The following is a 72089-nucleotide window of genomic DNA, read 5'->3' as shown; positions in this document are numbered from 1 at the left end:
TGGCATATTTCTCCATTTATTCAGGTCTGCTTTAATTTTTTCATTGATATTTTTTCCCTGGAGTTTATTTCTGGATATTTGATTGTTTTAGCTATCAAAAATGGTACTTAAAAATTATTGTGTTCTGATATTTATTGCTAATCTATAGAGATACAGTTGATTTTGCATATTGACCTTGCACCTAGTGACCTAATTTCATGTATGAATTTAAATAGATTTGGGGGGGTGGGGTGGTGCCTGGTTGGCTCAGTCAGTTAAGCATCACCTTTGGCTCAAGTCATGATCTCACGGCTTGTGGGTTTGAACCCCCCTCCGGCTCTGTACAGACAACTGGGAGCCTGGAGCCTGCATCAGATGCTGTGCCTCTGTCTCTTTCTCTTTCTGCCCCTCCCCTACTCATGTTCTGTCTCTGTCTCTCTCTCTCAAAAATAAATAAACACTAAAAAAATTTTTTTTAGGTAGATCTTTTGTGGGGTGGAGACACTTCGGATTTTCTACACACACATTCATTCATGTGCACAGAATGGCAATTTTATTACTTCCTTCCCAAACTCTATGCCTTGTATTTATTCTTCTTGCCTTATAGCACCCATGAATTTTTTGTAGTGTGCTTTTAAGAGTTCTGAAACATATGAGGGTTTTCTGCTCTGTCTTTATTGTTAGGTTCTAATTTTGCTGCACTCTGCTGAGAAAATCAAAGAGTGCCATAACAGAAGACAAGGTAACAGTGTTTCTAGAAGACAGAATTCCATACTGCACACACTTCTGATAATCACATAGTTTATAAAGAATGAGAATATTCATTATTTTTCCCCTGCCACATGGCATGTCTTATAGGACCACCCTTAGGCTTGGACGAGAGGGGCTCCTCCCCTGGGCTCCATGCACTAGAGGGGTCCACAAATCACACTCACACAAAATATTTATCAATCGATACTTGGGATCACTCAACTCTAGGGAAATTCTTCTCCACTTCTCTTACCCTGTATCTTTGAAACAAAAAGATATACAACATTTCTAGCATCCCAGAGAGCTCTTTTATGCCCCTTCCTGATAAATACATACCTTCCCAATGAATACACACCTTTAGGTGTCTGCCTTGAAGGTGTGTGCGTTGTACTGTTGTTGACATCAAGGAAATGCACTGCTTTAGAATGAAGTCTTTCAACAGTAGGCTTTCTCGTAACACCTAAGTTACAAACAGAAGACAAATTTGTTGACTTTTCAAACTTTTCTCCTGGTAGCATAAAGGCAATAGATTCTTTCATACAGAAGTATCCATCCCCAGTAATGTCAAACAACATCCATTTTCTTCCTTCTCATTGTCTTTCAGTGCTTCATTCCAGAGACACCATGAGTCAAGACATTCACAACAGTTGCATAGAGCAACTGAGATTACTTTGCGATATTAAACAATTTATATTCTGTTACATTGTATAATTTTAGGCGTAATCTGAAACATCCTTGATGCTGATATACATTGGAAACTATATGGGTATTGAATATTAAAACTCCAAATAGTCCTATTTTTCTAACAGTATTTGATAAAATTTAATTGTTTTCAAAATATTAAAAAATTTTCATTAAAATTTTTCATATTAACCATACATCCTATTTTGTTTCATATTTTAATAGGTCATTCTGAATATTTTTAGGAGAAAAGTAACTTTCGAAACATAATAATAAGTTTAAAATTTAAATCTTTTGATTTTTACATATATTTTAATTCACTTTTTTATTAAAATATATTCAGGGTGCCTGGGTGGCTCAGTCGGTTAAGTGTCCAGCTTCAGCTCAGGTCATGATCTTATGGCTTGTGGGTTCGAGCCCCGTATTGGGCTCTGTGCTGACAGCTCAGAGCCTGGAGCCTGCTTTGGCTTCTTTGTCTCCCTCTCTCTCTGCCCCTCCCCCATTCACGCTCTGTATGTCTCTCCTTCAAAAATAAATAAACATTAACAAAATAAAATATATTCAAATTTTGTACTGTCCAAATACATTTTCATGTTTAACTCTTCAGAAACATTTCCTTCAATAGAATACAAATTTTGTAAATATCTTAATTTAACAGTAGAATTAAATAATTTTGCTGAGGGGTGCCTGGATGGTTCAGTCAGTTAAGCGTCCAACTTCAGCTCAGGTCTCAATCTCATGGTTCATGAGTTCAAGCCCCATGTCAGGCTCAGTATGGACAGCTCAAAGCCTGGAGCCTGCTTTGGATTCTGTGTCTCACTCTCTCTCTGCCCTCCCCTGTTAATTCTCTCTCTCTCTCTCTCTCAAAAAGAAACATTAAAAAAAAGACATCTTTAAAAAAATAATTTTGCTGAAATGACAGAAAAAATAAGTTTTATGAAATCAATATGCTTTCTAAATTATTTATGTCTTATGTCAATGAGCACTTTTAAAATTTTATTGTCTTTAGTATTCTACCAACTTGCAATCACATATGATCACACTTCCTGCAAAATTTTCTTTTTTTGTCTTTCTGAAGTTATTTCTGAACAAGTAAGAAAATGGAACATATTTTACCTAACACTTTGTAGTTTGATTTATTATTGATTTGTAACTGTTCTTTATATGTTCTAGACACAAGTTTACTGTCACATGTATGATTTACAAATGTTTTCTCCCATTCTGTGGGTTGTCTTTTCACTTTCTTGATAGTGTCCTTTGAAGCACAAAAGTTTCTAATTGGAAGTCCCAATTTATTTATCTTTTCTTTTATTCTTTGTGCTTTTGGTGTCAGAAATAAAAAAAAAAACCATTGCCTAATCAAAGGTCATAAAGATCACACCTGTGTTTTCTTTTTTTTTTTTAAGAGTTGAATGTTTATTTATTTTGAGAGAGAGAGAGAGCGAGCATGAGTGGGGAAAGGCAAAGGGAGAGGGAGAGGGAGAGAGAGAATCTCAAGCAGGCTCCATGCTGTCAGCACAGAGCCCAGCGCAGGGCGTGATCCCATGAACTAGGAGATCATGACCTGAGCTGAAATCAAGAGTTGGATGCTTAATCGACTGAGCCACCCAGGTGCCCCATGCCTGTGTTTTCTCATGAGAGTTTTATACTTTTAGTTCTTACAAATTAGGTCTCTGATCGATTTTGAGTTGATTTATTTTTACATATGAGCAAGGGGTCCAACTTCATTGTTTGCAGATAGCCTGCTCTCCCTGTATCATTAGTTGAAAAGACAATTCTTTCCCCATTGAATTGTCTTGGCAGTCTTGTTGAAAATCCATTTGCTATAAATGTGAGACTTTCTTTCTCAATTCTTTTCTGCTGATGTATGTATCTGTTCTGATGCCAGTATTACATGCTGTCTTGATTAATGTAGCTCCACAGTAAATGTTGAAATTGAGAAGTATGAGGCCCCTAGCTTTGTTTTCTTTCAAGATAGTTTTAGCTAGTTGAGGTTCTTTGAAATTCCACAGGATCTTCAGGATCAACTTATTGATTTCTGCAAAGAAAGGAACTGGAATTTTGATAGATTGTGCATTTCATCAGTAGCTCATTTTATTTAAACTTTTCCATATTTATACATATGATACCTAGGTGTTCAGGCCCCACAAATATGAAGCTGGGCATGACTTCATTTACAGTATTTTCATGACTCAAACTGACCCTATGGGGAAAACATTATTAAGGAAATTTCTCAAGATCACACAGCTTAGTAAGTGGCTGAAATGGGACAACTCTTGTAGGTTTGGTTCCCCAAACTACAATCTTCTCATGGTATTATGCTATCTCTAATAATAATATCTTATATTTTGAGGGCTATATATTTTTTTATATTTTCTTATGTGTTGTCATTATGTACAAAAACTACACGTTAGAAAGGATAAAGATGATCACTTCCAATTAGAAAGCCAATTAGGTGTTAAAGCACCCTGTGTCTGCCTTTATTATCATAGCTCTCCTCCATAGCTGTTCTCCATGGCACTGGGAGTGCCTTCAGGATGGTGGCTATATCTGGATATTCTTCTATTTCCAGTACCTGGACAAATTCCTGGCACTGGGAAGGGCTCGGTGATGGCTGAGTGAATAAATGATCATGTTACACCTTTGACCCTTAGCATTCAGAGGCTGGTGTCATAAATCCCCTTTTTTTCTGGAGTGTGATTCATTTCCCCCCACTACTCTGGGGAAGCCCAAAGACAGAGCCAAAGTTTTGCTCATGATAGATGCTCAATGCTTAAAACTTATGGTCCAGGAAGGATTCTTCCTCGGTACAAGAAGAACTAACGTATCTTGAGAAAACAAGTGCGTGTGGTTCACTGAGAAGAGATAGTAACCAGCAAGTACACAAAGATGTTCAACCTCACTATCGATCAAAGAGACACAAATGAAATAAGACTTTGCCTTTTACCTCTGAAACTAGCAAAGAGTAAAAAGTTGATAGTAAGAACATAGAGAGATGGGCCCTCTTGTGCAGTCTTGCTGGGAATGTAACTTCGTGCAAGTTTTCTGAAGAGAATTTTGGCAATGGGTATCAAGTTGTAAAATACAAAATACGCTTGGATGTCACAATTCCATTGTTTTTACAAGTGCACAGTGTTGGGAGAGACCATTCTTGTTGGGCCTCTTGCTGGGCATGCCCTCAGACTGCAAGACTCCAACTGCTTTCACTGGGGCCATTTATCCGGATTATCTTATTTTTAAAAATTTTTTAAATGTTTTTCATTTATTTTTGAGAAAGATGGAGCACGAACAGGGGAAGGGCAGAGAGAGAGGGGGACACAGAATCCAAAGCAGGCTCCAGCCTCTGAGCCGTCAGCACAGAGCCCAATGCAGGGCTTGAACTCACGAACCATGAGATCATGACCTGAGCCGAAGTTGGTCAACCTACTGAGCCACCCAGGTGCCCCTCTCAGGATTATCTTATACAGTTGGTAAACTTGAGAGATAAGTTAACTTCGTCCTTCTGATCAAGAGCAGACTTGTTTAGTGCTTGCTATAAAAGCAGTGGATCCTCCAAGCTCAGTGCTCCTCAACTACAACACAAAGCCACTGTGGGCCCAGCCCCGTCTGGCTCATATCGTGTCACGCCCAGGGTCCTTGGTGGCAATGGAGAACAACACAAACATGTTGATGCTACTGATGCTTGCTGTGCAATGAGTAATAAGTCCTTTATCTCTGGAAAAAAAAAATTATCAGACCCATTTCGTACAGATAAGTGAAGCGATTGTCAAAGTTGAGTGACCATCCCAGATTACACAGTTGTTTACCTTGGGAGACAAGACCAGAGCCCCGGGTAGCTGAGCCTCTACCACAAAACAGAGCACCTGGATAAACATTATGAGACAGAAGTACAGCAACAGCTCTCATAGTAGAACTTCATCTAATCAGCTTCCTGGATTATCTGGCACTCTTGGAAAGGTCCAGACTGTTTGTGGCCCATGCCAGCTACCAAGGCACTCTCCAGAACAGTGGTTCCCAAAGTATGGTCTCCTGGATCAGAAGCATCAGCCTCCTCTGATAACTTGTTAGAAATTCAAAGTTCTCAGGCCTGAACCCAGACCAGCTGAAACTCGGCAACATGTGTTTTTAACAAGCCCTGCTGGTGATTCTGATGCACACGAAAGTTTACACCACACTGCCCCGTGCACAGTGCAACTTCACTCTCTCCAGCTGGGTTGCAGCCTCACCGAGGGTTTGCTTCCACACATGTATGTGCAGTGTACTGGTCATTCTATTTACATATTTTTTAAATGTTTATTTATTTTTGAGAGAGAGCTGGGGAGGGACAGAGAGAGGGGGAACAGGGGATCTGAAGTGGGCTCTGCACTGAGAGCACAGAGCCCAATGCGGGGCTCAAACCCACAAAACGTGAGACCAGGACCTGAGCCAGAGTCAGATGACTGACCAACTGAACCACCCAGGCACCCCTCTATTTACATATTTTAATTAACTGTTATATTTACCAACGAAATAGGAGGGAAAAAAGAGAATTGTTATTTCTATTGAAAACTAAATGCAATCTTTTAGAAAGATTCAATGAAGACAAGTCACTAAAAAATTGGTTTTGAAAGAGCGAGCTGAGTAGTAAACATCCACTGATTTGCTCTCAGTCTGCTTCATCAAAGCCTTTGAGTGTTCATTCCACTTCAAATCTGGAGATTATCAAAAATGGACGGTTTTAGGTGAGAAATATGAAGCAGAACACCAAGCAATGATTCTACATATTTTTTAAAGAAGCCCTGGACCAGGGAGCCTGGGTGGCTCAGTAGGTTAAGCGTCCGACTTTGGCTCACGTCACGATCTCAGGGTTTGTGGGTTCGAGCCCCGCATCAGCTCTGTGCTGACAGTTCGGAGCCTGGAGTCTGCTTCAGATTCTGTGTCTCCCTCTCTCTGCTCCTCCCCTGTTCATGCTCTGTCTCAATCTCTCTCTCTCAAAAATAAACATTAAAAAAATTTTAAAAAGGCCTTGGACCCACATCAAAAGATTTGCAGATAAAAATACAGTGATGTGATTTAAGTTAAAATAAAATGTACATGGTATGTATGTACTGTTTTTTGTAATTTCCCATGTAACTAATATTTTACCTCCATTAATTGGCAAATTTTTGGCCTGCATTCTGTGGGCAAGAGAGCTTCTCTTGGATACAATTTTTTAAATCAAGTTTATTTATTTATTTTAAGAAGGAGAGAGAGGGAATCCTAAGCCAGCTCTATGCTATCAGCATAGAGCCCATTGCAGGACTCCATCTCACAAAGCACAAGATCATGACCTGAGCCCAACTCAAGAGTCAGACACTTAACCAACCGAGCCACCTGGTGCCTCGTCCCTTGGATACAATTTAAACCCTGATCGAAGATTACCATCTAGAGCGCGGGATCTGGCATAGTATCTCCTGATTGCTCTTTCTCTCATTCTCGACTCATTAAAGAAGGTTGGGTCTGTCCTCTTCTCCTCTACTCTTCTGTTTCTAAACCAAGATGACACCATGGTTAAATGTCTATGCCCTTGAGCAGTTGTTGCTAGGGGCATGATTAATGGTAATACCTGGGACATGTCCTGGAGTCCATTTATTAAGCCCAGTGGCAGATCAGTGTGTAGCTTGGACTTTAGCCAGAAAATTATTGTCCTCCCAAGGGGTACAGAAGCTCAAAGGACAGAGTAGGCAGAAGGAAGTGGTGGCAGGAAACCTTTCACCCCCACACCATCAGAGAAACCATTCGCCCCAGAGAGAGAAGCCATTGTTCTCCCCATCCCAAGGCTCCTCCTCAAAGAAACTTCCCTCACCTCCTTCTCAGAAATTTGGCCCCCATGTTGGCCCGCTCCAATGTAAATACATTAGACTGGGGGTGGAAACCTAATTTCCACTGATCAGTCTCTTCACTTTCCTGCAAATATGGAGGATTTGGCATGTAGAGCATTTAAATCGTCGCCAAGTGAATGAATTGGAAGGGATGTACAGCTTGGGCTGGTGAGGTGGCAGTATCCTCCCGTGTGCTGGAAGAAGCAGAAAGAGCAATCCCAGAAGAGAGAGAAGAAAGCACGTGCACAAAGAGAAGCAGCAACGAGCGATCATGTAAACATGGACAGAATACTCTTGGCTGGAAACTTTCCATCTCCTGCTTCCAGTCCAAGTCAAGAACCCCGGCTGTACTCCTGTACTTTGCGATCATCAACTACCCCTGCTTCTTTCTACTAAACTGCCCCTTTTCCTTCCTGAAGCTCATTTCAGTAGGCTTCTGGGCCTTGCCTGATTCTCCTCCTGGAGCAAAAAGTACTTGATGTCTGGCATCTTCATGAGCACATTGAAAACAAACATTGGCAACTCCATGATAATGACTCTGTTGTTTAAAATCTGAACTTTAAGCAATTAGAGATAGAGATAGTTTACTGATTAGTAATAAGGGCCCTGACACAGAAACATGACATTCCGGTATGAAATGGGAACAGCCTGAGTATCATAAAAAAAAAAAAAAAAAAAAAAAAGATAAGCAGACTTTGGTCAACATATTACGGAAGAGACATTTGGACTAGAGCTGAAGAGAAGCTATTCTGTCTGCCATTCCCAGCCAAGGCATTTTTATTCATTCTATTTATTTTTAACTTTTTAAAAAATGTTTGTTTACTTTTGAGAGAGAGAAACATAGCATAAGCAGGGGAGGAGAGAGAGGGAGGGAGACATGGAACCCAAAGCAGGCTCCGGGCTCTGAGCTGTCAGCACAGAGCCCGACGTGGGGCTCAAACTCACCAACCATGAGATCATGACCTGAGCCGAAGTCGGACGCTCAACCGACTGAGCCACCCAGGCGCCCCTATTTAATTTATTTTTTAAAGTTTTATTTATTTATTTTGAGAGAGACAGGGACAGTGCAAGTGGGGAAGGAGCAGAGAGAGAGAGAGTCCTAAGCAGGCTCTGTGCTGTCAGCACAGGGCTCTGACGCAGGGCTCGAACCCACAAAACCATGGGATCATGACCTGAGCTGAGGCCAAGAGTCAGACGCTTAACTGACTGAGCCACCCAGGTGCCCCACCAAAGGCACTTTTAAAACAATTCTTTATTGATAGAGGAATTAGAAATTAATATCAGAAGCATTGTATAGCGTTTGTGTATTGCACATAATTATGATTAAATTAGTTCTTATTCTGCAGTGTGGATTCAGTAGGTTCTCACAGACCCTGCTGGTATTTTAATGAAATCTTGAGTTAGAGAACCTTCCCACCCTTTTCACCCCCTCACCCCAGAGGACTATGGAATATGGACATAGTCACGGGCCCTACCTGCCTAATATGGTCAAGACTCAGGTGCCCAGAATGGCAATATCAGGTGAACAGCCCCTCTCACTGAATACTCCTTTTTTTCCCCCAGTTTATTTATTTTGAGAGAGAGAGAGAGAGAGAGAGAGAGAGAATGCATGCACGAGCAGGCATGGGGCAGAAAGAGAGGTAGAGAGAGAATCCAAAGCAGACTCCATGCTGTCAGCACAGAGCCTGACTCCGGGCTCAATCTCATGAACCATAAGATCATGACCTGAGCTGAAAACAAGTCAGAGGCTGAACCAACTGAGCCACCCAGGCGCCGCTTGCTGAAAACTCTTTCAACAAGACGTATTTCTATCTGGGAGTGTGACGCACTCTTGAGACCCTTCTAAATGTAGCAAAGGTTTCTTCCTGCACCCCTTTCCTTGTGTTCCTTCCTAAACTCTTTAGGAGAGGAAAACAGATGACAAAGGTATGCCCGGAAGGACCCAAAGGAAGAGAGAGGGTAGGCTACAATTCAGAAGAAAACAACACTAAGATTCCTCTGGGCGTCTCTGACTATGGGCTGGAGAAGGGCTTTGGGAAGGAGGCAAGAAGGCTGCTGGGGAGACAAGGATCCCCAGATACAGATAAATGGGTGCATGACCTGACTGGCAGGGGGCAGAGGAAGGCTCTTTTCTCTTACCCCCACCGCCATCACGGGGGGCTTTGTCTTTGGGAAAGGAGAAGAGTAAGAGTGGGGTTCAGGTGAAAGGGGTGTGAGTAGCTGAGCTGAGGCAGAACCTGATGGAAGGGAAGTAAAGGAAAACACACAATAAAAGAGAAAAGATAAAGAATTCACTCATAGCTTGATGTGGTGGGTGTGTACACAAGTCAGTAAGAGCCGTGTGTGTGTGTGTGTGTGTGTGTGTATGTGTGTGTGTGTATGTGTGTGTGTGTACACACTTACACCAAGGAATAGACTTTTAGTGTAATGGTTTCAGTGGAAACAGAGCACCTCCATTTCGCCTTCTTGTTTGCTTTCTAAGAAGACATTTCACAAAAAATTAAAAAAAAAGAAAACATTTAAAAATTTTAAAAAGATGGAAAGGCTGTGTAAAATCTGGTGTTCGATGTGGTTACAAAAAGAGGCTTTGCCACTAATTAGCTGTATCACCTCAGTTAACTTGGTTAATTTACTTAACCTCTCTATTAATAGAGGTTTATTAATAGTAAATCACAGTAACGCCCATGTAATAGAACTGCCCTGAGAAAGAAACAAGATAATGTATGTAAAGCAATTGATCGTGTATTGAGACCTGTTTTTTGCCAGCTCCTGTTCACATCTTTAATGTTTATTTATTTTTTGAGAGAGACAGAGAGTGAGTAGGGGAGGGGCAGAGAGAGGGGGAGACACAGAATCTTTTTTTTTAATTTTTTTTAATGTTTATTTATTTATTTATTTTTGAGAGAGAGACAGAGTGTGAGAGGGGGAGGGGCAGAGAGAGAGAGGGAGACACAGAATCCAAAGCAGGCTCCAGGCTCCGAGCTGTCAGTACAGAGCCTGATGTGGGGTCTGAACTCACAAGCTGTGAGATCATGACCTGAGCTGAAGTCAGACGCTTAACCAACTGAGCCACCCAGGCTCCCCTCCTGTTCACATCTTTAATACCTTGGTGCATTTAAAGCTACCATTAATTATGGTGTTGACACCAAGATTTATACTTACCCCCTGTATTCTGTTTCCTTAGGATTTTTTTTAATGTTTATTTATTTTTGAGACAGAGAATGACAGAGCATGAATAGAGGAGGGACATAGAGAGAGGGAGACACAGAATCCGAAGCAGGCTCCAGGCTCTGAGCTATCAGCACAGAGCTAGACGCAGGGCTCGAACCCATGAACTGCGAGATGGTGACCTGAGCCAAAGTCGGACGCTCAACCGACTGAGCCCCTGTTTCCTTAGGAATTTTAATCATCTTCAGAGTTGACATGAATACCATGGATATATTCTGTATGAATCGAGTGCATAAAGTCTGTAGTCCAAATTGAAATTAGTTACATTTCCTGTTTGAAAAACAACTTGGTTATGCTACATAAATGTTTGAGTAGATGTGCATGCCACACGGAAACAAACATAAATGAGTCATATAATGTAATTATTTTTTATGCTCACCACAAATGTAGCCACCACCTGTCAGCATACAACACTGTTAGAATACCATTGACTGTATTCCCTATGCTATACAATGTAATTATTTTCAGAGAAATTTGTCAGGGGCGCCTGGGTTGCTCAGTTGGTTAAGCGTCCCATTCTCAGTTTTGGCTCATAGTTCTGTGAGTTCAAGCCTCGCTTCCGGCTTTGCACTGACAGTGTGGAGTCCGCTTGGGATTCTGTCTCCCTCTCTTTCTGCCTCTCTCCTGCTCTCTGTCTCTCAAAATAAATAAACATTAAAAAAGAAAAGAAAAGAAATGTTCCAAAGGATGCAAGAAAATAAGTTTCATTATTTTATAATCTCCTTTCCTTTTCCCCTTCTTCCAAAAAAAAAAAAAGGTAATACCTACCTAAATTATTCACATCCCATTCCAATGATATTTGGTTATTTCTTAAAATAATCTCCTTCCTTAAACCTAAAAGTTTTTCCTGCCAGCATAGTCATTAAGAACATGATATGGGCAACAACAAAGAAGCAAAGGCGGAGCCCAAGAGAATCTTTTGTACCCTAGAGCTCTGGCTCTTTCGGCCACAACTTTGAGGGTGGAGAGGACCACACTTACGTTTGGCACATGAGTTAAATCTGGCAAGGCCACTTCAAGGTTGCTCCTCATTCATATTCTTTGGTTTGCCTTCCATACCCAAACTGAATTCTCCAGTCCACCTTCCCCAAAGGTTTACAATTCTCTTTGCTCTTTGTAGTTCTGTGTCGTTTTGTGGCAGGACCACACATGGTGACGGAAATTCCCCAGAAAGAGTTTCCTGGTTTGGTTTCTATAACCCAGCTCATCTACCTACTGTAGTATTTATTCTTGCATTTAGACCCTGGAAACATGTTTTTTGTTTTTTTTTTTTTTTGTTTTTTAGAAATAAGTATAAAATATCATTATGGGTGGGCTTGGGGGAGACACGGTACTGTATAGTACCATAGAGAGACAGCAGTACATTGTCTAGCCCAGAGCTATATAAAAACAATATATTGTCTTATATTGTTGCATAATAAGAAAGCTCATGGGAGATTACTATCCGGACCCTAGGCTTTTCTCTTGTATCTTCGCCTTTGACACATTATCTTGCTTCTGCTGTTGTTTTCTCCCTTGTCCTATTTCTGAAGTGAATATTGGAACAAAATATATGCATATGTATGGTAGAGCCTAATTCAGAAACTGCATCCTATTCTAAGAGCCATTTGAGGAGTGTTGGCTGGCTCAGTTGGTGGAGGGTGCGACTCTTGATCTTGGGGCTGTGAGTTTGAGCCCCATGTTGGGTATAGAGATTATTTGTAAAATAAAATCTTTAGGGGAGCCTGGGTGGTTCAGTCAGTTAAGTGTCCAACTTTGGCTCATGTCATGATCTCACCACCCTGAGTTTGAGCCCCGCATCGGGCTCTGTGCTGACAGCTCAGAGCCTGGAGCCTGCTTTAGATTTTGTGTCTCCCTCTCTCTTTGCCCCTCTCCTCCTTGCTCTTTGTCTCTCTCTCAAATAAATAAATAAATAAATAAACATTAAAAAATAAAATCTCAAAAAAAAAAAAAAAACGCACTATGGCTTAGCATTAGGGAAGCTCAGTAAATTCACCCACTCTCAAGATTAACATCATCACATGTAACCAGTGAGTGAGGAATGAGGATTGAGTTAATTTTCATCACAGATAATATAACTTCAAAATAAAACTTTACCCTATTCTCCATCTGGATTAAGTAAGTATATAAAATATGAAACATGAACTCAATATTATGTGTAACATTTGTGAAACTACTGCTGGGTATTTTTCTTCTTCTTGCTTAGTCAACTATCAGGTGAAGAATTTCTATATTGGACACATAGCCATTGTTTGCCATCCGGGCATGACCAAAAAGCGAATTGTTTTGTTTCGTTTCGTTTTGTTTTATCTCTGTAGAAAGGTCAGTGTGCAATTTGTTTAATCATATTTACTTTCTGAACGTGATTATGTGACATACGTTACATAACCCTTCTGTGCCTTTTCATGATGGGGATTAGACTCTACATCACACAAGTCACAGAAATTGAATAAGCTATCCAGTGTAAAGCTAAAAGTAACAAAAGTATGACTCATGAGTTATCAGAGTTCTTTTTAACTCATGAGAGTCATACTCTAAAGTGAAATGAATATCCACTTCCCAGTACATGTTATCACATGGCCTAATGAGCAATATTCTCAGAGGGGTGGCCTGTTATCGTTTCTCGTTAAGACCTTTGGAGACAAGTTCAAGAGCTCACATATAATCAGCATGAACATCAAAATGGCCAATAATATGTTATTTTATTCATCTGTGTGTGTATCTTTTTAAGAATGCTTCACACCCAGCCCAACATGGGGCTTGAGCTCACAACCCTGGGCTCAAGAGCTGAGCTGAGATTAAGAGTCGGGTGTTTAACCAGCTGAGCCACCCCAGTGCTCTCTGTTCATTTGTTTTCAATCATAAGCTACAGCCAACCCAAATGATTACTAAAGTATATTTCATACATATTTCCTAAAAAGTCCCACTGAATAAATGACAAAAGTTCAGATTCCAGGGTATGAAGCCAATCGCCCACGGAATGCAGTGGTGAGATGACTAATCTTTGGGGCAGATCTTTGGGGTACCAGGAAGTAGAATTAATTGTTCCTGAAAGCACCAGATAACAAAGCTGAGAGTGGCCCACATCTCGAAATGTTTTCCTCAAAGCACCACATGAAACTCTAAACCCTTCCAGTGACTGATGAAACCTGAAATCTCTGAAAACCAAACCTAGAGATTAATTCTTGGGCTGCCTCATTATGATGTTAGTGGAAACTAGAAAACCAATTATCAGGATGCACTTAGGACCTGGAGAATCCAGAACCCCCAAAATCTTCTGAAATATTCAGCCCTGCTTGCTTTTGCTGGGGAAGCTCATCTTGGTTGCTAGAGAAACCTTCCGACATCCTGCTGGAAGTCTCACTGTGGCCTGGCTGGCGGCCAGAATGCAAACTCAAATGTAGTGAAATATAGAACCAGAGTAGGGAAAACGAGAATGACGTTACAAAGAATGGCAGGAATTTGCTAACTCACGTCATCAAAAGTTTGGAGAATATTAGTGGAAATGGCTTTTGAAGGTGATCGGTTGAGGAGGTAATGTTTTCCGATACCATATATATATATATTTGTTTTAATTTTTTAATGCTTATTTCTTTTTGAGAGAGAGAGTGTGAGTGGGGGAGGGGGAGAGAGAGAGGGAGACACAGAATCCGAAGCAGGCTCCAGGCTCCGAGCTGTCAGCATAGAACCCCATGTGCGGCTTGAACTCACGAACCGTGAGATCATGACCTGAGCTGCAGTCGGATGCTTAACCGACTGAGCCACCCAGATGCCCCTCCGCTCCTCCCCCATAGTTATATTTTGATGTAGGTGTTACCCTTCTTTGAACTGGCTCAGGAAATCAAATGTGACTCTGAAAATGTGCTGGCTGGACCAGCAGCTTCCAGCCTGCAACAAATGAATGTGTTAAACTCCATCAAAGGCAACATATTCCTTTACACGCGGCTGTGGAATGAATTCAGAGATTTCAGAGGACCTCCATGTTGGATTCGATATGAAAGCATCCCTCCAAAGTATCCTGTTACCACTGCAGACTTGAAGATTTTCACCTCTGCCGTGATGGATCAGGGAGATCCATTGTGATGGTCGGGGAGAAGAGTGTCAGCCCCATTAAAGCATGTTTTAGTGGCTGTCCTTAGTCAGCTGGGAAGGCTGGTAGGAAAAGCTGAGTGAAAATGAGCTCCCTAAGCTCAGTGAGGTCAGGAGGATCCCTAAAGACAGTGCCCTACAGAAAACGGTTCTGCTCATTGTAATAGCCACCACATGGCTCAGTCAGTTGAGCTTACGACTCACTGTCGGTTCAGGTCATGATCTCGTGGTTCGTGGGTTTGAGGCTTACATCGGGTTCTGTGCTGCGAGCGCAGGGCCTGCTTCAGATTCTCTCTTTCTCTCTCTCTCTCTCTCTCTCTCTCTCTCTGTGCCCCTGCTCTGCTTGTGTGTGTGCTCTCTCAAAATAATTAAATTGGAAACAAAATTTACAAAAAAAAAAAAGGTAAAAGAAAAAAAATAATAGCCACCAGTTTGTTGATCACACCTAAAGTAGTGTGTAATATGCACAGATTTCTGGTGTGGTTAATTCATGGGGTCCACAGGGGACCTGAGTCTGTTCCTACCCCTAGAATGTTTTGAGTAATATGTTGGATAGCCTTAACAAGGTTCCTTTCCATGATCATATTCCTGGGACCTTGGCCATTAGCCTTGCAAAAACATACACTTGGAAAAATCATTTTAATTTTGAGGATTATTAAATGCTAGTGAGCTAACATTAATTCTGGGGACTCCAGAGCACCAAGGGTGCCTCGCTCTAAGCCCATTTGGGCCCAAGATACATTCCACAGTCATTTTCTCAGGTCCCGATTATAGGGTTGGTGAAGCAGTAACAGCTGATAACATTTCCAGGCTGGCTCATCCTCAGAGTAAGGAGTATTGGTGACACGGCAAGAAGCATCAGATGGAAGTTATCAGAGCTCCTTTTCAATGTCGAAACACTAAATCAAAGCAATACCGCAGAAAACAGGGAAACCACGGATCATTCCTAGAGTTATACATAAATAGACATAACAATAGGATGAGACTATTGCTCAGGGACAGACCAGCATTCTTTTTTCTGTTTAATGTATTTTATATGGCAGTATAATCCAGAATAATTTGTAGTTTATAGGCTCATAGAGGGTGACCTTATCAAAAGATATTCTGACAAGGCTCTTCTCATTTAATACTGTGTTGTCTGCCTCATTCAGCAAGGCCTTGGCCAATGCTGCTTTCCAAGTGCCAACGTTAAGCTAAATGACATTGTTTTATTTTTAGTTCTTTATATAGAACTAATTATATAATATGATATAAAGGACATTGCATGTTGTAAGCCTCGCCAGTTAAGCACAATGCAAATGAACAAAGATTCTCTCCAATTGCTTCCTGCCCTAACCACCCATCTGGAACAGTTCTTTTGCATTTGTCAATGTAACTTTGTTTCCAACCATGATATTCCCCTGAATGAAAAAGATGCTCATATCTGATGAATGATAACCCAGTGAATATAGTTGTTTGAAAATGTCATGCTCTAGAATCCTAGTATTTTCCAGTAGTTAAAACAAGATTGCCATAAGTAACAATACAAAAGGAAAGAACTGGGCTCTGAATGGTGGGTGCTGTACATCCAAACACTTACCATTCTTATTCTCCATCCATCCATCCATCCATCCTTTACCTAAGATTTATTTAACACCTGTTACATACCTAATAACCACAGCAAAGACAAGACAGTTCTCTGTATCGTGATGTGCTTTTTTAAAGAAGGAACCTATAATAACAATAAGGATGCTTGACTTCTTGGTATTTCAAACCAGTATTTCCCTACTCTGTGGGTCAGGAGCCAACCTGGAAATGTTATCAGTTGTTGCTCTAGCAACCCTATAATCAGGCACCTAGCACAGTGTCTAGAAAACAGAGGTTCTCATTCACAGGACGCCACCTTGCAGATTTCTCAGAAATGTTTGCTGTCTGCTCTCTACTGCCAGGCTGCTTTTAGCATCATCAGGATGTCTCTGAATACCTGAGTAAGTTGGCTTCAGTGAGGGGAACATCTCCTCAACTTCAGGAAAAGTCAATCAATCAAATCTCTCTCTTTCTCAGTCAATCTCCCTCCCTCTCTCCTTCCCTCTCCCCTCCCCTTCCATTTTTGTCCCACAATATCTTCTTTATATTTTGTTTATTTATTCCAAAAGGAAGAGAGAGCAGGGGAGGGGCAGAGAGAGAGAGACTCCCAAGCAGGCTCTGCACTATCAGAGCAGAGCCCGACGCAGGGCTTGAACCCACGAACTGGGAGATGGTAACCTGAGCTAAAATCAAGAGTCAGACGCTCAACCGACTGAGCCGCCCAGACACCCTTGTCCCATAGTATCTTCTATATTCTACTCAGTCATTACTGACCAGTATCTTTTCACCTCCTACCGTATTGACTCATATCCTCTCCCATCCTAAACCCCTCCCAACTGGTGCTAGTGAGCCATCAGAGGACATACTATTTTATTTCTGGTCGTCACCATCTTTTTTTCTGGGATACTGTAACGGTCTTTCAGTTGGTGATATTTTCATCTCCCTAATCCAGTCTTCATATGGCAACCAGATGTTCTTTTACAATACAACCCTCATGGCATTCTCTCATGCTTAAAACTTTTTCAACCATTCTGTGCTGCCCTGGGAAAAGGTCCAAATCTATTTTTAAAAAAATTTTAATGTTTATTTTTGAGCGAGAGACAGAGACACAGCACGAGTGGAGGAGGGGCGGAGAGAGAGGGAGACCCAGAATCTGAAGCAGGGTCCAGGCTCTGAGTTGTCAGCACAGGGCCCGAGGCGGGCTCGAACCCACCAACCGCCAGATCAGTACCTGAGCTGAAGTCAGCCGCTTAACCGACTGAGCCACCCAGGTGCTGCTGTCCAAATCTATTAACATGACTTTCCAGAAGCTTTGTGATCCATTCACTAAGCACTTTTCATCCTAATCTTCATTTGGTTATCCTGGTCCTTTACCAAAGTTTAGCTTAAATATTTCAGCTGTGCTGCTGCTGCAAATCCCCCATGAAAAAGGAACAATTTTGGTGGTTTGTGCCCGGGCAGAAATATTAGAAAGCCAGCAGCACCCCCTAGTGGCCAGGATGGTGTTGGTGGGGCCGAATAAAAAAAGAGAAAGGGAAGACCCGAAACCGAAAGCCTAGTGTCTTCACAGCGCCACCTGCCCACTTAACAGGTAGGGCCTCTTCCTCCACTGCTTCCTGCATTTTGGAGAAGGCAAAATTGACGTTCTCAGGGAAGGGGTGTGTTTGTTACCGTCTCCAACTTCATTTTTTAAAAACACGGTAACATTTTTCATGTGTACGTAAAATAATGGGGCGTCTGGGGCTCAGTCGCTTCACTGTCCAACTTCGGCTCAGGTCATGATCAGTACATGATCAGTCAGTACATGAATTCGAGCCCGGCCTCGAGCTCTTTGCTGACAGCTCCGAGCCTGGAGCCTGCTTCGGATTCTGTGTCTCCCTCTCTCTCTGCCTCTCTCCAACACACTCTTTCTCTCTCTCTCTCTCTCTCTCTCTCTCTCTCTCTCTCTCAAAAATAAATAAAACACAGAGAGAGACAGAGACAGAGCATGCGCAGGGGAGGGACAGAGACGGAAACAGAGAATCTGAAGTGGGCTCCAGGCTCTGAGCTGTCAACACAGAGCCTGGCTGGGGGCTCAAACTCATGAACCGTGAGATCATGACCTGAGCCAAAGTCGGATGCTTAACCAACTGAGCCACCCAGGCTCCCCAAAACATACATACATACATACATACATACATACATACATAAATATTGCACCTTAGTATTATGCTCAAAACCTCAAATAGTAAGTCCACCATGTGTAGAAATTTATTTGGAGAGGGGAAAACAGTGCCTTCTGAACAGTGACAGTGGGGTGGAGTGGATCCCTGGCTTCCACAGAGTTGGTGTTTCCATTTCCACTGGTGAGTGGCTTCTGAATATCTGTCCTTTCCTTGAGACACACATGTGATTGCATGAACTTGCATGATTGATTGGTCAACGTCAGGGTTGTTTCCCTGTGGCTTTGTCCTTTGCTCACTATCAAGTAGGCAGTCACACCCAGCAACTTTCTGAAGAGGTCACATCAATTTTTGAACTTCAAATTTAGCACCACTTTGGAAAAAGGATATGCCGCCATGAGTCCTGACAGACTCGGATACTCCCAAGGGTCTGAATATGTGTCCTTTGTGTATACCTGTGGCTATCTCTTCAAATAGATTAGGAACTGTGAAGAATAACGAGTCAGTGTGCCCATTTGACTTTTTCTTAAATAACAGAGATAGCAGATAAGCCTTTACTAGGGAGCCCTCTGGGGGGGCTGGGCAAAAAATGTGGGTATCCCTCACCTCCCGAATTCTCACTATCTGAGGACTGCGAACCGTTTTACTCCAAATTCACTCTAAATCAAAACTCACCTAACAGATCTGTAGGTATCTGTCACCCGAAATATGTATGTTAGCTTACACATCTGGAGGAGAGGATGCACGGTGGTCTGCAGACCTGGCTCAGAACCCTTCTGGATATACAGTGTTTACGTTACATTTATGTGGGCTATACATTATAGACATCATCTTCACATTATTCAGTGCTATAATCTGAATGTTTCTGTCTCCCCCTTTCAAAAAAAATTCTTACCTTGGGTCCCCTGGGTGGCTCAGTCAGTTAAGCGTCAGACTTTGGCTCAGGTCATGATCTTATGGTTTGCGAGTTTGAGCCCCACATCAGGCTCTGTGCTGACAGCTCAGAGCCTGGAGCCTGCTTGAGATTCTCTCTCTCTCTGTCTCTCTCTCTCTGCCCCCCCCCCACTCGTGCTCTCTCTTTCTCTCAAAAATAAATAAATGTAAAAAAAATTTTTAAAAACTCTTATGTTGAAATCCTAACCTCCAAAAGAGATGGTATTAGGAAATTGAAAATCTAAACTCCAAAAGTGATGGTATTAATGGAAATTGAAATCCTAACCTCTAAAAGTGGTGGTATTAGGAAGTCGGGGCTTTGGGAAATGATTAGGTCATGAGGGGTGGAGTCAGCATGAATGACATTAGTACTCTCTAAAACAGACCCCACAGAGCTCCCTCCCTCGCCCCTTCCACCTAGTTGAGGACAAAGTGAGAAAGCACGGGCTATAAACAGGAAAAGGGCCTCCACCAGAAGGCAACTGTGCTGTAAACTTGATCTTGGACTTCCCACCCTCCAGAACTGTGAGAAATAAATTTCTTGTATTTTGTGGTAGCAACCCAACGACTAAGACGTTAAATAAGAAATGTCTTCTAGGAAACTGATCCTGCCGTTTAGTTGGGGAAGGGATCATCTCAAAGCAAAAAGTCACAGATGGGGGCACCTGGGCGGCTCAGTCGGTTAAACGTCTGACTTCGACTCAAGTCATGGTCTTACAGCTACTGGGTTCGAGCCCCATGTCGGGCTCTGTGCTGACAGCTCAGAGCCTGGAACCTGCTTCAGATTCTGTGTCTCCCCCTCTCTCTGCCTCTCTCCCACTCATGTTCTGTCTCTTTCTCTCTCAAAAATAAATAAACATTAAAAAAAATTTTTTTTTAAGTCACAGATGTTGCTAAGGTTATAGTCCTATGAATTCAAACATAAATGTAAATATAGACATGGCTATAATTACATAGGGGAAATGTTGAAGAACCTAAAGAGAAACCTGTTCACAGTGACGCTCACTGTTGCTCAGAAGAAGAGGAAGAAGAGTACATCTGAATACTCAATGCCAAGTGTTTAAAAGGTATTTTCGGTCATGCACAGGAAGTGATCGTTGGTATAAACAACAGCTATTATGACATGAGCAGAAGTATCACATTCAAAACTGCATTTCCAGGTGCCATTTTATTACTGGGCGCTATAGAGCAGCAAGGTAAGGGAATGCTCTTCGTTTTGAGGAGCTGTTACTTTATTTTTTTTTTAATTTTTAATGTTTATTTATTATTGAGAGACAGAGACAGAGTGCAAGCGTGGGAGGGGCAGAGAGAGAGAGGGAGACACAGAATCCAAGGCAGGCTCCAGGCTCTGAGCCGTCAGCATGGAGGCCAACACTGGGCTGGAACTCATGAACCATGAGATTTTAACCTGAGCCGAAGTCCGACACTGAGCCCCCTGGGGAGCTGTTTCATTGGCTGTTTTGGATTTTGTCCTCTTGTTTCAAGTGGGGCTTCTCAGTCACTGACTGAGCCTTGATTGCCAAGTTGAGAAGAATGTCTATCCATTCCTTGATTTTAGACCTGGACAAATCTCCAGCAGGTCCTGCGTCAACTCACATGTCACTAGTTCATTCTCCCTCAAACCCCACCAATTGCCAAACATCTACCAAGCCCACGGTCCTCCTCCCCTCCCACCCCACTCATCCTGGGGGCAATTAGAAAGTAACCATTTTTTAACTGCCTCTCTTTACCAAATTTTAGTTTCCTAAGTGTTATTATGTATCCTCAGCAGGGTATTTACCCTGCACAGCGTGTTCATTGCAGTGGAAAAAGAAACCATAATTCATATCTCATGGTGTATAGTCAAGTCTCCTTGAGGTTATGCAGGAACATACTGTTGGTGAGCTCAGGAAGTTGTCAAATAACTGAATGATAAGTATTTTAAATGCTTAAATCGTGCACTGAAAAATTGTTACAGGAGTCAAAGAGCAACGTTCATGACATTTGGGAAAATTGGCTGGATTTTTTGTAGGGATATAGAATGCATGATTATTTTTCCCATTTAAAATACTAGCATGTAGACTACCTCTAAAAATACTAACAAAGAGTCTAACTCTAGCGCCTAAATTGTTACCCGTCGTGTTTTCGGGAATAGCTTAGGCTTAGATAAAGAGGCATTGCAGCGAAGATGTTGACATTTCTGGTCTCCACCGCCTTGTGTCAGGGGCTGCCCAAACCATCTTGAGCTCTGCATGGGCAAATGCTTCGTTTCAGAGCTTCCCTGATCCGCATGTGATGCTGATCCGCATGTGACCATGCGGTCACAGCAGTGTCTCCCCACCCCCATTCCTGACCCCCTCAGTATGAAACTGCTTTGATTCTATATTTACACTAATTTTAATCTGATTACTTAATCTGATTCTCCTACTGTAACATAAGGAAGTGAAGAGGCGACCCCATATCAATAAGGACTCATAAGGGGGTCCTGGGTGGCTCAGTCAACTAAGTTTCTACCTCTTGATCTCAGCTTAGGTCTGGATCTCAGGGTCTTGAGTTCAAGTTCTGCATTGGGGTCTGTGCTGGGCATGAAGCCTGATTTAAAAAAAAAAAAAGACTCATAAGAAATATAACTTTAAACAAAACAGTGGTCTTTGGGGTTTTTTTCAATATTTATTTCTTCATTTTGAGAGAGGGGAGAGAGAGAGAGAGAATGAGTGTGTGTGTGTGTGTGTGTGCGCGCTGAAGAGGGGCAGAGAGAGAAGGAGACAGAGAATCCCAAGTAAGCTCTGAGCTGTCAGCACAGAACCTGATGCGGGGCTTGATCCCACGAATTGTGAGATCATGACCTGAGCTGAAACCAAGTCTGAGGCTTAACCAACTGAGCCACCCAGACACCATACCCCCCCAAAATAGTAGTCTTTTGAAGGAGAATTACAGAGTTTCTACTGCATTCTGAGCAGTTTCAAGTGTGCTATTTGGATCTTATGTATTTCAATCCTCTCAGCCACCTTCAAAACAGGTATTATTATTTCCCTCTTATAGCTGAAGAAACTGGGCTGCTGCTGCAGAAAGGTTAAGTAACTTGTCCCACATTACACCATACTTCCTCCATTAGGAGGGAATTTAAGACTACCGAGGCTCAAAGACAGTTCGGGTCAAAATTTCCATTGCTGTGTTCACTACAAGCTGAGCAGATCACAGTTTATTTTTTCCTTGTTATATTTTGTAGTCTCTAGGAAGAGTGTGTACCTGACATAGAGATCATATCAATTTGTGTATTTTATAAAGATATTTCACATATGCCTTCACTGATTCTTATAATAATTCTGAGAAATGAGGGGAAAACTCAAAATCTGGAACAAAATCAAACAGATATTTTCTAGATTATGAACACTCCAAGGGCAAGAATCTGGTTTTATTCATTTTCTGCTTTTACTTAGAGGGGTAGATTGATTGGCAAAAATAAACACAATTCTTCCCCATATACCCACTTCCCACTTTTGCTATTAATCTTTTCTTCTTTGATTGTGAAATATAATATACAGAAAAGTGTATAAAATATATAAGTTTAACAAGGAATTATAAAATGCAAATACTAAAATAAAGTGAAAATACAGGTCAGGGCTGCCTGGGTGACTCAGGTTAAGCGGCTGACTTTTTTTATTCTTTTTAACGTTTATTTATTTTTGAGACAGAGAGACAGAGCATGAACGGGGGGGGGGGGGGTCAGAGGGAGGGAGACACAGAATCTGAAACAGGCTCCAGGCTCTGAGCTGTCAGCACAGAGCCAGTCGCGGGGCTCGAACTCACGGACCGTGAGATCATGACCTGAGCCGAAGTTGGCCGCTTAACTGACTGAGCCACGCAGGTGCCCCAGCATCTGACTTTTGATTTCAGCTCAGATCATGATCTCAAGGTTGGTGAGATCAAGCCCGGAGTCGTGCTCTGAGCTGACAGCACAGAGTCTGCTTGGGATTCTCTGTCTCCCTCTCTCTGCCTCTCCCTTGCTCACTCTCTTTCTCTCAAAATAAATAAATAAACATTAGAAAAAGCCACCCCCTACATCAAGGAAAAGAGTATTGCCAGCACAGAGGAAGCCCCCCACCTTCCCCATCTAATGTTGCTTCCCACTTACCACCCCCTGACTATCTATCCTGACATTTGAGATAATCATTCCCTTGATACCTTGGATAGCTTCACCATATATCAGGGAAAGCCATATCCTCCAGTCTTGACTATTGTCAGCCTTTATATTGCGTATGATTTTCTTTTAGCCTAGCTTATTTTGCATTATGTTTATAAGATTCCCCCCCCATCCCCATATTGTCCTAGGTAACTATAATCTGTTCACTTTTATTGTTACATAATGTCTCATCTTATGAATATACCCCAGATTAAGGATATTTGGAGTATTTCCAGTTTAGAACTATGACTAGGCTTTGATTTCATTCTTATATAAGTATCCTAGTATACTTGTGTGGGAATTTCTCTAAAGCAACTCTGGATCCCGAAATCTTACAATTTAAAAAGTACATAAATTACATTTAATGAATTAATTAATTTTTTAAATTTTAAATTTTAAATTATTGAGATCCAAGACACTTACAAATTCATATTGAATAATTCATTTAAAATAACAATAAAAGGGGCACCTGGGTGGCTCAGTCGGTTAAGCATCAGGCTTCAGCTCAGGTCATGATCTCACAGTTTGTGAGTTCAAGCCCCATGTCCAGCTCTGTGCTGACAGCTCAGAGCCTGGGGCCTGCTTCTGATTCTGTGTCTCCCTCTCTCTCTGGCCCTCCCCCCCTCTCAAAAGTAAATAAACATTTTAAAAAGTAAGTAAAATAACAATAACAATAATAAACCCGTTACATGTTCTATTTGTTTCCTGAGACCACCGTGACAAGTTGCCACAAATGTGGTCGACTAAAACAATAGAAATTTGTTCTCTCAGAGTTGTGGAGGCTCTGAGGGAGAATGTTCCAGGCTTTTCTCCTAGCTGCTGGTGGCTGTGGGCGATCCTTGGCATCCTTAGCTTGTAGACATATCACTCCAATCTCTGCTTTTGACTTCATGTGACATCTTCCCTATATGTCTGTGTTTGTGTGTTTCTATGTACCTCTCTTTTCTAAGGACACCAGTCACTGGATTTAGGGACCAGCCTAGATCCAGGGTGATCTCAAGTCAAGATCCTTAACTTAATTACTTCTGCAAAAAACCCTATTTCCAAGTAAGGTCTCATTCACTGGGATGTGGAGTGAGGACTTGGACAAGTTTTTTGGGGGGACACAATTCAACCCACTATACATGTCAACATAACATTCTAAATGAAAAAGAGCTTTGTGTTTATTTATATTATATATTTTATTTATATATATTAAATATGTAGTTATTTACATATAACTATATTTACATATTAGAAAATTTATATTTTCCAAATAAAAAATTTAGTGATGAGTGACGTTGCTATATGTTTTTGTAAATCTCTTTAATATCTCGATTCATACAAGAAGCTGGGTGCTCATCTGCTTTTACATTTAATCCATTATTTGTTGTTTTGGTTGAAAAATATGATGAATAAAAGCCTCTTGCAGGTAATCTCAGACCCCCTGGGAGGGCTTGGGGGGTGGTTCTTTGGAGAACACTCTGAGAAGCACTGCTCTAAAGTATACATTGTAAAGTAGAAGCAAAGTGGAATTTCTAGGCATATGTATGTATCTTCTGCTTTATTAGATAATGCCACACTGTTTTTTAGTGGTTTGTATCACGTCACATAACCACTAGCAGTGAGCGAGGGATCTTGTTACTCTACATACTGCTCACCAATGTCTTGTATTGTTACACTTTTGCCCAACTGGTGGTGTGTACTTGTGCAAACTCACGAGTCAGAAAATAGAACCCACCTTTCCTACTTTGAAATTCATTCCTCCTTCCACTCACAGACACAAATAAGCTTTCTGTTTCTGGCCCAGTTCTCAGGAAAGTGCAGTCTCCCCCAGATCTTATCTCCTTAGAGCTCCTTTCCCGCATGCGGAGGGTTTGGGCCCCCAAAGGCCACAAGAGTTACTGCATCCTCCCCTCACCCCTTAACAATATCCCTCACCCCTACCTGACCTCCGCACCCACCTCCCTCACTTCCCCGCCTGGCTCCTACCACCGAATCTGTATTTACTTCTCATCAAGCCCTCTACCACCCTCTGCTGATCATCTTAAAGTGCACGAGCCTCACCATGGTCATTTATTAAAAAATGGAATGATACCTAATTTGTGTTTTTATGCACAAGAAAATGTATAATTTAAGAAATCAACACCTGTTAGTTACCTACTATTTTTTTAAGCACTCCAACACAAACCAGTGTGTGATCATAGGTAAGTTACTCAACTTTTTAGATCTTCGATTTCCTTATCGGTAAAACAGGAGTCATAATACCTTCCTTTACGGGAGAAGGATCAAAAGACCTGGGTAATAGGCTTAGCATAGTGCCTACTGATAATGAACCCTCAACTGATGTTTATTTTTATTTAACAAAAGCTTACTGAGTGCCTACTATATGATGATCATTCTCCTGGGTACTCTTTGCAAATATTAAGGTCTTGTAATAATCGTCTGGGTTAGGTAGTATTATCCTCATTTTACAGTTGCGAAGACTGAATTAGAGAGGTTAAGCAACTGGCCCAAGGTCACACAGCCAGTAAGTAGCAGAACAGGGATTAAAAGTCCTGTAGGGAGTGGTCCCAGTATTCAAGCTCCTGGCTAAACTGCTTCCCCCAAATATTTGTTATTATTTATGAGAAAACTCTCAGCAAGTTGCAAAGTGCTCTACTACCAGTTATTAGCCCCGTAGGGTAAAATGAGCTCCTCATAACTCCTTCGGAGACACCCCCACCCCCAGCGATCAGTTCTCACAGGAACAAGAAAAACTGTAGTTTATGCTCGCTGAGCTGTACCAGCCGGCCACAAGCCCTATCTAGACACCGGCTGGACACACCCTTTTTTCTGGGCCCGCCCTGCCACGCTCATTACGCTGGCCCCGCCCCTCGCCTCTGGCGCCGACGGAGACCACGCAGACGTCTCGCGAGCTTCCACGTACACACTCCAAGGCCTCTCCCCACTGCCCGGGCCGAGCACATCCGGGTTGCTGGAGCAGGTGCCTCAGGCCCCGCCCCCTTTTGCCAGGCGCTAGCCCCACTTCCGGCCATCTCAGGCCTTTTCCGCCAGTGCTGTGCCGGCTTTATCTCTGCTCTGTAGGTCGTTCCCGGCCCCAGACCCCGGTCTCTCGCGCCCTTCCCTCGCTCCCAGCGGCTCGTCGCTCATCGCGAATCTCTCCGTGGCCCGGAGCGACTCCCGTGCGTCTTCGCGGGCGGCCCGGACTGAGGCCTGCCGCTCGTGGTGAGTCCGCGCAGACGTGACCCCGAGTCTCCCCGCAGCTCGGTTGAGGCCGCCTCCGTCGCCTCGGGATGCCGGGGCCGGGGTCCGCGCAGCGCTGGGCGGCCGCCGCGGGCCGTTGGAGCTGCAGGCTGCTCGCGCTGCTGCTGCTGGTGCCGGGGCCCGGCGGCGCCTCCGAGATCACCTTCGAGCTGCCGGACAATGCCAAGCAGTGTTTCTACGAGGACATCACGCAGGGCACCAAGTGCACCCTCGAGTTCCAGGTACGACGAGCTCTGAAAGTCCAGGGGCCCCAGCTCACGGTTCCAGGGTCGGGGCTGCATCCTGCTTGGTGACTCGTTCCTGTCTGGGTTTCTCCACTCTTGGGCTGAGTCAAGAATCACCTCTAGGTAGCTGATGCGGGGCATTTGCCTTTCCTGTTATACATCTTGGGCGAGAGCCATTTTAGACGAAATATGAAGATCCAGGAGTTCCAGAAATGGTTCCTGTGACTTTTCCTTCTATGCTCCAAAATGTTCTTCGTTTTAAGGCCTATTGAACTTTCCCCCTTAAAGCACTTCTTTTAAAAAGAACTTCTTCCTGTTGTATAGTGCTCGGTGACCGGTCCCCTGCTCTCTGATTGACACCTCCACTTGAATCAGTTTTGAAGTCCTGCCAGTATCTAATTCCGTTGTTTTTCAGTTTTTCCATTGATGTTAGGACTTTTGGTTAATGCTGTCCCTGTCACAGGAAGAGCTCCTTTCGAGGCTAGAAGACCATCTGCCAAAGGCATTGAACGAATAGCTGTGATAAATGAGAGGACCCTTTTCATCTTTGGGATTTTAATAGGAAAGAAACTTTATTTAACAGAATGTACTTTCTTAAGTTTGCTACAACAATCTTTATTTCTTTTTTTTTTTTTTTACTTTATTTATTTATTTTGACAGAAAGAGGAGGAGAAAGCAGATGTGTGGGAGGAGGGGCAGAGAGAGAGACTCCCAAGCAGGCTCCATGTGGTCAGCACAGAGCCCGACGTGGGGCTCAGTCCCACCAGCCATGAAATCATGACCTGAGCAGAAATCAAGGGTCGGACCTTAATCAACTGAGCTACCCAGGCACCCAACAGTCTTCATTTCTGTTTTGTTGGTAGACTCATTTAACTTATTTGAGCAGCTGTTGAGTGCTAGGTGCTGGTGATAGGAAGTGGTGCAAATAGATTGCTTCGCCACCATCATTCTCGATTCCTTCTGCATCCAACCCTTTTCTTAATTAGTACCTGCTCATTCATCAAAACTACCTTAAGAGCAGAAAATCTGGGTGTCTCAGTCGGTTGAGTGTCTGTCTGACTCTTGATCTCGGCTCCAGTCGTGATCTTACGGTTCGTGAGTTCAAGCCCCCTTATCAGGCTCCTCACTGACAGTGCAGGGCCTGCTGTGGATTCTGTGTCTCACTCTTTCTGCTTCTCTCCTGCTTCCGCTCTCAAAATAAAGAAATAATTTTTTTTAAAAAGGCAGAAAATAGAGGATAAACGGTCTAATGTTTGGGATCTATGAGAGCTTCCTTTAGGAAGTGATTTTAGGCTGAACTGTAAGGGATTAGTTGTACATACTTTGGTAAGGGGAGTGGTGAGGGAATAGAATAGCCTTTGCAAAAGTGTTAAGAGTGGCTGGGAATTTGAGGTCTATCATGAGATCCAATGTACTTGGGAATAAGGAGCCAGAGGAAGAGAGGTCAGGGGTGAGACCATGTGCCTTGCTGGCCTAGTTAAGGATTTTAGTTTTTCCTCAGAGTATGGGAAAGCCATCAGAGCGTTGTGAGCAGTGCAGTGATATGATTCACGCAGTTTTGGTAACTGTATGTTCACTTGTGCAGGTAGAGAAAGTATTAGGGTGTTGGAGAGATGGCTGTAGGAGACTATTATAGTGGTCCAGGCTTCAAGGGTGGTAGCTGTAGAGGAGGAGACAAGTGAAAGGATTGGAGAGAAGCCAGTAGGTGAAATCAACAGGACTTGATGATGTTTTGGCTACCGCGAGTAAGGGAAGGGAGGCTAAGGATCACCCTTTGGTTTGTTTAACCTTATGGGTTAGAACGAGGGGACTGAAAAGAAGATAGCAGGAACCGTAATATAAAAATGTCTGTGTATTTCAGGTATCAGCGTCAGACACCGTGCTTGGTGCCGAGAATACCACCACTACTGTTATGGGCTGTTACGTCTGTTAGGTAGCAGACAGCACGCCAAGCATTTCAGGCGTGTTACTTAATTCTCAGGACACCTCCATAGGAAATGGGTAGAGTTCTTACTTCTTCCTTGCTTAGGAAGCTAAGGCTTTGAAAGCTTTAAGCCCAAGGTCGCAAAACGTAGCACGTGGCAGAATGAGTATGCAGTTCCAGGTTAAGTCCTTAACTCCTATACACTACCTCCCAAAGGTCAGTGAGACTGACCTTGACCTCAGGGAGCTTACATGGATACATGCAGTCATGCAGTGTTAAATGCAACAGTGAAGGTACACACTAGGTACAGTGCTGGGCAGAAGGAGAGGGCTCATCCAGGGAAATGTCACCGAGGGGCTGATGTTTGAATTGTGTCTAGGAGAAAGAGGAGCTACTCTACAAGATGGCATAGGGGAGAGGACATCCTAGGCAGGTAGATTGTGTTTGTGAGACTCAGTTCCTGAAATTAGCTTGAGCCCACACTGAAGTACAGTGAGTAATAGTGTTGCTTTGTAACTGTGGGTCCAAGGGCTTCAGGGGTGATTTGTCCCAGTTTGTCAGCATTGTTTGTTGGTAATAGTGAGATTGATGATTTGTGCCTGATCTTGGTGAGATATCCCCCAGCCCCCCAAAAGGCTGTGCTGTTGAGACTGGTAATATAGCAGGGATGTGCCTGTGTGACCAGTGACAGGCCTCTTCTTGGGACTCACTGGTTGCAAGGTGTTCCTTGCACACTTGTGTGGTTCCTAGTCGAGAGTCTTTGTTTGGCTACAGTCCTCACAGAGGGAGGACAAAGGAGCCCATGCCTCACCTCCCCGACCCCCTTCTGGTGGACACTTTGACTGTGATGTTTTATATTATGTTGTTTCCCTGTAATAAGCCGTAGATCTGTAAGTATCGTCGTTTTGGGTCCTGTGATTGGTGAGCAAACAGGACCTGTTTAGCTCACCACTGTTTGAGCAGATGTAAAACAAAGATCTGTTCAGAGAACTTCTGGCAGTCTGCTATTTTTGGAACACAGAGAACGGGTTGTTGAGGCCACCTTGAGGAGACACAGAGGAGTGGTATGGCACTGTTAACAGGTTGGGATTTTTCTGAATTTATCACAAGGTTTTAAGCGAACGGGTGATGGGGAGGCCAGGAGACGTGGGAGGGGCGACTCTACTGGCATCTGGTGAACGGAAACCAGAGATGGTTGTAAACATGCCGCGGTGCCCGGGGCAACGCAACCCCCTGCCACAAACAATTATCCGTCCCTAAACCAACTGGGACTGAGAACCCCTGGGTTTCGAGGGAAGAGAGATTGGGTTACGGGAAGACCTTTTAGGACGTTGTGGCTTCAGTCCTGTCTAGACTCTGGATTAGGAGTGGAAGAGGCCGGATGAATTTGAGGGAGGCAGCAACGTCAAGAAATTTGTGTGACTAACCGGACAAGTAGGGAGACTTCGTTTGGGATGATTCCCAGTTTCTACATTACGTGACCGGACAGATTCTAAAGGGGTATTTTTTATTTGAAATAAGATGATTTGTTTGGAAGTTTGCTGGAGGAAGAGTGGCATGGTGATCTGTTCTGGTCCTGTTCAGTTTTGTTGTATTTGACCATTCACAGCACAACGGCCAAGTACGAATAATCAGGTACATAAAAATGAAGTCATGACTTTCACCTGGAGGAAAAGATGTTGACATTGGAGAGGCAGTAAATGCCCAGTTGATAAGACACTTTTTAAGTCGAAACATCGTACCTGTATGTTAATATTTACATATTAACAGTTTCCTTAGCAGTTTCCTCAGTACATAGTTATATTTCATTTATTTGTTAAAGTGATCTTGTAACATAGTTCAGTTATTCATCGTATTTTCTAAGTGACAAAAGGTCACATTAGCAGCTGATCCTTCTTTGAAGTGCGAGGTTTGATCTCTGTTCTGCAGATCTCGAATGGCAACATCGTGCTCACCGGGAGCGTTCACACTTGAAAGTACAGGCTTGTGCCACCTGCTCTCATGGGGGTTGGGAACGCTCAAACCTGCGTCTCTTCTTCCTCACTTCTTTCCCATTCTTTCAGCCTGCACCCTTTGTTTCTTATATCCCCCCTCCCTCTTTCTTCCTACTTAATTCTTTGTCCTCTAAGGAGGCCTTTCTCCTCTTTAATCCTTTTCTCCTTTTCCTCTCTCATTATGCTTGTCTACTTACCTCAGGAAGAACCTCCCTCCCCTTCATTTGTACGACCCAAATGGGCCTTTAAATTGTAACTGATGAAGCACAAGCCCTTGAAAATAACTCCAAAGTCCTCTTCAGAACTTTTCATTTACCCCCCTGGCTTTCCTTTCAAATATGCTTGCCCTTTAATATAGGCTTCCAGATAAGCAAAAGATTTGTTTGCTTTTGTTTTGTTTTTGCTTTAATCACAAGTGTATAAACAGGATAGTTTAATCATTGATATTTCTCTGGGAAACAAATATGTAAAATGAGGCTATACTGTTAGAATCAATAGCCCACGGGTCTGTTCAGTCCATAATGCTGTTCAAAACAAAAGGTGTATCAAATTCCATATAACCGACGTAGAGAAGCACTTAAGAAACAAACCTAAATTTGGCATTAAAGTGAATTTAAGTTCTATAATAGATATATGCTTGGGGTGTTACGCTAAGGACTGGTCTGCTTTCCTCCTGCACTACGCTATCCGTGTGTGTGCTTGGATGGTGCACATAGGAAATGAGGGGAGAAAATTTAGGGAAGGAAAATACTACATGGCAGTGAGCTTAAGGGTCAAGAGTGTGACTTTGGGGTTCAGATTCTGTCTCTGCCTTTTACTAGATGAGCAATCTTGGGTAGGTTGCTTATCTTAACTCAGTTTCTCAGTTTGTCAAATGGAGGGCAGAAACCCTCTCTTGTAGGTTTGTTGGGAGATTCAAGTGATTTAAGAGACCTGCATTAATTAGAATGGTTATTTGGCTGGTTAGGTAGTTTCTCTGTCCCATCATGGGGAAATTTGTCCAGTGTCTGTCTGTAAAGCTTTGGTTGAACTGAAATCTGCCTCCCAAATTCCATCCACTGCTGGAAATTAAAAAATGTGAAATTGCCCTTGATAGTAAAAGTCCACTGCCAGGAGTCTTATCCTTTTAACAGGAAGTCTGGTTGCTTTGTCAGACTTGTGAGTTGCAGTGATATCTTTCTTCCCTTTTTCTCTGTCTTCATAGGTGATTACTGGTGGACACTATGATGTAGACTGTCGATTAGAAGATCCTGATGGTAACGTGTTATACAAAGAGATGAAGAAACAGTATGATAGTTTTACCTTCACCGCCTCCAAAAACGGGACATACAAGTTTTGTTTCAGCAATGAATTTTCCACGTTCACACACAAAACCGTGTATTTTGATTTTCAAGTTGGAGAAGACCCGCCTTTGTTTCCTAGTGAGAACCGAGTCAGTGCCCTTACCCAGGTAAATGAAAAGCAACAGAATGGTGTGTTGAGACGGAGGGAAAGCATAATTTCACACGCATTCACCCACTGATGAACACAGAGTTTGAGACTTTCACACAGTCTTTCAGATCCATCTTAATTCTTATAGTAGATTAGACATTTCAGAGAACTTCAGACATTTTTGGTGGAGACCACTGTGAAAGGATTTTATGAACTTTGAAGTGTAAGGAGCAGGATCCCTTCAGTGGGAAAGGAAATTTAGGAAGACTGGACAGTGCTCCAGCATTCAGAAGCATTTTTTGTGGTTCATGAGGAATATGGCTTCCATAACCCGGCAGGTTGGTATAACTGGAAACAAAATGATGCCTTCGTTAATCTATAATCAATATGCCACCTGGTAGTGTTCTCCCAGTGTTTAGTGTTCATTCAGGCTGCTCTTAGAATGTTTGCTAGAACTTAGGGCAAAATATTAAAGGTCAGTGGTAAGCCATCTAACAAAAATAGTTAAGGAAGGCAGGTTGGACTTTATGTTGAAGAAGAGCTTAACAAGAGAAAGAGAAGGAAAGAGATTTAAAGTCTGTGAACAGATGCGGCTCAGGTGGTGAGAAGGGCCATTTTCGTTCCAGCTTAAACAGAATGTGAGCTTAGATCTTATCTAAAAGGTACTCAATTAGGTATCCGAAGGAATTATTTGTTAATTCTACTTGTTAAGCCCTTAAAGTGGTATTTCATTGTTCCCAGGTTCTAGTTAGGTTGTTGGCCAAAGTCATGTGGTGACAGAAGCCGTTTTTATTTGTTACTTATTATTTTTTAAATTTTTTAAAATGTTTATTTATTTTTAATGTATATTTATTTTATCTTTATTTTTTAGTATAATTTATTGTGAAATTGGCTAACATACAGTGTGTAAAGAGTGCTCTTGGTTTTTGGGGTAGATTCCCGTGATTCCTCACTTATATACAACACCCAGTGCTCGTGCCAACAAGTGCCCTCCTCTCCTCAATAATAACGTACAGGAGCCTTAACTCGTAGTCCTACTGTGAGCATTAACAGGATGCATTCATACACTCTTACTTTTAGAAGTGTTCTCTTATTTTACCATGCCGTGTGAATGGCGCTTTGCTTTGTAAAAAGGTTTTTCTCTGGGGCCCTTGTTTGTAACATAAGCTTCATGAATTCTAATTTGTATAAGGTAGCTTGCTCTACAAGCCAGATAGATAAATATAACACGTGAGTGGTAATAAAGCAGTTAATAGCTGTTAATCTCCTTTATTTGTATCACATTTTTTATCTTAATCTTATTTTTCTACTTTTGAAAAGCTAATGAGTCCCTCATACCTCCTACGGTTGGTGACACTCACAACGCAGTTGTTCACATCTTAGAATAGAAAAATGTACCAGCTGGTAAATGCAGAATAAGTTACCGAGTTGTAGTAAATCACCATTTTTCACCTATTAGTAAAATGATGGATCTGGAGTAGACAGTGTTACCAGTCACTGCTAAAGCCACTAGGTGGAAAACTGGGGGGGAATTGTACCATGGCTAGATCACACTGATAGCACCAAATCTAATGGCCATTTCCAGATGAAGAGGTAACTGGGCATTGTGTGTCTTCTGATAATATGTGTTAATGAAGTGCACAACATTGGAAGTTAGAAGGAAGTTGGAAATGCTGCAGGACAGAGAACCCAGTTTCTTCAAGTGGGAAGGGAAGACAGGAAGAGAACCAACAGATTGAAGAACCCTTGAAGGACACATCAGCCAGACGATTGGGGTCGAAGCTGTTTGGATTCTGATTTGGAAACAACTTTCGAGATATTTAGGGAAATTTGAATACCGAGTTTATATTGAAAACTCTAAGGAACTATTTTTCAATTGTTTTACGTGTGCTAATGTTACCAGGGTTGTAGCTTTTAGTGTAGTGTTGCCTTGCAGAAATGAATATAAAGTATAAAAGTATAGTTAAAATGATAACAGCTAGGGGATTTGCCTCAAATTAATTGGAGTGGGGAGAAAAATAGGTGAGGAATACGTACATATTGGTGAAGCAAGATTAGCCACATGTTAATGATTGACCTGGGGGCTCACTGTACCACGTTCTTTGGAATATGAACTTTTTGAACATGGACTTAAATCTGAACACTTCTCCTTATTAGAAGAGGTAGGGAAAAAAGGGAAACCTCTCAAAAATTATATGAATCCGTGCAGTTAGTCCCTTTATTTCTGTGATGTTCTTTCATCCAGCGCTTCTTAACCCTTACTCCGTGTCAGACTTCCAGGAATCCTTAAACATTCTGAATTTGTGTCAGATCCTCGCTTTTGTGCACGCTTCCCAGGATTAGCCTCCGTCCCGCTTTGAGAACGCCTGAGAAGGAGAGAGAGTCTAGAAGCGCCTCCGGAGCCTCCTACCACAGATCAGAACATGTGATTTTTCATTTTAGCACCGTTTTGCTAATCTTTGATTCTTAGGGCCCTCGACAAAACAGGAACAGGAAAAACGTTTGAGTGTCCATCTAACAGGTACATGCAGTTTGTGGACCACGTAATTTCTCGTACTTCGTGGACCACGTAATTTCTCGTACTTTGTAGAAGCACCTTTAATGGAATATTTTTATAAGTGATTTCTTTCATCTTACTTTGGCAAAAACTTTATTAAATGTTTGAATTCTTTTCTAGTTCTCTATTCCTTCACAAAAAGTAAGACCAGAAAAAAGAAATCCCAGAATCTTTTGAGAGATTCTGTGGATTTATTAGTGAAAGGAGGGAAGAAGTTATACAAGTCGTAAACACTGTAGTAGAGAGGAGCCCAAATAACTTTGTGACATGGGGGTATTCTAGTGACTGAGTTAGCTTGACAGTTTTGGGGTCTAAAGGAGAGAGAGGAGCAGAAAGGAAAATGGGAAGGTTGCTAAGATAAACTTCATTTATTGGAGAATTTTCCAGAATACAGGAAAGTAGTAATGTTCGCCATCTTCCTCCCTCTGCTTCCCATACTCCATGGCCCTTATCACTGTCCTATTATCATAAAGACATTTTTCCTTTGTGTGGCTGTGCACAGTATATATCAACAGTTCCTTCCTTAGCGATAAGGGTGAGAAAACCCTCAGATTGTTTGTAACATTCTTAATACATGGTTTGTGATGTAGAATAAGTATAATAATAACGCAGGTATTTCATCACTAGGATTAAGTTTTCAGCAGTAGAAAAATATTAAACTCTGCTGTACAAAAAATTTAGACACTTACCCTTTCTCAAAGCAGATAGTGTGATGAATGTATAGAAAGGTAAGGTGTCATCAGATGAAGGCTGGCAAATGGATTACACAGTGAAACTGAAACTTCCTCCCACTGAGAATGTATGTGTTGGTTGACTGGCAGGAGGGAGGACACATGTTCAGCAAATTGATAAATTAAAGAAGACACTGACGCCCTGACCTATCACTTTCAGACTCAACTGCTTTTAAGATGGTTAACTTTGTCTGGTGCTTGGTTTATTTTTGTATCTATTTGGACTTTGTACTCATTATTGATCAAATTTTCTGCCCTGCCATTCTCTGCCTCCTAATTCATCCTCCTGGGGGAGCCTGAACTTGAAACTCTGTAACCACCCACTGTCACTGATAAGTATTTCTGCTGCTGTCAGCTTAGCATTCTGTCTAGCACATGGCAGGTACCACCGCTGTGACTTTCCAATTTGGGGCAAGCCGCTGCCTCACCAAATCTCTGGCCTCACCAGTTGTCCTAGTGGGGATGAAGGGAAGGGCCGGTTGCATTGCCGGAACCAGTGGCGTAAATGAGCGGGTGAGTGAGTGAGTGCCAGTTCAGTGGTGTGTTAGATCAGATGAGGAATTGAGATCTAACTGGAAGATGAATATATTAGATGGATAGGGCAAAAAGTGTCCCACCTACTAACTGCACCTATCTCTCTTTAGATGGAATCTGCCTGTGTTTCAATTCATGAAGCTCTAAAGTCTGTCATCGACTATCAGACTCATTTCCGCTTGAGAGAAGCCCAAGGCCGAAGCCGAGCAGAAGATCTAAATACGAGAGTGGCCTATTGGTCAGTAGGAGAAGCCCTCATTCTTCTGGTGGTTAGCATAGGGCAGGTATTTCTTCTGAAAAGCTTTTTCTCAGATAAAAGAACCACCACAACTCGTGTTGGATCGTAACTACGTTTTGAGAATTGCTGCACCATTGCCACCATTAATATTGCTGTCCTCTGGTTAATTTTAGGTACCGAAGAACTTACTATTGGCAACATTTTTAAACCTTACTCATACACTTGTTGGGGGGATTTACAGCACATATCCCCAAACTGTGGAAAGGACACCTTTTTTAATTTGTAAAGGTAGACAAAACTTCGGAACTTATTTTGGGCTATTCATGTTCAATATTCAGCACCAATGATCTTTTCTTGGTTGTTTATATCTTAGCATACTAAACTTTGGTATTTTGATTCCTTTTAGCCATTTAAAAGTACTTTTCTTATAGGTAGTGGATATTTTAAAAACCTTCCATTTAATGTCTGTGTGTTGTGGAGGAAGAAAATTGCCTTTTAATTGTTTATAGTAAAGTTTTGTTTTCCAGAAAACCAAATGTGATTCACTGTACCAGGCCCTAGTCTGCACTGTTTAATTTGAGCGTGGGGGGAGCCACCCTGGAAATGTTAGTTAATATTGATATAATTTTAAATCGATGGATCATGGTATAATTTATTTCTTACTAGCTTGGAAACTGTCAGTCTTTTGTTTTTTGTCTCCATTCTGTGATTTTTAAGCCGATATGTTCTTTTTTCCATGAAGACGTTCTCACCACAGAGAAAAAAGTAGGTTTCAGCAACGTAACAGCATTTATACAGGCCTTAAAAATCAGTCTGTTAAAACAAGTAGAATAATTACAGAATAACTTAAGATCCTACATCGGGAGGCAAATGAAATGAGAAAAGTTTTAGTGAGTTGTCTGCGCATGTTACATTTTCAGTGCTTTTACAGAGAAAAAAGTTCATCTGTTTTACTTTAACATTTTGATGGGCTGGTTCTTGCCCTAATGTGGCTTCACTGTCTGAGTCATTCCCGGCTTAAATTGACCGCTGTAATATTCATATTGTAAAAGTGCCATATCCTGAGGAGGGTGCTGCACTGGGAAGTTGGTTTCTTTGGATTTTATCCTTTCTTTTTTGTGTGTGTTTTGGTTTTTGTTTGTTTTTTGTCTTGCACATGTAATTTGTACATTTCTGGTCAGTGACCCGAAGATGATCTAAAACTTCAGAATGCCATGTGTTTCTTATTTGATAATCTTCATCAATTGTACTGCATTTAATGAATATTAAACAGTGCATATCCTGTACGCTATAGGGTTTAGACTGTGTTTGTATTTTATAACTTGTATAGACCGAGCTGATTGAAATAAGATTTTGTTCAGGTGTTCCAGAATAGAATACAAGACACATGCAAAAACTCTGTAGGTGTTTCAAGCTTTTCTGCTGTTAAAAAAAAAAAAAGAATTGCAGCTGCTTTTTGCCATGCCTCCCTCCCCCACCCCAGAGTGAGCAGTGCTGAACAAGACTGTCCCGTAGAATGCTAATGGGATGGCAGTTCTAGTCACTTAACCACTGTGGACTAGAAGTTAACTCAGTGCAAAGCTATCTTTAAATGTCTTCAAAAAGTAGAACCGGCTCTGCACGTAAGAGCAAAACAAATTCAAAGGTGTTGCGCTTGCTCATTTCAGATGCTACAGTGCAGTGAGGGATGAACACGTTTCTACCCCTTTCATTCTCAAATCCTCGAAGACCAAATAGCTACTCTTTAAGCTATTCAGCAGCAGACTAGGAACTGAAGTTGACCATTTTGCAGGTTTATCTCTGGGTTTTTGTATCGGGATTGTCCTGCAGCTTTTATAAGTGTCCCTGTATATTTAGATTTGAAACACTAGCGTTAACGTGATTGATCCGCACGGGTGTACGTTATATGTCCTTCTCCGCTCGCCTGTCTGCTCTGTTGTGTTCCGATACCTTCCACCATAATTAATCCCCGTCAGGCAGCATCAGTGCACCTGGTTTGGCTTAGGTAATGCGGTCATTCAGTCTGCGCCTCCCAGAACTACACGATACTAGACGATTACTACAAATAACTTCTGATGAAACTATCGAGCTGTCTTGAAATTTTTGAAGTCACCGTTGTTTCCTGTTGTAGAAAATAGTACAGGCTTAGTCGACACTCTCTGTAACTGGTTCAAGTTTGACAGCTGTCTATTCTCAACTGGGTATGTATATTGAAATCAGAAAATACCGATCTATCCAGACCTAAATGTTTAAGAACTTTTTTTTCTTCCTCCTGCTGTATAATTTGTAGCTCCTCTTGTTTCTTTAATCCTTTTGTAACTTGTTGGAAGAGTTTGAATTTCCCAAATATTTATGTTTAGACATATGGCTCAGAATATATATTTAACATCCTTAGCTGTATATATTTTTAAAGTAAAATAAATAATGGAAAGGGCCTTGATATACAGGTTTATTACTAAAATATCAACTGTGTGAAGATCCATTTTAAGATACTACTTTGCTAATTAATCTAAACATGGTTTTTTCTATTAAAGACACAAACGGTTTGTGGTTCACAGCTCTCATCCTGGTTTGATGATAATCAACTTTGAAAACACAGTGGACCGAGGAGCGGTTTTGTTCTTTGGAAGGTTTCATTTAAATCTCTGTACATCCATTTTTGCTTCAGTTTGTGTAACATTTATAGTTCTATAGGACAAAGCAGACCCTATGACTATTGTTTTCAGAAGTTAATATATAAATAATTCAAAGGGGGTTTTCATTTACTTTTGAAAAGAAAAATTTCTCTAAACACGTGTGGGTCCTGCAGGATTGCACCAATCAATTCTTGTAGAATAAAAAAAAATCTTTCAACAAACTGACTTCACTTGTTTCTGTCAGGATTTGTCTTTTTACAGCTTCTTAAAAACTTGCAGCTTGGAGTACAGTTTGTAGCGAGAGAGTGGTTTTTATTGGGTGTTTCATCTAGACATCTCAGGGACTGGCAAAGAAAGAATGATAAAGAAGAAGAATACCACCTCTAAACTACCTCATTTTAAACCTTTTTGCATTTTCTCACTGAAAGTTTTGGGTGAAAGGGAGTAAAGTCCTCAGTTCCCTAAAAAGGTCTTTGTTTTTGGGGCGCCTGGGTGGCGCAGTCGGTTAAGCGTCCGACTTCAGCCAGGTCACGATCTCGCGGTCCGTGGGTTCGAGCCCCGCGTCAGGCTCTGGGCTGATGGCTCAGAGCCTGTTTCCGATTCTGTGTCTCCCTCTCTCTCTGCCCCTCCCCCGTTCATGCTCTGTCTCTCTCCGTCCCAAAAATAAATAAAAAACGTTGAAAAAAAAATTAAAAAAAAAAAAGCTCTTTGTTTTTAAGTAAATTAGCCTTAGGTTGTATAATGCCAAGTTTCCTCAATCGTTTTCTTACCCTTCATGATGTACTCACAGGGGACATTTGGGTTCTGGGGCAAAATTCTACAAAAGTAGCAGAGACCTAGCAGTAAATACAGGTTGATATGTGCAGTCAGGTGCTGCGCTAAGTACTTTACTTGCATGGACACATTTCATCTTGACGATAATCCTGTGCACTGAGGATATTCTTCCTATTTCACAGACAAGGAGATGAAGAAGGCATTGAGAGGTTAAGAAACCCCCCTGTATCTCAGTATCATTAGCACAGTCTGAGTGTGAAGCACGGCGCTCTGGCTCCCGAGGCCTCTCCCGCGACCACTGTGCAGTCAGTACTGCCTTACGGACACCAACCAAGGAGAGATCTCAGAAGGCTTAGCTCTCTTGGTTTTCCTATAGCTCAGCAGCAGTTCAGGGCTTTAGCTTTGGAGTCACCGCCAAGTGCAAATTATAGTTGTGTGCCCTCACACAAGTGATTGTGTTAACTTTATTTGTGTCTTCGCCTGTCGCTAAGGTAATAGCTGCTATAAAGAGAATAAAATGAGTTGTTTACGCAACACTTAGGATCAGTAGCCACCCTATACAAGCCCTTAATAAATGCTGTATTTTCCTCATTGGTCCAGTTCTAGTCTCTTGATCTGTCTGAAGTTTCTGAAGTTTTTACCGCAGCCTGTATTCTTACGGCTCTTAAGTAAATACATAACACGAATATGAAAGTATTTATCATGTGCATGAATGATCTAGAATTCTGGTTTCAGAAATGAGTATGGTACTCTGACCACCAGGAACGTAACTTAGTTGGGGAGACAGGATAGGTCTCTGAGCAGCTAATGTTACGTAAATAGTGAAGTGGAACGGACTCAGAGAGGCTTAAGACCTTTCAGGGTGCTAGAAGTAAAAGAATATGTAGATCAAAAGATTTACTCCCCGAGGAGTTTTAACTTTGTCTCCCCACAGGGGAAGCTCATGGTTGTCTAGGTAGGCCAGTGGTTAAGTGGATTAATCTCTAATTCAGAGATAGGTGGACTATTGGCCAGTCCCCATTGCTGAATATTGAAAAAAACACATTCTTTTACTTCGTTAATAATAGAAGCGATGTTTGGTCTGACTTCTCTGTCATGGTTGTTTCCAAATCCAGGAAGAAAATACAAGGATGTTATCCCTGACCACCAAATGTGCTGTCTTTCATTCTACATTTCTCCATTTTATCCGTAAGATATTATTAGAAATGATCCTATTACTCACAGAAATCAAGATCTACTAGAAGTAACGCTGGTCTGGCACAATCTTTTTAATTAAAGAGAAAAGGCAGCACAAGAGTTTGAAAAATAATAATTAGAAGAATAAAGTCCACTCATCCCACCGTCCACTTAGATGTATTTCCGTTGTGTGTGTGTGTGTGTGTGTGTGTGTGTGTGTGTGTGTGTGTTTAAATGTTCATTTTTGAGAGAGGCACAGAGGGGGACAGAGGATCCAAAGGCGGCTTTGCACTGACAGCAAACTGCAAGATTATGACCTGAGCCAAAGTTGGATGCTCAACCAACTGAACCACCCAGGTGTCCCTATATTTTAAGAACTGGTATTCTATCGTCTGTAACAAAATTTTAAACTTAAAATGGTAAATGAAAGTGGACATAATAGCAGAAGTTATTAAGGGCGCCTGGGTAGCACAGTAGGTTAAGTGTCTGACTCTTGATTTTGGCTCAGGTCCTGATCTTGTAAATCATGGGGTCGAGCCCTGCATCGGGCTCAGTGCTGACAGTTCAGAGCCTGCTTGGAATTCTCTCTCTACCTCTCTCTCCCCTCTCTCTCTCAAAATAAACTTAAAAAAAAATAAGCCTGAAAAAAAGTTATTAGATGTATATAAAGAGGAATAATGTAACACATTCATATCACCAATGCTCAGGTTAAATGCCACCTTGCCAGCACCCTGGAAGGCTTTTGGGTATCCTTTCCTGATCACATCCCTGAATTTCCCCACTAGAGATCAGCAATGTTCTGGTAATGAAAATAATTTCCGAAGCACCTGGGTGGCTCAGTTGGTTGATGTCCCGACTCGATTGCGGCTCAGGTCATGATCCCAAGGTCATGGGATCAAGCCCCACATTGGGCTCCATGCTGAGCCTGGAGCCTGCTTAAGCTTCTATCTCTTCCTCTGCCCTTCTCCCGACTCATATTCTCTCTCTCTCTTAAAAAGAAAAAAAATTCTTGATGTTAGGTAAAGCATCTTTATAACCTTTTTCTCCAAGATTTGGGCTGTCATCTTTGTCATCTATGCTTTGCATTTAAAAAAAATTTTTTTTAATGTTTGTTTATTTTTGAGAGAGAGAAAGAGCACGAGCGGGGGAGGGGCAGAGAAGAGAGGGAGACAGAATCTGAAGCAGGGCCCAGGCTCCGAACTGTCAGCACAGAGCCCGATGTGGGTCTCGAACCCACAGACCATGAGATCATGACCTGAGCCGAAGTCAGACCCTCAACCACCTGAGCCACACAGGCGCCCCTATCCTTTGCATTTTTGTACAAAGTTTGGAATTTGCCCAAGTTTCAACAAAACAAGTCTTAGGATTTTTGTTGGAATCATAATTAATCCTCTCTATAATAGTGCATTTTCCAGTGAATGAACATCTCTCCGTTGATAGGGACTTCCTTAGATCTTTTGATAACAGTTTTGTGATTTTCTTCATAAAGCATTCCGTAAATTTTGTTACATTAATAATTGTTTTCTTTATATTTTAGATGCTATTGTAAGTGATGTCTTTAAATTTTGTTTGTTGCTGGTGCACAGAAATTGAAAAAATTTCAATATATATTTATTTTGAAAGAGAGAGTGAGCAGGGAAGGAGAAGGAGAGAATCCCCAAGCAGGCTCCGCACCGTCAGTGCGGAGCCCGATGTGGGGCTCGAACCAACGAACCTTGAGATCATGACCGGAGCCGAAACCAAGAGTTGGACACTTAACTGACTGAGCCGCTCAGGTGCCCCAGAAATAAAATTTTTAAACAGATTTTTCTGTTTGGTAACCTTGCTGCAATTCGCTTATCAATTCTAGTAATTTCTCTATAGATTCATTTGAACTTTCTAAATATGCAAATACATCACCTACAAGTCAGAACAGATTTGCTTTTCTTTCCATTCCTCATAACTTTTGTGGTTTTCTTTCTTTTTCTTGTCTAATTACATTGGCAGACCCCCAGTACGCTGTTGAAGAGACGTGGTCATAATAGGCATGCTTGTTTTGGGAATGCACTCCAGGTGTTCTGTAAGCAGTTTATGGTATTTTTATTAAATTGAGAAATATCTATTCTTAGTTTGTGAAGAGCTTTTCATAATCACAGATGTTGCTGAATTTTATCAAAAGCTCTTTCTGGAGGCACCTGGGTGACTCAGGTCATGATCTCACAGTTCGTGAGTTCTAGCCCCACATCGGGCTCACCACTGTCAGTGCAGAGTCTGCTTTGGGTCCTGGGTCCCCGTCTCTGCGCCTCCCCTGCTTGTGCTCTCTCTGTTTCAAAAATAAATAAGAAAAAAAAATTTTTTAAAAGCTCTTTCTGTATTGCAAAAAATTGTTGTTTTCCCACCTTTAATCTCAACATGATTCGTTACATGGATTGGTTTCATATTGTTAAACCAACCTTCCTTTCCTGAAGTAAAACCAACCTGGCCATGATTTGATTGGTTTGTTTTTGATTTGGCTTATTTTAAGATTTTTGCTTAATATCACAATGATATAGCCTTGTAAAATGAGTTGGAGAGTGGCTTTCTTTCCCTGTTTCCTGGAGGAGTGTCTCTAAGATGTGGATTACTCCTGTCATAAATGTTTATTAGAAATCTTAGGTGAAGTATGTGTGGGGCCTGGCATCTTTGTGGGATACCAATTCAAATTTCTTTCTGTTTTTTTTAAAATAGCTTTTTTTTTTTTTTAAAGTTTATTTATTTGTCTTGAGAGAGAGAGCACATGAACAGGGGAGGAGCAAAGGGAGAGAGGGAAAGAGAGAAACCCAAGCAGGTTCCATGCCGTCAGCCCAGAGCCCGATGCAGGGCTGCATCCCACAAACCACGAGATCATGACCTGAGCCAGGTCATGGAGATCAGGAGTCAGACGCTTAACTGAGTGAGTCACCCAGGCACTGAAATTTTCTTTCTATTAATAAGAGTATTTCTTCATGTAGAATATTGGCAAATTGAATGTCCCCGAGAATTTGTCCACTTCATCTACATTTTCAAATTTATTAGCACAGTGTTATTCCTGCCCTCTTTTTAACATAGGCCATATCGGTAATGATGTCCCCCCCTTGTCATTCCTGATACTATTATTTGTGGCATACAAATTTATACTACTATTTCTTTCATCATCTTTTAGTTTTACTTGCCCAGCCTTTTTTCAGAGGGGTGTCATCTGTATTATTTTTTTTCAAAGAACCAATATTTTGGTTTCTTGTTGTTGTCATTGTTTCATTGATTCCAGCTTTTTATGATTTCCTTTTTTCTAGGTTGAGTTTGTCACTTTTCTGTAGTATTGTAATGGATATTTAGCTCAAATGTTCACCTTTCTAGTCAACTATATATTTAAAACTGGAGATCTCCTTCTAAATGCTACTTCAGCTGTATGTTCATTTTCTATGCTCTATGTCAAGTGACCACAAATTTTCCCATCTAAAACAGCATACCTTTGGGGCACCTGCATGGCTCAGTCGATTCAGCCTCTGACTCTTGATTTTGGCTCAGGTCTTGAACTCAAAGTCGTGGGATCAAGCCCCACATCAGGCTCCATGCTGGGCGCGGAGCCTGCTTGGGATTCTCTCTCTCCCTCTCCCTCTGCCCCTCCCCTGCTCATGCACAAGCACAGATACGCACGCACTCTCAAAAAAATAAAAATAAAACAGCATACTTTTATTATCTCACAGTATCTATGGGCCAGAGTCTACGCACAGCTTAGATGGGTCCTCTGTTCAGGGGTTCACAAGGCTGCATCAGTTACTTACCCTGGACTGTGTTCTCAGCTGGAGTTTGCGGTCCTCTTCCAAACTCATCAGATTGTTGACCACATTCAGTTCCTTGCAGCCCTCTGCCACTAGAGGCTGCCTCTCCAGACCATGTCTCCACTGTATGCTTCGTCAGGGCCAGTAAGAGAGACTCTGCTACTTTGAGTCTCTTTCAGAAAAGGCCAGATGGGATTCACCAGATTAGGTCAAAACCACCCAGAATAAGATCCCTTTTGACTAACTCTGAGCCAACAGTATAAGAACATTAACTGCATCTCCAAAATCCTTTTACCTGTGCCCTATTCTGTTGGTAAGAAGCAAGTTATATGTTCTGCCCTCACAAGGGTATGGATCTGGGGATGGGGAAGGAATGTGGAGGCTGTTCTGGAGCTCTGCAAACCACAACCTCCATTCTCCAAGCGTAGATATCTAGTTTAGTTACTCGATAATTTCAAAGAATACTCTGCTCTCATTATTACTTATAATTTGACCCACAGATATTATTTGGAGCTATAGTTCTTCATGTTCAAACATAGCTATTTAAGTTATAATTGAACTGTTATTAGAGAATATGTTCTCTGTGTGATTTAAATTATTTGACATTGGATAACAATTGCCTCATGACTCTATTTACCTCCCTCTCAACTTATATGTTGTCATGTATTTTGTATCTCTTTAAAGACAAGTCGTTATTGTCTTGTATAGTCACCATTCATTTAGATTTACCTATATTTGCCATCATTTTTGCTCTCTGTTCCTTGCTGTGTCTTCGAACTACCATCTGGGATAATTTAGTGCAGTTCAGCTGGAGGCAGTTTCACTTTTTTTTTTTTTTTTCCGAAATGTCTTTATGGGGCGCCTGGGTGGCTCAGTTGCTTAAGCGTTTGACTTTGGCTCAGGTCATGATCTTGTGTTCGTGAGTTTGAGCTTTGTGTCGGGCTCTGTGCTGATAGCTCAGAGCCTGGAGCCTGCTTCGGATTCTGTGTCTCCCTCTGTCTCTCTCTGTCTCAAAAATAGATTACCCTTGAAAAAAAATTGTTTTAGATATGTATTTATTTTGCCTTCATTTTTAAAGGCGATCAATTTTTTCTGGACATAGAATTCTCTTTGGGTGATGATCTTGAAGATAACCTTCCCATTGTCTTCTGGCTTCCCTATCATTGCCATGAAGAAATCAACTGTTAGTTTCTTACTCCATTGAAACTAGTGGAGTCTTTTTCCTCCGGCTGTTTTCAGGGTTTTTTCTTTGTATTTGCTTTTCCACAGTTTTATTATGCTGTGTCTAAGTGAGGATTTCATTTTATTTTTCCACTTGGGTTTTGTTTGGCATCTTAGATATGTGGATTGATACATCAGTTCTGGAAAACTCTCAATTATATTCTTTAGGTATTTCCTCTGCCCAGTATTCTCTGTCCTTGACTTCTGGGATTCTAAGTAAACACATGTTAGACCTTCTTGGTATGTTTCCTCTGTCTTCATTTTTCTGTGTGTATTGTGTTTATTTTTTCTGTGTCATCCTAGATAGTTTCTTCTTATATAGCCTGTAAATCATGAAGTCACTTTTCAGCTATTTTTAGTTTGCCAGGAGACTCATTCACTGAGTTCATAATTTCTGTTTATATATATATTTTTTATTTTTTTAATGTTTATTTTTTAGAGAGAGAGAGAGAGAGTGCAAACAGGGGAGGAGCAGAGAGAGAGGGAAACACAGAATCCAAAGCAGGCTGCAGGCTCTGAGCTATCAGCAGAGAGCCCGATGTGGGGCTCAAACTCACGAACAGTGAGATCATGACCTGAGCCGATGTCAGATGCTCAACTGACTGAGCCGCCCAGACGCCCCTATATATATAGTTTTAAATGTTTTATTTATTTTTGAGAGAGCACAAGCAGGGGAGGGGCAGAGAGAGGGGGAGACAGAAAATCCAAAGCAGGCTCTGTGCTGACAGCAGAAAGCCCAACGTGGGGCTCGAACTCACAAACTGCAAAATCATGACCTGAGCTGAAGTCAGACGCTCAACTGACTGAGCCACCCAGCTGCCCCTCTGTTTTTACATTTTTTAATTCTGTTTTTTTTTGGCAAGGTTCTTTTCCTTAATCTGCACTGGTATGCTATCTAGTTCCTTGCTGCATTTTTTAAATGAGGATTTTATTTCCGTGGATTATCCTTTGTGTCTGTTAATTCCACTATCTACAGCCTGCTCCAGTTCTGTTCCTGCCATCTGTAGTTCATGTTGCTTGTAGTTCATGTTGTCTGGCATTATCTTTGATGCTTTGCTTGAAAAACCTGGAAAAGAATACAGAAATAATTTAAGATCTGAGATGATTTCATCTTCCTTAAGAAGTTTTTGTTTCTTGCTGCCAAGTGCCTGAGGTCATTAGCAGTCTGGAACTTAGGGTTTAGATGTTCTGTTCTCCTCCACATGATCCACTGCACCATGTATCCCTACTCCAGGTTACAGCCCTTGGGCTCCAGTCTTTGGGTGGATACCAAACGCAACCTTTGTCTCTCCAACTCTAATTGTTGATGAAAATACAACTCTGCCTCTGCACTGACTCCTCTAGATTGGCAATTCAGCACAAGGGCAAAAGCAGCACTGGCACTATTTCCTGAACTCTAATCCTCCTTCCTTAGTTTGACCTGGTAGATTCCATCTTTTACATCTTCGAGAGGACGCTTATTGTGTTTCCTCAGTTTTATCTTCGGTGAGAACATTGATCCAAGTGACCTCTTTTCTGGGGCACCTGGGTGGCTCAGTCAGTTAAGTGTCTGACTTCGGCTCAGGTCATGATCTCATGGCTCGTGAGTTCAAGCCCCGCATCGGGTTCTCTGCTGTCAGTGCAGAGTCCTCTTCGGATCCTCTGTCTCCCTTTCTCTCTGCCCCTCCCCCATCTCCCTCTCTCAAAAACATACAAAAAGCCCTTTTTTTAAAAAAATGACCTCTTTTCTCATCACCACCTCCAGAAATCCAAGGTTACATCTTGGTCATGAATAAAATGTGCAACACCTGTACTTTGGTTCTCCACCTCACCCCTGGGTCACTCAGGGAGTTTCAGATGACCCCAGATGATATCTTTTTATCCATGAATGACTCATTTATTCATTCAACCAGTATTTATCCAGTGCCAACTATGTTCTATGCTTTTTTTCTTAGAACTAGAGACTCAGTGGTAAACAAGAACTTACTGTTCTGTTCTAGGAGATAGACAAGTCAGTTTTCACATGAGAGGATTTTAACTTCGGGTAAACCCCTTAAAATTATTTGGAAGATTTTACATGTATCTTCAGTCTTCGGGAGGGTTTGTAGTTTTCTTCACATCCTCGAAAGAGTCTGTGACTCAAAGGGTTTTAAAGAATCGGTGCTCTATATGATATTACAGTAAGTTTAGCTTTCTCATATTAATAAAAAGATTTAAATTCTATGTCCAATTTGTTATTTGTTCTACCTTGTAGGACTTGGAGGGTTGGAGGTTGATTAGCTTTAAATAAAATTCTACCACTCAATAGATGTTTGACTACATGTCTACTGTGTGCTAGGCAATGGAGGTACTGATATAAATATGATAGTTTCAATCCTCAAGGCATCTTGACACAGACACTATACGGAAAATTATAACCTCTTACCCGAAAGTAGTAGTTCTCAAACATTGGTGATATATAAGAATCAACTAATCTATTGTAAAGTATTCCTCTTTCTCAGGTTCCTTCCCCTGACCCTGAGATTTTTATTCCATAGATCTGGAGTGAATCCTGGAAATCTCCCTAAGGATTCTGGCCAAGTGTTATACCCCATTTCAAGAAATAATAATGTAAACTCTTTTGTAATACTATACGCTTGCTCTTCTATGTTCTATATTTATGCTACCTAATCTACTTACTCCTCTTAATATTTTTTTGTCCCATCATATAGATGAAGAAACCAAAGCACAGAACAGTTAAGTTGACTTGCCCACAGTCACATGGTGCTAGAACCAGGGTTCAAATGCAAAATATCTACAGGGGCAGGCTGTGTCTCCCCTGTGTATACATATATGTAGCCTCCTAGTCATGCAGAGATATGTGAAGAGCTTATCTTGAGCCACTGAAGGTCTCCCTGTTAACTTTCTGGCTAGTCCACTGGTCTGCTGCTTACCTCATATGAGAGCACAAACTTCAGGCTCAGAGCTATGGGCTTTCCCCATTTATTTCCTCCCAGGTTTGCAATTTTTACTGCCAGCACTGTTAGGTATGGCCTTTATGTCATCCACTCCAACTCAAGTTAGCTCCCTCTAGCAGTGGAGCTCCTGGCTTTGAATGTTGACCTCACCCTGGTGGCAATGTTGCACCAACCCATTTGGGGAGTCTGCTTCTGGCAAGAATGCCACAGACTCTCACTACTCTGGCCCAAAATTCGCAGGGTTTGAAAAAATGAATAAATGATTCGCAATTTGTTTGCCTTCGGTCAATTTCCAGAGCCCTCAAATGATTATTTTGACAATTTTTTCCAGATTACTTTTTTGCGGCAGGGATAGAGTGTGGATTTGATATCTTTACCATCACTAGAATCCTACCTAAGTGCCATCTACACATTTTGTCAGGTCTTGGATTTGATTTTACCCCACTTACAATCTAATCAATTAACCTGTTACTGTTTCATGGATGCTGGCAGAAAACACAAAACTCCTGGAACAGAGACAAAGGACTTTATTACCCAATGGCACAACAACAAGTGCTACTGTCAGCATATTTGCAGGGGTTCTTCTTGCTCACAAGTCCCACGGGGGGTGACACGAAGAGGCTTAGGTAGATGCTACACATGCAGTGGGTTTATGTCATGTCTGAGGAACACTGAACTTGAGGAATCCACCACTTTTATAGCAAGCAGTAAGCAAGCCTGTTCTTTTTCCTGGAGGGAGGCATCACCTCATATCTCAAGGTTACTCACTTGAGATAAACAGGTTAAACGCCAGCCTGGGAAATGGCTCAGGGAAAGAGTAGGCACTGTCTTGAATTTTTGGCATACCCATCAAGTATTGGAGGAACACAAGAGACACATGACCAATGTCTCTTTCCAGCTCATTTTACCTAGTTTGTTGGAATGAAGTTACCAATAATACCTTTTGTCTTTTAGATTTCTTATGCCCTGTAGCAATGTTTCCTTTTTACTTCTAGTATTATTTGTGGCTTCTATCCTATTTTTTCCAGAGTAGTTTTACCAGTTTATTAATTTTATTAGTCTTTTTGAAGAACCATCGTTTGCTTTTGTTCATCCTCACTTTTTTCTATTTTTCTGGCTTTGTTTTGTGATGTGTACTTTTTTTTTTTTTTTGAGAGACAGATGGAGCCTGAGTAGGGGAGGGCCATGGAGAGAGGGAAACACAGAATCCAAAGCAGGTTTCAGGCTCTGAGCTGTCAGGACAGAGCCCAACGCAGGGCTTGAACTTGTGAACCATGAGATCATGACCTGAGCCAAAGGTGGACGCTTAACCGACTGAACCACCCAGGTACCCCTCTAATATGTACTTTTAAGACTAGAAATTCCCCTCTAGTTATGTTTCTAGTTATGTCCCACAAGTTTTGATATATAGTATTTTTAGTAACAGATCAAAATATTTTATGATTTCTGTTTGTTTTCTGACCCATGGGTTATTTTGAAATGTTTTTTAATTTCCAAATATAGGGGTTTTTCTAGTTATCTTTTTATTTTGTTTTTCACACTAATACCTAGGTTAGAGAACATAGTCTGTATTTCACTCTTGATTTTTTTTTTATTTTTCTTTGTTGAAATGTGCTCTATGGCCAGAAATATGGTCTAATTTTGTTCATGTCTAATTTTGTTAATGTTCCATGTGTACTTGATGTCTGTGTATGTCGATCAGGTCAGGTTCATTAATCATGTTCATCATTTATATCCTTACTGAGTTATGTGAGTGTGTCTGGGCATATGTTAGTTATCCAGGAAAGTTGTAGAGCAAACTAAAAAGGTCAGAGGCCCAAGACCTTGAACATACCAGTATTTAATGCCAAGCGTTTCAGGGGTGTTAAGCCACAGGAAAATATTTTACATGTTGGAAAAGCCATCTCTTCTCTGACTTAATTAGCACTCCTCCCCACTTTGCTTATTTCATTCATTCATCACCAATGAATATTCTTTAAAAAAATTTTTTTAATGTTTATCTTTGATAGAGAGAGCAAGCAAGTGGGGGAGGGACAGAGAGAAAGGAAGACACAGAATCTGAAGCAGGCTCCAGGCTCTGAGCTGTCAGCACAGAGCCCAGTGCAGGGCTGGAACCCAGGAACAGTGAGCTCATAACCTAAGCAGAAGTCAGAGGCTTAATTCACTGAGCCACCCAGGAGCCCCAACAATGAATATTCCTAGTTGTCTTGCTTGTTTACATATCTATTGTCTGGCTCTTGGACTAGACTACAAAATCTCCATGAGGACAGGGACCATGTGTCTTCTTGACAGTATATCCCTCGTGCCTGTACATACATGATACTAAATATTTGTAGCATAGATGGTGCACTTTCTTGAAATGTAACTTTAGATAATTTGGAGAGAAATTTCAAATTATTAAACTCATGACCAATTAAAAATGTTTTCTTGGGGCGCCTGGGTGGCTCAGTCGGTTAAGCGTCCGACTTCGGCTCAGGTCATGATCTCACGGCTCTTGAGTTCGAGCCCCGCCTCGGGCTCTGTGCTGACAGCTCAGAGCCTGGAGCTTGTTTCAGATTCTGTGTCTCCCTCTCTCTCTCTGACTCTCCCCCGTTCATCCTCTGTCTCAAAAGTAAATAAACATTAAAAAAAAAATTAAAAAAAAATGTTTTCTTACTACACCACGTGAATATTCGTGAAGAAGAATGCAAAATTTGGAGCAATTTAAAATATAAAATGGGAACAATTCAAGTAAGTTTGCCTTTGACATTGGTGACTCTGGGCTGATTTATGCATGCCACGTGGATGGTGAATGGGGGAAATCAATGTTTATCTCACTTGTCATTGGTGTTTTTTCGATGAAAACATTAAAAAGCAGGGATTGGAAGGGTTGTCAGACGAAGTACAGACAGGAAACTTTGGGCAGGGAATAGGAATTGACTAAGAATTAAAAGAAATGGAGGTGGAGAGAATTTCTGAACTGGGTTGATAGGGTTATGACTAGGATTGGGAGTTTGAGGAGGACAGAGTGGGATTAGGCATTTGGCTGTATAAGGCTTTTTATGCTTCTTCTTGTTTGCTTTTTTTCTTTTCTCTTCATATTCAGCGTTGTTTCAGTCTGTTTCCGTTATGGCCAAGGGACCGTAGAGAGGAAACTCTGTCAGGGTGGCTTCTTCGGGGAGGGGGTGATGCACCGCGCACGGATATAGCTGACAACAGCACTAGTCAGTGAAAGGGCCCCAAAGGGAAAGGAGAAGCCAGGGGGACCGCGGGAACGGCTGGATATCGGCAAGGTCTAGGGTTGGGGTAAGCCCAGGGTTTCCTTCCTTCTGAGTTTAGGGGCTCCTCCTGTCTGGGAGGCGTGGAGGCAGCGGCTGCGCCCCTCATCCCAGCACCCAGGTCTGTACGGAGCAAACACAACGGCGTCACCCGCACCTCAACCTCCAAGCCCGGGCGTCCGGGGACATTACAAAGCAGCGCAGAGAACGTGCCCGTTCGCCTCGGTGACATTCCCCCCGCGCCACTGCCGGTCCTCTGCCTGGCTCTTCCTTCTGCGCAGAGACCCAGGAAGGTTCCCGGGACTTGTTCCCGCGGGGCTGACCTCTAGGGACTAGCATCCCAGCGCCTCTGGGGAGAAAAGCTGGCGCGCCGGACTCGGACACCTCCTCTTCCCGGAGGCAAGCGGGAACGGTGGGCGTGGGCTCGCGAGGGGCGGAGCCTGCGCGCCCGGCCGGGCACCCTCCCTCCGCGGCGAGTGGGGCCGGTGGGCGTGGACACGCGAGGGGCGGGGCCTGCGCTCCTGGCCGCACACCCTCCTCCCTGCGGCGCGTGTGGAAGTCGCCGCCGGCGGGGTCGCCTAGAGGGAGAGGAAGACTAGGGAGTCGCGGGGCCCCGCGCGGGTCGCCCCCCCCATCCAGGCGAGTAGCGGGCGTCCGGGCGGGAGCGGCATCGGGGCGCAGGGCGAGCTTGGGGCTGGCCGGCGCGGCGCCGTCCCTTCGGTGGGTGCTTGCCTCCCCTTGCAGGGAGAATCCGCGCAGCCTTCTGCCTTGCTTATAGGTTTCCCTTTGACCAGAAAACCTGTTTCTGGGAAAAACCTCAGAATATAACCAAGTGGCCGAGAGGTTCTCCTTGAGCCTCAACTGGACACACACGGAACCAATGCTGAAGCTTTCGGTTTTGGTTTTCGTATTTGGCTAAAAGCTAATTTGGATAAAAGCAATTTGGGCTGGCAACTGTGATCTAGTTTTTAGGCAGTAAACTAAAAAAATACATATATTTTTTACATATATTTTTAAAGAGATACATTTATTTATATATATATATATAAATATATATTTACAGATCTGATACATTTTAACACTTGAAGTAGTGTGTTGATTCTAAAGCTCTCCAACTCCATATATCTCATTTAAATCGGAAAGTAGATGAGCAGGTATAGAAAACCACCTTATCTCCTTTTGAAACACAGTAAATGTCACTCATGTGTCCAGCTATATGGAACTTGAAGTATAAACTGCGTTTAGACTGTTGAATCATTGGCACCTCCTGTCTTGTCATTCCTCGTGGTGTTATTTATTTATTTAACAAACATCTGCAGATAAATCTCGTCCTTAACACCCCCTAGACCAAACATCCCCATTCTAGGTCCTACCCATTTCTCTGCTCCCTTTTTTTAAAGAACAAAACAAAAAACCAGCTTTTTGAATGAAAGACTTGCTTCCCAAGTTTCTAGGTCCACTCCTGTTTTCCTCCAACCCCCTCTCATCTCAGTCAGGCTGTCTCCCCACCCGTTCTCGGGAAATCTAGGGTCTGTGCCAGTTTTCACCTTATACGGCACAATTGATTGCTCCCTTCTCCACGTTTTTCCTTCCATTGACTTCCAGGTCACCACATTTTCCTGCATTTCCTCCCATCTCACTGGCCACTCCTTCTGTGTCTCTAGGTTTCTTTTTCCCAACCACTGAGTGTTCAGAGTGCCACAGCACTCAGTACTGGCCATATTCTCTTTCTAGGCATACTTTCTCCCAAGGCAGTTTCTTTCTTTTTATTTAAAAAAAAATTTTTTTTAATCTTTATTTATTTTTTGAGAGAGAGAGACAGAGCACGAACCAGGGAGGGGCAGAGAGAGACGGAGACACAGAATCTGAAGCAGGCTCCAGGCTCTGAGCTGTTACGACAGTACAGAGCCCGATGCAGGGTTCAAACCCACCGACCGTGAGATCATGACCTGAGCTGCAGCCCCAGGCTTAACCCACTGAACCACCCAGGCACCCCTCCCAAGGGGCAGTCCATGGCTATAAATAACATCTCTAAGCTGACAACTTCCAAATGTTTATCTTTAACTTTTCTGTCCTGAGTTCCAGATGCTTATCTCCAACTGTTTACTCAGCATCTCCACTTGGAAGTCTGATGGACATTTAAATGTTGTGTGTCCAGGGGTGTCTGAGTGGCTGAGTCGGTTAAGGGTCTGACTTCAGCTCAGGTCATGATCTTCCGGTTCATGAGTTCGAGCCCTGTGTCTGGATCTGTGCTGATAATTCAGAGCCGGGAGCCTGGTTCGGATTCTGTGTTTCCCTCTCTCTCTGCCTGTCTCCTGCTTGTTCTCTCTCTCTCTTTAAATAAAACGTTAAAAAAAAATAAGTGTAGTGTGTCCAAACAGAATTAGTAATACCGCACCCACCCAACCCTCCCTTTAGTTTTTCCCTCATTTACCTTCCTCATCATGGTAAATGTTACTGTCTTTCATCTAGGCTAAAACTCTAGGAATCGTCCTGGACTCATCCTTTTAGTTCTGACCCAACATCCAAGCATCCAGCACATTCTGTCAACTCTACCTTGAAAAGATATCTCAAGTCTGACCACGTATCCCACCCTCTCTAACAAAAACTACAGTGCCTTCTTGCTTAGATGACTGTAAGTCTCTGATTTGGTCTTCCTGGTTCTGCCCTGGCTCCCCTACAGCCTTTCTCCCAACGGCAGTGATTACAAAAAACCAAAAAACATGTAATCACAACTTTCACTTCCCTTCAAAACCTGGTAGCTTCTCATCAAAAGCAGAAAAACCGAACTCTTATGATGGCTTCAGCACCCTATGTGATCTAACACCTGTCTCTCACCTTTTCCCTCTCACCTTTTCCCTTGCTGATCTCTCTCACCTTTTCCCTTGCTTACTCCGCTAGTGACACTGATCACGCTGCTGTTTTTGCCTGTGGTCGGCCTTGGCTTGACCCTCACAAGCTGTTGCACCTTCACCTTCTCTCGCCTCCCGTTGAAATACTGTCCCAGAGGTTACTGCCTTTTTTTTGCTTTTTGAACAGCCCTTTGCTCCTGACCTTTTGTGTGGGTTGCTGTTGGATACTGAATGTTATTCTCCAGAATTCCACAAAGCCTGTGGTGGCTCTTAAATCATTGCTGGTTTCAAGGCTCTCTAATATTAAAAACGCACCCCCGTGCTTGCCTTGAGCCTCATTTTGATAAGATGTGCAGTTTGCTGTTTTTACATTCAGCAGTTTTAGAAAACGTTCTTCCTGGTTTGGAGAAGATTTGCCTGCTAAGGCCAGTTCTCATTTTTAAATATAGAAAATGAAAGAAAAATAGTCCACGTATCAAAAAGAATGTGCAGTCATTTTTTTTTTGGAACGTCCCTGGTTATCATTAGGAAACAACAGTCCCTCACTTGGAGAGTTTTTGAATGGTACCAGGAATAGGTAGTTTTAATGGGAAGAAGAAACGTGTGGGAGCGGGTTCAGAGAATATTACACAAGTTTGTAAGTTGTGTGGTGAGTAAACCACTATCAGAATGTCAAGATTTTATAGCAACATTCTGTTCTCTTTTTACAATAGGTGGGGATGGGAATGAAAAATAATATTTTTATCTTTATGAAAAGCTGTTGGGGGATAAAAGACTGTTTATAGTGTTTATTTCTCATTTTTATCCCAAGAAACTAGTTCTGTGATGTTATCAGTAACATGTGTACTTATTACCTTCCCCTCTTTCAAAAGAGAAGGAAAAAAATGTTCCATTTCAACATTGGGATTTCAGATGCATGAATAGATACGTACAATAGACGATGAAATAACATTTTAAAATGAGGGCGTTTGGGATAAGGAACAAGGAGAAGATGAGAGTAGGTGAGGTAAGGAGAAGCCAAGAGTGAAGAGGTTAAAACCAGAACACCTGGGGCACCTGGGTGGCTCAGTCGGTTAAGCATCCAGGTCATGGTCTCAGGGTTCACGAGTTTGAGCCCTGCATCGGGCTCTGTGCTGACAGCTTGGAGCCTGCTTTGGATTCTATGTGTCTCTCTCTCTGCCCCTCCCCCCCTCCCATTCTGTCTGTCTCTCTCTCTGTCAGTCTGTGTCTCCCATAAATAGACATTAAAAAAAAAAAAAGACTCCCAATGTAAAGAAGTCAAAGAAAAGTACACATGTTCCTCACCTGGCTGGCATAGGTCTGTTCTTTTGTATGACGGAGCCTGATGGAGCTTGGCACCCCCGTGTTGTAGTTCAGGGAATTGCTGTAGTTCAGCCAGTTTTTTCCAGAAAGGGCCAGACAGTAAATATCATAGGCTCTACGGGCCATACAGTTTCTGTTGGGACTACTCAACTCTGCCTCTCTAGCATGCAGTTAGCCAGAGACATCACATCAGTGAATGTGCATGGCTTTCTTTCAATGAAACTTTATTTACAAAAACAGGTGGCTGGTTGTGTTTTGCTGCTTACCTCTGCAGTAGCGCTTGGTCGTGAATGTGGATGTTGTGTCCCTCAGAGTTTAGTTGCACAGAACACAACTTACTCCGGCTGGTTGAAGCAGAAAGGCGTGCATTAGAGGCCGTTACAGGATTTACAGTATTGTTGGGAAAGTTGAAGAACTAGACTGTAGGTTGAGTTTCTAAGAACCCCTCATAGCACCGCTGAGCAGAGCTGGTCTGGTGGAACTGGGCTCTTGCCCTGACGGCTCCTGCCAAATCAGCTGGCTGCCAGCTCCTGAATCACAGCAGCTCTGCCGGAGCCTTAAGCAGCAAAACAGCCGCCTTGTGCTCTGCCTCTGCCTAGTTCCCTCCGACGCGTAAGTGCATCTGATCGGCAGAACGTAAGTTATGCCTGGAATCTTACCTTGAAGGGAGTCTAGAAAATACAGCTTTTAGTCCTTGTGGTACAGGAAGTACGGAAGGTCCACTAAAAGGAGGTGGGAGGAAATGTTGGATGCGCGTATCTGCAGTCTGCTGCGGAACACCCCTCTGGCTGCTTATCATCCACACTCTCTGCTGTGTTTCCACACTTGAGCTTCCAGACAGCACTAGCGAAAGCGGCCCGCTGCCTCCAGTGCAATGCAGCTACCCCCTCATGGAAACAAAAGGGCACTTGCTTTGTCCCCACAGGTTCTGTAAGTCACGACATCTTCTGCAGTGTTCATCACGGACGTTGTGCTGGGACCTAGCACACTCAGGTGTTGGGTGGCCTCTCTCCTTTCCTAGAGCAGGAGGGGGTAGGTAGGCGAGGTCAAGCTGCCCAGTGACCAAGAGGATAACAGGAAGCTCACACCCCTATTTTTCATCGTTTGTCTCTCTACTAGCACATTCCCTCTATTTGTAAGCGTTCCAAGTTTTCTTTATTAAGAGATCTCATTAGAAATCCCCTCTGGACCCTGCATTCCCTTGTAACTCCTGGCCCCTCCTCTCCTTCTTGGCCAGGCTTGCCCTCACGTCCCGTATACTCTCGTCTCCTTTGGTGATGCCACCGTGCGTCTGTAATTGCCCCAGTGGACCTCGAGGTGCTGGATGCTGTGGACACTGACCGGATGGTCCCACTCCTGGCACCATCATGTGTCTGATTTTCCCATTCCTCCGTTGCCATTTTCCCCCTCCTTTTTTTTTTTAAGTTTGTTTATTTTGAAGGAGAGTGAGCGTCAGAATGGGGGAGGGGCAGAGCAAGAATCCCAAGCAGGCTCCGTGCTGTCAGCACAGAGCCCGGTGCGAGGCTCAGTCCCATGAAGCGTGAGATCATGACCTGAGCCAGAATCAGGAGGCTTAACCATCCGAGCCAGCCAGGCGGCCTTCCTCCCGCTCTGTTACGGCCCCTCCTCCTCCAGATGCCCCTCCCGGCACTGGTTGTGTCTTCAGCTCTCTGCTCTCCTCTTTCTAGCTCTTCTCAGATGCTCAAGATTTGATCTCCTGAGCCTCTTACACGTGTGAGTGCCTGATGGCCAGCTGCTCTTCCAGGTCTCAGGACAAGCTCCCTGTGTCCCAGACTAGATGAATAGGTCATACCCCACCCTCTCCCCCGCCCTGTTCACAACAGCAAATGGCAGCATGACCCACCCAGTTCCACAGGGTACCCGCTTGGGGGGCATACCTGGTTCTTTCTCTGTGAGCCCCTGTGACTCCCTGCATATCTTCGTGTCCCCTGTCACTTCCTTAGTACAGGGCTCTGCTCCCTCACCTAGGTTACGGCAGCAGCCTCTCAGCTCAACGTTCTCCCAGTCTAGAGCCTTACACATCCCAGCCTGGTCTCCATACCTGCAGCTGTCTTAACCTGTCCTGCACAAGTCAGATCATGTCTCTCCTACTTACCACCTTCCAAGGGCTCTCTGTCTGCCAACACGATCGCATTCAAAGTCCGGAACAGAATATATTAGGTAGCTCCCTCATTAATCCTGTGTATCTCCATCCCTACCTCTTGCTGGTACTGCTCCCCCTGCCTCCTCCTACTCATACTCGAGGCATATAAACACCTAGTGTGAAATGATCCTAATGTACTTTGCTCTGTGTTTTTGCACATGCTGTTCCCCCTGCCTGGTAAGTGTCCACGTCCCTCAGCCTTACTCATGCAAGTGTCGTCCGATGCAGGTGTCTCTCCTGAGCGCTTTCGTAGCACCTGGTGTCCTGGACAAAGCAGCAGTGCAGTGATTGTCTACTTATCGTCTACTCATCCCGGCTTCACATCCCGAAAACCCAGTAGGTCTTGGTACAGAGTAAGTTTTCCACAATACTTATTTGTTAATACCGATGAAACGTAGTAATTGAACGAGGGAAGACACTGTTGATTTTATGCGTATTTGCCACAAGATGGTGCTGTTCAGATAGGGAAAACCTTCAGGGCTGAAGGAGTCAAGCACTAGGGGCCTTAATCTTAAATGTATTACATTTCAGGGGCAGTAATCTCAGTAACAAGCTTTTTCTGGGGTAAATACATGGACACCCTGAAAACTGTATATGTTCTCGTATTTTATCAAATTATTGCTGACATTGTTTCACTTATTGCTGTTTTGGGATCCTCTTCCCAGGTGGTCAAACATGGGGGGAAAAATAGTTACAAACAGAGAGGGAGGGAGGCAAACCATAAGAGATTCTTAAGTACAGAGAACAAACTGAGGAGGGGGGGGTGGGGGAGAGGGGAACATGGGTGATGGGCATTGAGGAGGGCACTTGTTGGGATGAGCACTGGGTGTTGTATGTAAATGATGAATCATGGGGATCTACCCCTAAAACCAAGAGCACACTTTACACCCTATATGTTAGCCAGTTTGACAATAAATTATATTAAAAAAAAATAAAAATAAAAAAGGAAAAAAATGCAAAGGTGAACTCCTAACTCAAGGGCAACACACCTTTAAAGAAGGTTATGGTAGGGTTCTCTAGAGAAGAAGGACCGGTAGGTTGTATAGAGGGCGGAGGGTGGGGGGCAGGGTGCATTTATTTTAAGGAATTGGCTTGCATGGTTTAGGGCTCCAGGGCCTGAAGTCTGCAGTGCTGGAAACCCAGGCAAGAGCTGGTGTTGCATCTTGAGTCCAAGGCTGGAAACTCAGGCACAATTTCTGCGTCGCCACCTGGAGGCAGAACTCCTTCTTGGTGGAACCTGAGTCCACATCTTCCTGGACTGAACGATCTCGCGTTGCATCCTGATGAACCGATCGTCAGATCGTCAGATCGTCAGATCAGAACACAACTCCTGAACATCTCCTAAAGTGCATTTAATACACCCCACGTACTGAACATCGCAGCTTAGCACAGCCACCCTCTGCATGCTGAGAACATGTACATCAGCCTACAGTTGTGAAAAATCAACTCACACGAAGCCTGTTTCTTTTTTTTTCTAATTTTTTTAATGTTTATCTTTATTTTTGACACAGAGAGAGATAGAGCATGAGCGGGGGAGAGGCAGAGAGAGAGGGAGACATAGAATCAGAAGCAGGCTCCAGGCTCTGAGCTGTCAGCACAGAGTCTGACGCGGGGCTCGAACTCACAAACTGTGAGATCGTGACATGAGCTGAAGTCAGATGCTCACCCGACTGAGCCACTCAGGCACCCCTCTTTTTTTTTTTTTTTTTAATTTCTTTTTTAAGTTTATGTATTTATTTTGAGAGAGAGAGCACCTGCAAGCAGGGAAGGGGCAGGGAGAGAGAGAATCCCAAGCAGGCTCTGCCCTGTCAGCGCAGAGCCCGATGCGGAGCTCGAACTTATGAACCGCGAGATCGTGACCTGAGCCAAGATCAAGATTCTTAACTGACATTGGATCCCACCCCCGCCTCGCCTACATGGGTCTTCCCTCATTTTTTTCCCTCCTTCCCTCCGGCATCACCAAACTGTACCTCCGCTAGCTCGCTCTCTGGAGCAGTCATCTTTGTAGCAAATCCTCTTAGGGCTCCAGGCCCCCTCCCCCCAGCTCTTACTCCCTTTTCTCCTTTATGGCAGAACTCTTCCACGTCACACTCTATACTCAGCTTCGAACGTCTTTTCTTTTGTTTTCAACCCTGTCCGGTGAGGCTTCCCCTCCCTCATGTTTGACACAAGCCCACCGAAGCCGCTCTTAACCGAATCAGTAGGTCCTGCATCCGTGGCTCCTCCGGCAGCCTGTCCCATCTTGCCTTTGGAGGTGCTGGAAGACAGCTGCACGCTGTCTTTCCTTGAACCGCTTCCTTCCCTTGGCTTCTGAGTTAGCGCCACACTCTCCTAGGACTCCTCTGGCCTTCCTAACTGCTCACTTTCTGTCTTTGCTGGTCCTTTCTGTTCTTGACCTTACACTGTTGGAGTGCCCTAGGGCTCGGCCCTTGGACCGTTTCCTTTTTCTATCTCTACTCCTTCCCTTAACCATCTCCTACAGTCTTTAGGTTTTGTTTTTTTTAATTTTTTTTAATGTTTATTTATTATTGAGAGACAGAGCATGAGCGGGGGAGGGGCAGAGAGAGAGAGGGAGACACAGAATCTGAAGCAGGCTCCAGGCTCCCAGCTGTCAGCACAGCATCACCCAAGGCTCAAACACATGAACCAAGAGATCATGACCTGAGCCGAAGTCAGATGCTTAACTGACTCAGCCACCCAGGCGCCTCTCTTCCATTCTTTTCAATGTTTAATTATTTTTTACAGAAAGAGACAGAGCACAAGTGGGGGAGGCAGAGAGAGAGGGAGACACAGAATCCGAAGCAGGCTCCAGGCTCCACGCTGTCAGCACAGAGCCCCACACGGGGCTCGAACTCACAAACCGAGAGATCCTGACCTGAGCCGAAGTCGGATACTTAACCAACAGAGCCACCCAGGTGCCCCTACAGTCTTCAGGTTTTAAAAACAGTCTGTATACGTTGGGGCGCCTGGCTGGCTCCGTCGGTTAAGCGTCCAACTTGATTTCATCCCAGGTCATGATCTCATGGTTTGTGAGTTCAAGCCCCACATCGGGCTCTGCACTGACAGCGTGGAGCCTGCTTGGGATTCTCTCTCCCCCCTCCCTGCCCCTCCCCAGCTTGTGCTCTCTGTGTCTCTCTCAAATAAATAAATGTACAAACTTCAGATACAGTCAGTACACTGATAAAAGCCAAATACACAACTCCTGGCTGGGCCTGTCCCCCAAACTCCTAACTCTGTATTCTCTGCCCACTCAGCATCGTGAGCAAACCCTACCAGTTCTGCAAAATATACCCCAGATCCAGAGCCTGCCCACCACTTCCACTGTGTACTGGTCCCAGCCACCACCGTTTTCCTCCTGGGTCCTGCAACAGCTTCCGAACAAGTGGTCTTGCTTCTCTCCGTTCTGTTCTCAGTGCAGCAGAGCCGCCCTACAAACACCAAAGTCCGGCCGTGGCATCCCTCTGCTCAAAACCCTCCTCTGGCATCCGCTCCCCATTATCTCCTCCTTCTCTACGCTGCGCTCTCAAGCCCCACCGTACCCCACCTCCCATTGCTCATCAGTCATTAGGCACCCTCTGGCCTCAGGGCCAGGATGCTCTTCCTCCACGTACCGGCATGGCTTACTTCCCTCACCGGTGTCTTTATTTATTTACTATTATTTTAAAAATATTTATTTATTTATTTTGAGAAAGAGAGCGCACACGCATGAGGTGGAGGGACAGAGAGAGAGGGAGACACAGAATCGGAAGCAGGCTCCAGGCTCCGAGCTGTCAGCACAGAGCTCGACGTGGGGCTGTTGGGCTCGAACTCACACACCATGAGACCATGACCTGAGGCGAAGCCGGACGCTTTACCGACTGAGCCACCCAGGCGCCCCTGTTTGTATTGTTTAGATTCTGCCTCAGCGTATCCTCAAATTATAAATCCTTACTCCACGGTCGTGAGAGGATGGACCCAAGTCTAGTGAGAGGGCAGCCTGACTTGTAACTCATAACTATCTAGAACAGAGCTGTATAAGTACTGTGGATTTTTGAAAACAGAGGGTATTTCTCAAGAATGCCATGTGGGACAAGGACTAAATACTATAAGGAAGAGAAGTGTCAAAGCTCCCTCTCTCCTAAGCAGGTCCGAAAGGAATGTTCTCTGTCTCTATAGATCAATTTGAATTCTCTCGATTTTGATATAAATGGAATAAAAATCTGTACTTGTGTTTGGTCTGGCTTCCTTCATACAACATAATTAGTCTGGGATTCATCCGCTTCCGTGCGTTTATCAGTAGTTCTTTCCTACATGTTGCTGACTGGTATTCTGTGATAATGGGCATGAAACAATTTTTTCTCCATTCCCCTCTTGGTGGACATTTTTCACATCCTCCTTATTTCTGTAAACTGGTAATTATATCCAAAGACTTGGCTAGAGTCGGGCTAAACGTTTTTGGCAAGACTGCTTCATGCATTATGCTGTGTACATCATATCGAATTACATCGGAAGGCACATAATGTCTGATTGGGCTCAGTAAGGCTGAGCGTTTGATTGAGGCTGGTGAATCTGTTACATCTTCGAATTTTGTGTTGACATTCATCGAATTTTCTATTTCAGATGCATTGGTTTTCATTCCATTTGCTTTTTTTTTTTTTCTTTTTCAAATCTCCATAGCTATATCTTTTTTCCTATTGCTTTACTGTCAATGGTCTTTTTTCCATTCTGCATTCTCGGATTTTTTTTTCTTCACACCTTTCCACCACGTTTAACTGATTTGGTTTTGATCCTGTTTATTCCATTTGCTGCCTTTTTTCTGTTTTTTCGTAATGGTGTCAGACCCTTGATTTGTCTGCAGTCTCTCTTTTCAGGGAATTCTGTTCTCTCAGCTTCGATACTTTTGTTTCATTGGTTACCCTTCTCTTTAGCGTCTCCTGGGGCAGCACTATTCAGAACGCTGGTCTCGTAATAGAAGAAGCAGCAGGCACTGAAGGTAAACCGTGTGGCTCTCTGCATTGGAAGTGTCTTGCTATGAAAAAATGTTAGCTGAACTGAAAAGCATACCTACCTGATGTGGTTGATTTACATCCTGGCACGGTGTCCCCATCTTGTGGTGGACTGGCACCAGACATTTCAGAGACGGCCAGCTTGTCCATGGACTGCTCTTGGAGTAGCCCTGCCCCAGAGCGTAAGCCCTGGTTGTGTAAATGAAATGTTCCTTCAGCTTCTTTGTTATGTATGTCATAACCATAATGGCCACTAACACGCAAGGAGTGCTGTGCTCAGCCATTGTGATCTCATAGAAACCCTAAAGGTGGGTACTGTGATTATCACCGCTCTACACATGATGAAATTAAAGCACAGAGTTATCAAGTAACTTGTACTAAAGTCACATGGCTTTTTTTATAGCAGGGTGTTGGGATTTACACTTAGGCAGGTTCAAGAGCACATAGTCTTTTTTTTTTTTAGTTTATTTATTTATTTTGAGAGAGAGAGAGAGGAAATGGGGAGGGTCAGAGAGAGAGGGAGGGAGAGAGAGAGAACCCCAAGCAGGCTCTACACTGTCAGTGCAGAGCCCGATGGAGGGCTTGAACCCATGAACCATGAGATCATGACTTGAGCCAAAGTTGGACGCTTAACCGACTGAGCCACCTAGGCGCCTGTCCAGAGCACCTCATCCTCATGAAAATGGAATTTTTTGTCTTTTAATGTTTATTTATTTTTGAGAGAGAGACAGAGCGTGAGAGGCGGAAGGGCAGAGAGAGAAGGAGTCACAGAATCCGAAGCAGGCTCCAGGCTCTGAGCTGTCAGCACAGAGCCCGATGTCGGGCTCGAACTCACGGACTGTGAGGTCATGGCCTGAGCTGAAGTCAGAGGCTTAACCGACTGAGCCACCCAGGCGCTCTGGAATTTTTTGTCTTTTGCCTGCTGTCTTTTGCCTTTATATTCTTTTTCACTTTCTGTAGATCTGTATGCCTACTTGCCAAGAACGCATATTCGTCATTTTGCCCTTTTCACTATACTCCTGTTTAATGTGGAGGATCCTTTTGGAACCCTCTTTTGCTGGGTACGAGGTGGGTATACTCTGGACCCTCCTTCCTTCTTATCTAGGACCCCCTGATCTCCCCTTCAGAACCTCAGCTTCCCTTTTATTCTGAAGGGTTGAGTTTTTCCACGTAATTGTTGCCCTGAGGGGATGTAATGAGCCCAGTTGGGCTGTTGTCAATGGTAACTGTAGCTTTGATCTTGGATCTTTCATGGGACTAGGGGTGGGGGTAGGGATGTCATTCTATCAGGTTAAAAGCAGACACACAGAAGTTTCCATCTTAGAGTAATTTGGCCAAACCTATCCTTATTACAGATGCATTTGTCCTTTGACAGAGAAATCCCATTTGGGGAAATGATTCTGCAGATGAAATTGCACACATTATGAAATGACTTTTATTCAGAGCTGTTCTCTGCAGCATTGTCCATAATAGGAGCCAACTGGAAACAACTCGCATATCCAAGAACAGAGAACGATTATGGTATATACACGTGGTCTAAAATTTTGTTGTAAACAAGAGTGAGAAATTATGTGCTACGTGTCTCTGCTGCTGTTTTTCAGTGTGTGTGTGTGTGTGTGTGTGTGTGTGTGTGTGTGTTATATACATACATATGCATAAGTGATGACACTTTTTTGTGAAAAGGAAAGAAAAAAAGGATATATATTCATAGAGAAATAATGTGGGAATGCAAACTGGTGCAGCCACTCTGGAAAACAGGATGGAGGTTCCTCAAAAAATTAAAAATAGAACTACTCTATGACCCAGCAATTGCACTAGTAGGTATTTATCCAAGGGATACAGGTATGCTGTTTTGAAGGGACACGTGCACCCCCATGTTTAGAGCAGCACTATCCACAATAGCCAAAGTATGGAAAGAGCCCAAATGTCCATCGATGGATGAATGGATAAAGAAGATGTGGTATATACATGCAATGGAGTATTACTTGGCAATCAAAAAGAAGGAGATCTTGCCATTTGCAACTATGTGACTGGAACTGGAGGGTATGATGCTAAGTGAAATTAGTCAGTCAGAGAAAGACAAAAATCATATGACTTCACTCAGATGAGGACTTTAAGAGACAAAACAGATGAACATAAGGGAAGGGAAACAAAAATAATATAAAAACAGGGAGGGGGACAAAACAGAAGAGACTCATAAATATGAAGAACAAACTGAGGGTTACTGGAAGGGTTGTGGGGGGGGGGTGGGTTAACTGGGTAAGGGGCACAAAGGAATCTACTCCTGAAATCATTGTTGCAGTATATGCTAACTAACTTGGATGTAAATTTCAAAAAGTAAGATTAAAAACAACAACAGCAACAATAACAACAAAGAAACAATGGATGGGTACAGGAGAAACTAATAAAAGGGGTCACCAGTAGGAGGCCATGGGGGTAACAGGATGGATGGGGAAGACAAGGATGAAAGTGAGACTTTTCGCTATAAAAACGTCCTCAGAGTCGTCATGTATTTCAGCTACTACCTTTTCTTTAAAAAAGCACAAATGAAAAAATGTACACACGGGCATTTTTATTCCTGTGACCGGTGATTTCGTGTGCTTCTCCCCCAAGGCTGCCTTCATTCGCCTTCCATTTCACTGAGGGGAAGAAAATGTTTTCACCCTGTATCTGTCTGTAGCCGATGGGAAGGGGACCTACAAAGGCTTCCCCGGGTTCTTTATCCCACACCTGCCTTGTGTTGTGGGAAAGCCCTCTTATAGGTGGAGTTTGTTGGCTTGGCAAGAGCACAGTCGTGTGCTCTTCCTTCTTCCTTGAGAACCACAGTCCTGGATGGAGACCATTTGCCTGTCTAGGAATCACCGGGTGGTAGGAAAGGCAGATCTCCCATCTCTCCTCCTGGGCTTTCTCCTTACACCCACCCTCCAGATTAGAAGGTCACAGTGAAGTTTTGCAGACAGTGCCCCTCGCTTTCTTCTCTCTGGGCTGCTTAGGGTGGGGCTGGGTAGGAGGGCTTGGATGTTGAAACAGCGCCATCATAGATTTCTGGAGGCTTTCCTCTTTTCTGCTGACCAATGTTTAAGAAAACTAAGATATAAAGTCACAATTCTTTTGTTACTTACTTTTGTTTATGCCAAGAGATTTTTTTGACTCTGGCTTGACATACCATTTTACCCTAGTTATTTTAGAAGCATTTTATGAATATCTCTTCTGTTCCTCCAAGTGCACTTCTCTGCAGCCACTAGTGTTAAGTTGGTTTCACAAACTTATCTCAGTGAACATAAGTGAAGCTCATTTTAATTGACACCATAAGTAGATTCTTCTAAATGGTTAACAGTTTTTTGAAATTGTAGTGTAATGGGGCACCTGGGTGGCAGTTAAGCATCTGACTCTTGGTTTCGGTCAGGTCGTGATCTCACAGTTCTTGAGTTCAAGCCACGTGTCTGGCTCTGTGCTGACAGTGCAGACCCTCCTTGGGATTCTCTCTCTCCCTCTCCCTCTGCCCCTCCCGAGAGCTTGATCTCTCTCTGAATGAAATTGCAGTGTGGTTAACATACAGTCTTGTGTCAGTTTCAGTCAGTTTCAGACTGTATTGATGATATATATACTCAATATAGCAATTCAACAATTATGTACATCACTCAACAATTATTTTTTTTATACAGGAGAAGCTTTTTGCTGCAACTTTGCAGAGAAACACCTTTTGTTTTTCATTACACAACAACAAAGTCAGCAGTTAATTCTAACCAGCGAAGAGATTCCAAATTCATGTGGTTTTGCTATTTGGGATGGATGCGTGTAGCATTTTGGAGTTATGCCGTAGAGTACCTCTTGGTAGCCGCCATAACATACTGCCGAGTAGAAGCTAAAGTGTAGACATAATGAAGGAGAAGCTGTAGCTAGCAAGGCCCTCAATTCCCTCACTATTCAGAGACAGTAACAAACCCTTTCTCTCTTTAAGTACATGAAAAATTTTTCTGTTTTCCCTTATCTTTTCTTCCCATAACAGTTTTCCACCATTTTTGCTGAATGTTTTTTTTTTTCTAAACCTAAATTATCTTGGTATATGTTATTTATGTCATTATAATTATAAACCTAATTGCTTTCTTGATTTGAACTCTGGTCTTTGTTCATGAACAATACATTTAAAAGCTTTGGAATAGAGAGGCACCTGGGTGGCTCACTCGGTTAAGCGGCCGACTCTTGATTTCGTCTCAGGTCACGATCTCATGGTTGCTGAGATCAAGCCCCACGTCAGGCTCTGTGCTGACAGTACAGAGCCTGCTTGGGTTGGTCTCTCTCTCTCAAAATAAATACACTTAAAAATGTATATTATTTTTTTTTAACGTTTATTTATTTTTGAGACAGAGAGAGACAGAGCATGAACAGGGGAGGGGCAGAGAGAGAGGGAGACACAGAATCTGAAACAGGCTCCAGACTCTGAGCAGCCAGCACAGAGCCCGACGCGGGGCTCGAACTCATGGACTGTGAGATCATGACCTGAGCTGAAGTCGGATGCTTAACCGACTGAGCTACCCAGGTGCCCCTAAAAATATATATTAAAAAAAACCTCCGTAATAGAGCCTCTGGGCCCCCATTTGAAAATATGGAACCTCTATTTATCTGTTGTAAATTTTCTATCTTTTGATAAAAGAATCCTTGAAACTGCCTGTTTGGGAGTCCTGTTCACCACATTGCCAATGTTATCGGAAGATTTGTTTAAACTAGACTCACGTGAAGTACTTTTCTTTTCACAGCTGATCTAATTCTTCCACTCTGAATTTAGAATTTTTAAAACAACAGAATGAGGATGAGACTGTAATGATTCTTTGTTGATTTCACTGGAGAAAATCACTAGGCTTTGTTTCCATATCCCATGCCAAACTGAGATGTTAGTTTTTCCCTAGATGAACACTGAGTTTTCAAAGTATTCCCAGGGCATCGCTTCTCGGCCTTTTGGCTAAGATCAAGTGTAGTATCAAAGTATTCCCAGGATTAGCTAGAAAAAGGTATTCCTTACTTTTCACAACCTTACTGCAATTTCCCCGCCAGCCCCAACACCAATGCCTGACCCCAGACAGAAAAGTTCCCAGCTGGTGAACCTTAGACATCACTTCATTTGACGTTTCAGATCTTCTCTTTGTGCCGAGTTAGAGCTGCTGGCTAGTGATCTTTGGGAAATTTGTGTTCTGTTTTGTATTTGTATTTGATGCAAAAATAAGCTTTATATTTAATATTTGAGTATTCTGTTGCTTTCCACTTCTCTGTTTCTAGTTTACACAGTAAGTGGATAATGAAGAAGTTGGATTTAAACTCCATATGGGTAGAGTGGTATGGTACCATCTCAGTAAAACACCAAAGCCATTGACTTTATTCTGGAGGTTTACAGTGCGAACATAAAACCATTGAAGATTTCCAAATGTCTCCTGTTACATAAACTGACTATTGAACTTGCCCTTGGCTTAACCTGTGGCGGCCCTCGTGACGCTCCTCAAAGGCAGGGGATCTCCTTGCCCCAAGAGCTGATTGGCATTTCTTTCTCAGGGTCCATGTGTTGTGATCTTTTTCAGGTTTCCTGGTAGAATGAAGAACATAGTTTCCATTTTTTGTGTTTTGATCACCTTTACAACCTTTCGTCTGCTTTGTTGTTTCTTCTCTCTTTAGATGAAAAGAGATGTTGAGGAAGAAGTGAAGCCCTCCTCTCCTGACCTGGATGTTGATAATGGGTGTCGGGAAGTCTAAAATAGACCCCTGCCCTCTCTCTCTGCCCTGGGGTAAAAGTCCCAGTGTGGATATGAGTCAGAGACCTCATGAGGCAGATTCCAAGAAATCCAACGACATCTCCCTGCGTGACATTGCCGAGCGTAGCCACGGTGCCCTGACGCCCTCTGGAGAGCGGGAGGGCACTGAGGCCACAGAAGAGGTGCCCGAAGAGGATGAAGAGGAGGTGTTCCTCAAGTTTGTGATACTGCACGCAGAAGATGACACAGACGAGGCCCTCAGAGTCCAGAATCTGCTACAAAATGACTTCGGCATCAAACCCGGAATAATCTTCGCCGAGATGCCGTGCGGCAGACAGCACCTGCAGAACCTAGACGACGCTGTAAACGGGTCTGCCTGGACCATCTTACTGTTGACCGAAAACTTTTTAAGAGACACCTGGTGTAAATTCCAGTTCTACACGTCCCTCATGAACTCCGTGAACAGGCAGCACAAGTACAACTCCGTCATACCCCTGCGGCCCCTGAATAATCCCCTGCCCCGAGAAAGGACTCCCTTTGCTCTGCGAACCATCAATGCCCTAGAGGAAGAAAGCCGTGGCTTTCCTACACAAGTGGAAAGAATTTTCCAGGAGTCTGTGTATAAGATACAACAATCTATATGGAAAGAGACCAGAACTACCCTGCAGAGGCAATCGATCGCCTGAGATGGAGCTCCCCACCCATGGCTGGCTCTTGTTTTCTAGAGCAAATGATTCGCCTTCCCTTGAGAAAGCACATCCCTGGCAAGAATTTAAATAAAAGAGAACCTGGCTCTTCCAGAAACCTAGGAGCACCAAGAAAGCCAAGTTTATGCGGGACCCTGCGCAGACTTGAGGTCCTTTGCGATGTTGTTTCGATAAACCAGAGATCGTCAGAGTTTTAAGAACATTCCCGTCGCGGTTCTCCTAGTTCATGAACATCACAGAGGATTATCCTTAATTCACATTCCTTGCAGCAACCCTTGAACCCAAACTTACAGGGTAGACACTGTAAGAATACGGTAACGCCTGCATTTTGTTCTCCAAGGACACGCAGAAGAAGACGCCTCCGGGAGATGTGAGCACCCTCACTCTTGAGGCACCTCTCAGAAATGTTGCAGCCCAGCCTTACTGGTATCACCACCCAGAAGGATAGAGAGCCCCTTGAGAACATTTAGAATGTTGGGTCGTGATAAATAGGAAATTAAAAGCAGATATGAGAACGGTGGGGCTTTTTAAAAGAATCCAATCGAATGTATTTTTTCTTTCTGCTGGAATTTGTGTATTTGGACACAGTGCCTACCAAAATGCCATTCGATGGCATCCTGGTTGGGGACTCCAGGGAGCCGTGTCTCCATGTCCCCTAGAGTGTCTTCTGCCAGATTTTCTCCTTAATCTCTCTTAAGACAGCCTTTAAAAATTCCTGTTGGGGAGCCTGGGTGGCTCAGTTGGTTGAACGTCCGACTTCGGCTCAGGTCATGATCTCATGGTTTGTGGGTTGAGCCCCGTGTGCTGACAGCACAGAGCCTACTTCGGATACGCTGTCTGTCTGTCTCTCTCCCTCTGCCCTTCCCCTGCTCGTGCTGTCTCTCTCTCAAAAATAAATAAACATTAAAAATAATTAAAAAAGAAATTCCTATCACAGTGCTCTACCCAGGAAGTATTTCTCAGCTGGGTGTTCAGAGTAGCCATCTGAACAAGAGCCATTGGGTACAGACTGGGGACAGGGTGGAGTGCGAATCACGTCATGTCGTAACGGGGAAGGCACCCCACCTGATTCTAGTCCAGTCTCTGCCACTGAGGCCGAATGTGACCTTACCCTCCTTTATCTGTGAAATGAAAGCGTTGAATTGATGGCTCTCTAAAGGCCTTTGTCCTCTCCCAGAATGTGAACAACTAGGAACCAGAAAAGCGAACAAGCAAAAAAAAAACCAAAAAAACAAAAAACCAACAACACAATTTTGTAATGCGATGTGTAATAATTTGCAGGAGACTTCAGATACACTTACAGTGAAAGGCTATTCTGATGTGTTGACAGCATAATTGATTTTTTTTAAATTTTTTTTTTTAACATTTATTTATTTTTGAGACAGAGAGAGAGCATGAACGGGGGAGGGTCAGAGAGAGAGAGGGAGACACAGAATCTGAAACAGGCTCCAGGCTCTGAGCTGTCAGCACCGAGCCCGATGCAGGCTTGAACTCACAGACCGAGAGATCATGACCTGAGCTGAAGTCGGACGCTTAACCGACTGAGCCACCCAGGCGCCCCATAGCATAATTGATTTCTAATGCTATCTGTTAACACTTTTATGGTCGCCAAAGAATGACAATCCACGCTTGCTCAGATTCTTTTAAAATACATTTTTTATGGGGACCGTTGAGTAAAGACATTCTGCTTGATTTTTCTTTCTCCTGATCCTCACTTCCCTGTATCTCTTATGAGTACAAGGGGTCTGCCCACATCTTTCTGTTTCCGCCTCTTCGTAGCCATGACTGAATGTTCCATGAGGAGCTTTTCCCATAATCCTGCGAGGAAGTCAAACCTGCTTTGCTAGTACTTATTGAAGAAGAGATTGTCTTCATTGCACGGTGTTGTTTTCTTTACTTGAGGCCCCTTACTTTCATAGTAGCTTGTTTACTCACTTTTTCAGTTTAATAATAAATAAATAAATAAATAAATATATATATATATATATATACATGTATATATAAAATCCATATATATATGGATTTTTAACCATGCAGCCTCGTGTATCACCGATTTCATCCTCTAAAAAAAACATTAACCACCCACCCTTCATGCTTATTACCAAAGTTGGAGCTCCTGATGCTGGATGGTGTTTTTTAAATAAATGCTTTTATTTTTTACCCATGACTACACTTGATTATTTCCAACTCCAGGGAGGATTGTGGAAAAGTGTTTTGAAAAGAGCCATCAATCTGTGCTCCTCCTCAGAGCACCAGCTACCATGTCTCA

At 42.9% G+C, this 72089-nt stretch overlaps 1 protein-coding gene and 1 pseudogene across 1 annotated transcript; both read left to right on the top strand.

The window, feature by feature from the left end:
* Nucleotides 1-26283: 26283 nt before the first annotated feature.
* LOC102952824 lies at nucleotides 26284-70603 on the top strand. Its single transcript, XM_042956227.1, has 9 exons — nucleotides 26284-26857; nucleotides 31983-32228; nucleotides 36142-36374; nucleotides 52110-52273; nucleotides 52378-52768; nucleotides 63295-63359; nucleotides 64333-64433; nucleotides 68647-68654; nucleotides 69067-70603. Exons 1-9 carry the CDS (start codon nucleotides 26666-26668, stop codon nucleotides 69797-69799), a joined length of 2133 nt encoding a protein of 710 aa, XP_042812161.1. The 5' UTR covers nucleotides 26284-26665; the 3' UTR covers nucleotides 69800-70603.
* LOC122232442 lies at nucleotides 68313-68406 on the top strand (annotated as a pseudogene).
* Nucleotides 70604-72089: the final 1486 nt, after the last annotated feature.

Source organism: Panthera tigris, chromosome A1, assembly GCF_018350195.1.
Source record: "Panthera tigris isolate Pti1 chromosome A1, P.tigris_Pti1_mat1.1, whole genome shotgun sequence".
NCBI classification, from domain to species: Eukaryota; Metazoa; Chordata; class Mammalia; order Carnivora; family Felidae; genus Panthera; species Panthera tigris.
The sequence above is the reverse complement of the archived record's forward strand: the minus strand, read 5'-3'. Positions and strand labels throughout refer to the sequence as shown.

Bases quoted from the DNA above. Each gene is read 5' to 3' on its own strand.
- LOC102952824 (XM_042956227.1), top strand. From the start codon at position 26,666: ATGCCGGGGCCGGGGTCCGCGCAGCGCTGGGCGGCCGCCGCGGGCCGT. The intron at 32,229-36,141 runs GTAAATGAAAAG...ATCTCTCTTTAG, and splicing joins GAGTCAGTGCCCTTACCCAG to ATGGAATCTGCCTGTGTTTC. The intron at 63,360-64,332 runs GTAAACCGTGTG...CACTTTCTGTAG, and splicing joins AGAAGCAGCAGGCACTGAAG to ATCTGTATGCCTACTTGCCA.